At 43.2% G+C, this 53,174-nt stretch overlaps 4 protein-coding genes across 5 annotated transcripts in view; 1 reads left to right on the top strand and 3 right to left on the bottom strand.

Annotated features, from left to right (window-relative positions):
• The window catches only part of LOC311143820 (protein DOP1B-like), a gene marked incomplete at its 5' end in the record, with an annotated part of 29,571 nt that extends 25,406 nt beyond the window's left edge, over nucleotides 1-4,165 (bottom strand). Inside the window, one exon of the mRNA XM_084179697.1 lies at nucleotides 4,160-4,165. Within this exon, the coding sequence (XP_084035823.1) occupies nucleotides 4,160-4,165 (6 nt within the window). The remainder of the gene's footprint in view (nucleotides 1-4,159) is intronic.
• Nucleotides 4,166-18,225: 14,060 nt separating this feature from the next.
• Nucleotides 18,226-25,568, bottom strand: LOC311143489 (carbonyl reductase [NADPH] 1-like). The gene is made up of 4 exons (XM_084179315.1): nucleotides 25,151-25,568; nucleotides 23,463-23,751; nucleotides 23,128-23,235; nucleotides 18,226-22,240 (listed from the first exon to the last, which is right to left on the bottom strand). The coding sequence occupies exons 2-4, from the start codon at nucleotides 23,746-23,748 to the stop codon at nucleotides 21,765-21,767; spliced, it is 870 nt and encodes a 289-aa protein (XP_084035441.1). The 5' UTR covers nucleotides 23,749-23,751; nucleotides 25,151-25,568; the 3' UTR covers nucleotides 18,226-21,764.
• Nucleotides 25,569-29,156: 3,588 nt separating this feature from the next.
• LOC311143549 (ATP synthase subunit O, mitochondrial-like) lies at nucleotides 29,157-41,353 on the bottom strand. Its single transcript, XM_084179391.1, has 7 exons — nucleotides 41,290-41,353; nucleotides 40,741-40,785; nucleotides 40,456-40,566; nucleotides 39,965-40,094; nucleotides 39,375-39,487; nucleotides 29,592-29,678; nucleotides 29,157-29,377 (listed from the first exon to the last, which is right to left on the bottom strand). The coding sequence occupies exons 1-7, from the start codon at nucleotides 41,314-41,316 to the stop codon at nucleotides 29,267-29,269; spliced, it is 624 nt and encodes a 207-aa protein (XP_084035517.1). The 5' UTR covers nucleotides 41,317-41,353; the 3' UTR covers nucleotides 29,157-29,266.
• A 523-nt stretch (nucleotides 41,354-41,876) lies between these two features.
• Nucleotides 41,877-52,934, top strand: LOC311143548 (sodium/myo-inositol cotransporter-like). Of its 2 annotated transcripts, none has more exons than XM_084179390.1 (2): nucleotides 41,877-42,248; nucleotides 49,125-52,934. In XM_084179390.1, the coding sequence occupies exon 2, from the start codon at nucleotides 49,181-49,183 to the stop codon at nucleotides 51,332-51,334; it is 2,154 nt and encodes a 717-aa protein (XP_084035516.1). In that variant the 5' UTR covers nucleotides 41,877-42,248; nucleotides 49,125-49,180; the 3' UTR covers nucleotides 51,335-52,934. The 2 variants fall into 2 exon arrangements, with proteins under 2 accessions (XP_084035516.1, XP_084035515.1); XM_084179389.1 differs by having other exon boundaries at nucleotides 48,945-52,934.
• The last annotated feature ends 240 nt before the right edge of the window (nucleotides 52,935-53,174 follow it).

Genomic DNA, 53,174 nt, shown 5'->3' with positions numbered 1-53,174 from the left:
GCAACCCGACCTCTCCACCCAGGAACAGCGGAGCAATCGCCACCCCCCCGAGATCACCGAGACAACACCCCGGACCAGTACCCTGGACCCCCCAGCCACGGCCACAGCACCACCAACCTCAATGCCCACCACATCCAGCGCAGCACAGACCACCCCAGCCCAGCTTCAGCCCCACCCAGACGAGGCCTAACACCCCCCCTCACCCCCACCACAGGCCCACACCTGGAGGAGCCACAGCCCGGCAGACAGAGCTATGCACAAGCTGTGAGAGGAGCAACTGGTCCAGCTCCCACCAACGAAATGAGTGACATCAAACAAATGCTGAATCTACTATGCTCACATGTGATAGGCCGAGGGTCATGGTAAGATGAGCACAAGAACTCCACCATCCTCACACTACATCCACCCAAGTGGCATGACACAAATACTATCTTAAATGATAAACAAATCACATTTGCATAATAAGAGTTTACCTTAATTGAAAATCCTATTTTAATAGTTCTTGTGGATTGTGAGTGTTTATCTCATTTTGAATGTAAAGAAAAACAGTTATGAAGTCTTTTTACGTTGCATGTTGGAATTTACAAGGCTTGAAGTCCTCTGCTTTTGGGCTAAAGAGCAGAAACCCAGACTTCCTTAAAGAAATGGATGATGTTGATATTGTAGTACTACAGGAAACATGGTGCAGAGGTGATGTTTCCACTGGCTGTCCACTAGGTTATAGGGAGATAATCTAACAGAGACACAGAGAGAGAGAGAGAGGGAGAGAGAGAGAGGGGGACTAACAGATATGGGAGAGAGAGGGACTAACAGAGACATAGAGAGAGGGGTGAGAGAGAGAGAGAGAGAGGGGGACTAACAGAGAGAGAGAGAGGGACTAACAGAGAGAGAGAGAGAGATGAGAGAGAGGGGGGACTAACAGAGACAGAGAGAGACAGAGAGAGAGAGAGAGAGAGAGAGGGACTAACAGAGACATAGAGAGAGAGGGGGACTAACAGATACATGGAGATGAGAGAGGGACTAACAGAGACATAGAGAGAGAGAGAGAGAGAGAGAGACTAACAGATATGGGGAGAGAGAGGGACTAACAGAGACAGACAGAGGGACTAACAGAGACATAGAGAGAGAGAGAGAGAGAGAGACTAACAGAGACATGGAGAGAGAGAGAGAGAGAGAGAGAGAGAGAGAGAGAGAGAGAGAGAGGGACTAACAGAGACATAGAGAGACTAACAGAGAGAGAGAGAGAGAGAGAGAGAGAGAGAGAGAGAGAGAGAGAGAGAGAGAGAGAGAGAGAGAGAGAGAGAGAGACTAACAGATATGGGGAGAGAGAGGGCAGGATTAGAGCAACAGAGACATCTGGACTCACTGTGGGAGAGAGAGGCTTTAACATAGGCAAGTCTGCACAACACATGCCTGTCAACACACCACCAGACACAGACACACACACAAACAATATTATGTGTATAAACACAGGCTTTCCCTGGTTGTTTCGTTAAGACACTGCCACATGTGAGGAGTCTCATTCTGGTCACTCCAGGACAGGACAGTAGCAGGTCAGCTTCCCTCTGGAAATAATTCCTCCATTAACAGAACAACAGTGAGGAAGTACTATAAAACGTAATCCCTTAATCCATGGAAACAGGAGAGAACATGTGCTGCTGAGCAACACTAACCAAGTCAGAGTAAATGTCAATGGCAAAGTAATCTACCAATACCTGCTCTACCCTAATCACTCTGGGGTATACTGGTATAGCAAGACTAACGCCTTGATCACACCTACAGCGTCATTGCGCAAAATGGTATGGCAGCATCATCTGGATATGTGTGCAACAAAAGTCCAACATTCACCTTCTGCTACCATTTCTGTCAAGCTGTCTACGCATAGTTTGACGCATTCCCTCGATATATCCAACGTATGCACCACACAGAACGCACTGCAACTGCCTCCGCCATGCAAAGCTGCAAGGCAAACGCAGCGTTCCATTGGAAATGAATGTACTTCTGGTGTACCAAAATGCAATGACGATCGAGGCGTGATACTGATATACGGTCACCTGCCTACCCATAACCCCTGCTCACATCCCAAGCTCAGACCCCATGTCCCTCCCCTCTATGTGTGTAATAGCCTAGCTCGCTGTGTCTCTTTGTGTCTCTGTGTTAGAGTGTGTGGATGGTGAGATCACAGGTACGCTCAACCAGTTGATTAAATTAGGGCTATCTCAAGTCAACATCTCTAATGGACTAGCTAGGGGCTGCTTGCTTGTTTGTTAGACATCCCTATAATTCTTTATCTGTCTCCTCGATAACATTGATGTGTGTCAGCGTGTTGAAATCCTGGAAACAAGCTGAGCAGACACACACACGTATTGATTTCTGTCTCTATACCTTTATCTCAGACAAGCTTAGGAATTGGAGAAAGAAAGAAAGAAAGAAAGAAGAGAAGAAAGAAAGAAAGAAAGAAAGAAAGAAAGAAAGAAAGAAAGAAAGAAAGAAAGAAAGAAAGAAAGAAAGAAAGAAAAGAAGAAAGAAAGAAAGAAAGAAAGAAAGAAAGAAAGAAAGAAAGAAAGAAAAGAAAGAAAGAAAGAAAGAAGAAAGAAAGAAGAAAGAAAGAAAGAAAGAAAGAAAGAAAGAAAGAAAGAAAGAAAGAAAGAAGAAGAAAGAAAAGAAAGAAAGAAAGAAAGAAAGAAAGAAAGAAAGAAGAAAGAAACAAAGAAAGAAACAAAGAAAAGAAACAAAGAAAGAAACAAAGAAAGAGAAACAAAGAAACAAAAGAAACAAAGAAAGAAAAGGAGACATTGGGAGCAGAATTATCACAGAGAGGGAAATCCAAACTGATGAGGCAGCAAGAAGTGGCGTTGACAGACTTACATCATGTCCTCCTCGTCTCCTAGCCAATCATGCCTGACACACTCAGCCACTAAATCCTGCAAATCACTGCCAAACTCAATGCATTACACAGATTAATTGCAATTTACTGCTGTGGTACACACAAACACACACACGCACAACGCAGTAATTTCAGTATGACTGTAACATGTACAGTACCAGTCAAAGGTTTGGACACACCTACTCATTCAAGGGTTTTTCTTTATTTTTTATTATTTTCTACATTGTAGAATAATAGTGAAGACATCAAAACTATGAAATAACACATTTGGAATCATGTAGTAACCAAAAAAGTGTTAAACAAATCAAAATATATTTTATATTTGAGATTCTTCAAATAGCCACCCTTTGCCTTGATGACAGCATTGCACACTCTTGCATTCTCTAAACCAGCTTCAACTGGAATGCTTTTCCAACAGTCTTGAAGGGGTTCCACATATGCTGAGCACTTGTTGGCTGCTTTTCCTTCACTCTAATGTCCGACTCATCCCAAACCATCTCAATTGGGTTGAGGTCGGGGATTGTGGAGGGGGCCAGGTAATCTGATGCAGCACTCCATCACTCTCCTTCTTGGTAAAATAGCCCTTACACAGCCTGGAGGTGTGTTGGGTCATTGTCCTGTTGAAAAACAAATTATAGTCCCACTAAACGCAAACTAGATGGGATGGCGTATCGCTCTGCAGAATGCTGTGGTAGCCATGCTGGTTAAGTGTGCCTTGAATTCTAAATAAATCACTGACAGTGTCACCAGCAAAGCACCCCCACACACCATAACACCTCCTCCTCCATGCTTTACGGTGGGAACTACACATGCAGGAGATCATCCGTTCACCCACACCGCGTCTCACAAAGACACAGCGGTTGGAACCAAAAATCTCAAATTTGGACTCCAGACCAAAGCACACATTTCCACCGGTCTAATGTCCATTGCTCGTGTTTCTTGGCCCAAACAGGTCTCTTCTTCTTATTGGTGTTCTTTAGTAGTGGTTTCTTTGCAGCAATTCGACCATGAAGGCCTGATTCACACAGTCCCCTCTGAACAGTTGATGTTGAGATGTGTCTGTGACTTGAACTCTGTGAAGCATTTATTTGGGCTACAATTTCTGAGGCGGGTGACTCTAATGAACTTATCCTCTGCAGCAGAGGTAACTCTGGGTCTTCCATTCCTATGATGGTCCTCATGAGAGCCAGTTTCATCATAGCGCTTGATGATTTTGACGACTGCACCTGAAGAAACTTTCAAAAGTTCTTGAATTTTTCCGTATTCACTGACCTTCATGTCTTACAGCTTATTTGAGCAGTTCTTGCCATAATATGGACTTGGTCTTTTACCAAATAGGGCTATCTTCTGTATACCCCCCTACCTTGTCACAACACAACTAATTGGCTCAAACGCATTAACAAGGAAAGAAACTCCACAAATTAACTTTTAACAAGGCACACCTGTTAATTGAAATGCATTCCAGATGACTACCTCATGAAGCTGGGTTGAGAGAATGCCAAGAGTGTGCAAAGCTGTCATCAAGGCAAAGGGTTGGCTATTTGAAGAATCTCAAATATAAAATATATTTTGATTTGTTTGACACTTTTTTGGTTACTACATGATTCCATATGTGTTATTGGTAGGTGTGTCCAAACTTTTGACTGGTAGTATATGTGAACTGATTGACTAGCCTAGTCTGTTTAGCTCTGGCCAGATAACAGAACAGATAAGATGTGAATGAACCATTCTCTCACACAGCACTAGCCTTTAGACCTACCTTTAATACAAGCTACACTTTAATACAGATCCTGGATCAGAACCTCTCCTTTAAGAGGGTGGGTCAGTACTTTGCCTTTAAAAAAAGTCAGTCTCAGAACAGCTGCTGACGCATCCACAGATCTACAGTCAGATTCTCTCTTCTTTCCTTTGTCTCTCTCCCACCTTCTGCTAACATTTTAAATTCTGTCCTGACAGACACATAGGTAGGCAATGGGCATGTTCGAGCTGATCACTTTTTTGAAGGCTGTGAACATCGTTGGTCACCGCCTTTCAAAGTGTGTTGCATTATGGGGATTAAAAGTTGTCGGACTTGTGCCTACAGGTCGACTGCATGAACTTTACAAAAATCGCGATCAAAGGTCATGAAGTTTTGACTGCAGTCCACTGCAAGTTTCTGCAGTTGCTCTTCACCAACTTCATCCTGCAGCCATCGCCTGCATTGTGGGAGGCTCTCTTGTTAACCAATCATTAGGGTTTTTTTTTTTTTACCCACGCGAACATGACCAAAGAGGTGACTAAAACAGTAACCAACTTTGCCACGATTAATGTATACAGTGGTATATGTACAAATGAATGTGGTATTTGAGGCACTCTCTCTCTCACCAATTTTTGTACACACATATCTTTTCAGTTTGTGAGTGTGTGATATGGGGGTTGGAGACATGTTCATTTCGTCAATATAAAGAAATTTTTTTATAAACAATGGCAACACTGCCATGTTGCACTGAGCCTCGCTGTTGGAAAACCATATAAGTGTCCGTCTTTCGGCTGTCGCAGATGCACCTCCCCCGACTTTACTCCCCGACTTTCGTCTAGTCAGTTGCTTTTGCCTTACCACTTAAACAAGCCCAATGTGAACAGGTCAGGTCAGGTGCAGAAATACAGGCTGCTTTGCATCTAAAACAACCTCTAGCCTTTCAAGTGAGCTACTAACCCTATGCAAACACATCATAACTGTGTGGATACACAAATATCTTTACCATAACTGGTTTTAAACATATTAGCTTCCTAGAATATCTAAGTCACAAAATTAATGTTTGAATTTAAACAAGGAAAATTAGATACTTAGGCCTGGAGCTACATCGTGTAAATACATTGCAGTTTAGCCCAAAGTTGCACCTTAACACAGAATAAGACCTGGAGTGGCCCGTCAGACACTCATTCTCCATCTCATGAACATGCTGATAGGGAGCCGCGAGCGCTCCTGTAGGCCTGCAACGTTTGCTCCTAAAAGGGGATGGGGTGGGGGAGGGGGATCATGATTAACCTGGCTGTTTCGTTGTGAGGAGTCTCATTCTGGTCACTTCAGGACAGGACAGTAGCAGGTCAGCTTCCCTCTGGAAATAATTCATCCATTAACAGAACAACAGTGAGGAAGCGCTATAAAACTAAATCTCTGATCCATGGAAACAGGAGAGAACATGGTGCTGCTGAGCAACACTAACATGGCAGCCACTAACCAAGTCAAAGTAAGTGTCAATGACAAAGTACTCTGTCTGGGGTATACCTGTCACCTACCTACCCATAACCCCCTGCTCACATCCCAAGCTCAGACCCCATGTCCCTCCCATCTATAATGTGTAATAGCCTAGCTCTCTGTGTCTCTTCGTGTCTGTGTGTTAGAGGCTGTGTGTGGATGGTGAGATCACAGTACACTCAACCAGTTGATTAATTAGGGCTATCTCAGGTCAACATCTCTAATGGACAGGAGCTATTTTTCTGTCCATTATCGGTCTCCTCGACAACATTGATCGTCAGTGTGTTGAAATCCTGGAAACAAGCTGAGCAGACACACACATGGATTGATTTCTGTCTCTGTATCTGTTTGTCTCTATATCTTTATCTCAGACAAACTTAGGGATTTGGAGACAGAATGGAAGACAAAGACAGAGAGACAGATGGGAATCAGAGTTAGAGAGAGAAAATGAGAGAGATAAAAAAGAGAGAGAGAGATAACTATAGGGAGAAGAATGATATCACGGAGAGGGGAATACAAGCTGATGAGTAAGCAGAAGTGGCGTTGACAGACTTACATAATTTCCTCCTCATCTCCTAGCCGACCATGCCTAACACACTTAGCCACTAAATCCTGCAAATCACTGCCAAACTCAATACATTACACAGATTAATTGTGATTTACTGATGCGGTACACACAGTCACAGACTGTTCACTCGGCTACCGTCCGACAGAGTCAGTACATCTGCATCAGTACCAAGACCGAGAGCCCAAAAAACTGCTTAAATTACCAGGCCATCAGACTGTTGAACAGCTTCTATTACCAGGCCACCAGACTGTTGAACAGCTTCCATTACCAGACCATCAGACTGTTGAACAGCTTCCATTACCAGGCCACCAGACTGTTGAACAGCTTCCATTACCAGACCATCAGACTGTTGAACAGCTTCCATTACCAGACCATCAGACTGTTGAACAGCTTCTATTACCAGACCATCAGACTGTTGAACAGCTTCTATTACCAGACCATCAGACTGTTGAACAGCTTCCATTACCAGACCATCAGACTGTTGAACAGCTTCCATTACCAGACCATCAGACTGTTGAACAGCTTCTATTACCAGACCATCAGACTGTTGAACAGCTTCTATTACCAGACCATCAGACTGTTGAACAGCTTCTATTACCAGACCATCAGACTGTTGAACAGCTTCCATTACCAGACCATCAGACTGTTGAACAGTTTCTATTACCAGACCATCAGACTGTTGAACAGCTTCTATTACCAGACCATCAGACTGTTGAACAGCTTCCATTACCAGACCATCAGACTGTTGAACAGCTTCTATTACCAGACCATCAGACTGTTGAACAGCTTCTATTACCAGACCATCAGACTGTTGAACAGCTTCTATTACCAGACCATCAGACTGTTGAACAGCTTCTATTACCAGACCATCAGACTGTTGAACAGTTTCTATTACCAGACCATCAGACTGTTGAACAGCTTCTATTACCAGACCATCAGACTGTTGAACAGCCATCACTAGCTGTCTACCAGGTGATGCACACTCACACTAGCAATCACACACACCTCATACTCATAAACACACGCACACAGCCAACACTGCTGTCCCATGTCATAGACATTGAACCACTTGACACTTCCCGTTTTACACAGAGTATTTACAATATGAATTCCCAACATAGCTCATTCTAATATTTCTACTACTATACTTTATATTTAGTTACATTTTAAATGTTAGTAATTTAGCAGACGATCTTATCCAGAGCGACTTACAGGAGCAGTTAGGGTTAAGTGCCTTGCTCAAGGGCACGTTCACAGATTTTTTTCACCTCAGGGATTCAAACCAGCAACCTTTCAGTTACAGGCCCAATGCTCTAACCGCTAGGCTACCCTGTTTATACACACACCACATATTTATTTATATACTGGATTCTTGACATAGCTCACTCTAATATATCTACTGCTGTACACATCATTCTTAGTATATCTTGTGTAAATTACTCCGGTGTATATACATATAGATTGCATTTGGATTATTGTTACGTTCTTCATTTCTTGTTTTTTTGCTGTTGTACTTGTCATTTATTTATATACACTACCGTTCAAAAGTTTGGGGTCACTTAGACATTTCCTTGTTTTCGAAAGAAAAGCAATTTTTTTGTCCATTAAAAGAACATAAAATTAATCAGAAACACAGTGTAGACATTGTTAATGTTGTAAATGGCTGTTGTAGCTGGAAACTGCAGATGTTTTATGGAATATCTACTTAGGCGTACGGAGGCCCATTATCAGCAACCATTAGTCCTGTGTTCCAATGGCACGTTGTGTTTGCTAATCCAAGTTTATCATTTTAAAAGGCTAATTGATCATTAGAAAACCCTTTTGCAATTATGTTAGCACAGCTGAAAACTGTTGTGCTGATTAAAGAAGCAATAAAACTGGCCTTCTTGAGACTAGTTGAGTATCTGGAGCATCAGCAATTGTGGGTTCGATTACAGGCTAAAAATGGTCAGAAACAAATAACTTTCTTCTGAAACTCGTCAGTCTATTCTTGTTCTGAGAAATGAAGGCTATTCCATGCGAGAAATTGCCAAGAAACTGAAGATCTCGTACAACGCTGTGTACTACTCCCTTCACAGAACAGCGCAAACTGGCTCTAACCAGAATAGAAAGAGGAGTGGGAGGCCCCGGTGCACAACTGAGCAAGAGGACAAATACATTAGAGTGTCTAGTTTGAGAAACAGACGCCTCACAGGTCCTCAACTAGCAGCTTCATTAAATAGTACCCGCAAAACACCAGTCTCAATGTCAACAGTGAAGAGGCGACTCCGGGATGTTGACCTTCTAGGCATAGTTGCAAAGTAAAAGCCATATCTCAGACTGGCCGCTAAAAATAAAAGATTAAGATGGGCAAAAGAACACAGACACTGGACAGAGGAAGATTGGAAAAAAGTGTTATGGACAGACTAATCAAAGTTTAAGGTGTTCGGAAGAAGAACATTTGTGAGACGCAGACCAAATGAAAAGATGCTGGAGGAGTGCTTGATGCCATCTGTCAAGCATGGCGGAGGCAATATGATGGTTTGGGGGTGCTTTGGTGGTGGTAAAGTGGGAGATTTGTACAGGGTAAAAGGGATCTTGAAGAAGGAAGGCTATCACTCCATTTTGCAACGCCATGCCATACCCTGTGGACGGCGTTTGATTGGAGCCAATTTCCTCCTACAACAGGACAATGACACAAAGCACAGCTCCAAACTATGCAAAAACTATTTAGGGAAGAAGCAGTCCGATGGTATTCTGTCTATAATGGAGTGGCCAGCACAGTCACCAGATCTCAACCCTATTGAGCTGTTGTGGGAGCAGCTTGACCATATTGGGACCAGGTGCGGAAGAAGTGCCCATCAAGCCAATCCAATTTGTGGGAGGTGCTTCAGGAAGCATGGGGTGAAATCTTTTCAGATTACCTCAACAAATTGACAACTAGAATGCCAAAGGTCTGCAAGGCTGTAATTGCTACAAATGGAGGATTCTTTGACGAAAGCAAAGTTTGAAGGACACAATCATTATTTCTAACCTTGTCAATGACTACATGTCCTATGCATTTTGCTATATTTCCTATTCAAACTCTTTTCATGTATGTTTTCATGGAAAACAAGGACATTTCTATGTGACCCCAAACTCTTGAACGGTAGTGTATATTTATTAATTTTTTCATTTTCATTATTTGTGTACTTGTTTGAAATTTTACTGTATTGTTAGGAGCTAGTAACATAAGCATTTCGCTGCACCCGTTATAACATCTTCTAAACTGTGTACACGACCAATACATTTGATTTTGACACACACACAACACAGTCATTTCAGCATGACTGTAACCTATATGTGAACTGATTGTCTAGCTCTGGACAGAAAAGATGTGAATGGACCATTCTCTCACACAGCACTAGCCTTTAGAACTACCTTTAATACAAGCTACGCTTTAATACAGATCCTGGATCAGAACCTCTCCTTTAAAAGGTTCGGTCAGTACTTTTCCTTAAAGACAAAACGTACTGAAAAGACCAGTCTCAGAACAGCTGCTGACAAATCCACAGATCTACACAGTCAGATTCTCTCTTCTTTCCTTTCAGTCACTCTCCCACCTTCTGCTAATGTTGTAAGTTCTCTCCTGACAAACAAGTAGGTAGGCAATGTGAACAGGTCAGGTTAGGTGCAGAAATACAGACTGCTTTGCATATAGGAGAACCTCAATCTTGTCAAGTGACCTACTAACCCTATGCAAACATCTCTGTGTGGATACACAAATATCTTTCAAAAAATGTGTTATAAACATATTAGCTTCCTTGAATATTTATGAAATCACAAAATGCATGTTTGAATACAAAGAAGGACATGTCGATACTTAGGCCTGGAGCTACATCGTGTAAATACTCAAATACATAGCAGTTTAGCCCAAAGTTAAACTTCAACACAGAATAAAGCCTGGAGTGGCCCGTCAGACACTCATTCTCCATCTCATGAACATGCTGATAGGGAGCCGCGAGCGCTCCTGTAGGCCTGCAACGTTTGCTCCTGAAGGGGGGGGGGGGGGGGGGGGGGGGGGGACTGTGTGTTTAGAGGGTGGACTCACAAAGAGCAAAGAGATATCGGTTACCAGATTGTGACACTATGAAACTGACTGTAATATAGCAGTATTGCATATGACTATGCCTTGTGAGACTTTTAATATGAATAGGACAGGCCAGAACTGCTAGGATGGGACAGACACTGCTGTTAAAGATTCAGTCATGGCAGAGCTATGGCTATGAATGTGACTCTATAGACCGGACAGCATTATGTAAGATTGCATGGCTATTTTATGGATCCCCATTAGCTGCTGCCAAGGCTTCACAGTCCCCGCTGTTCCATAAGGTGTTTTTTTAATCTGTTTTTTAAATCTAATTTTACTACATGCATCAGTTACTTGATGAGGAATAGAGTTCCATGTAGTCATGGCTCTATGTAGTACTGTGCGCTTCCCATAGTCTGTTCTGGACTTGGGGACTGTGAAGAGACCTCTGGTGGCATGTCTTGTGGGGTATGCATGGGTGACCGAGCTGTGCACCAGTAGCTCAAACAAACAGCTTGGTGCACTCAACATGTCAACACCTCTCATAAACACAAGTAGTGATGAAGTCAATCTCTCCTCCACTTTGAGCCAGGAGAGATCGATATGCATATGATTAATATTAGCTCTCTGTGTACATCCAAGGGCCAGCCGTGCTGCACTGTTCTGAGCCAATTGCAATTTTCCTAAGTCTTTTTTGTGGCACCTAACCACATGACTGAACAGTAGTTCAGGTGTGACAAAACTAGGGCCTGTAGGACCTGCCTTGTTGATAGTGCTGTTAAGAAGGTAGAACAGCGCTTTATTATGGACATGCTTCTCCCCATCTTAGCTACTGTCGTATCAATATGTTTTGACCATGGCAGTTTACAATCCAGGGTTACTCCAAGCAGTTTAGTCACCTCAACTTGCTCAATTTCCACATTATTTATTACAAGATTTAGTTGACGTTTAGTGAATGATTTGTCCCAAATACAATGCTTTTAGTTTTATAAATATTTAGGACTAACTTATTCCTTGCCACCCACTCTAAAACTAACTGCAACTCTTTGTTAATTGTTGCAGTCATTTCAGTCACTGTAGTAGCTGACATGTATAGTGTTGAGTCATCCACATACATAGACACTCTGGCTTTACTCAAAGCCAGTGGCATGTCATTAGTAAGGATTGAAAAAAGTAATGGGCCTAGACAGCTGCCCTGGGGAATTCCTGATTCTACCTGGATTATGTTGGAGAGGCTTCCATTAAAGAACACCCTCTGTGTTCTGTTAGACAGGTAACTCTGTATCCACAATATAGCAGGTGGAGTAAAGCCATAACACATACGTTTTTCCAGCAGCAGACTATGATCGATAATGTCAAAAGCCGCACTGAAGTCTAACAAAACAGCCCCCACAATCTTTTTATCATCAATTTCTCTCAGCCAATCATCAGTCATTTGTGTAAGTGCTGTGCTTGTTGAATGTCCTTCTCTATAAGCATGCTGAAAGTTTGTTGTCAATTAGTTTACTGTAAAATAGCATTGTATCTGGTCAAACACCATTTTTTCCAATAGTTTACTAAGGGTTGGTAACAGGCTGATTGGTCGGCTATTTGAGCCAGTAAAGGGGGCTTTACTATTTTTAGGTAGCGGAATGACTTTTGCTTCCCTCCAAGCCTGGGGGCACACACATTCTAGTGGGCTTAAATTGAAAATATGGCAAATAGGAGTGGCAATATCGTCTGCTATTATCCTCAGTAATTTTCCATCCAAGTTGTCAGACCCCGGTGGCTTGTCATTGTTGATAGACAACAATCCATTTTTCACCTCTTCCTCACTCACTTTAAGGAATTCAAAATTACAATGCTTGTCTTTCATAATTTGGTCAGATATACTTGGATGTGTAGTGTCAGCAGTTGTTGCTGGCATGTCATGCCTACGATTGCTAATCTTACCAATCAAAAAATTATTAAAGCAGTTGGCAATATCAGTTGGTTTTGTGATGAATGAGCCATCTGATTCAATGAATGATGGAGCTGAGTTTGCCTTTTTTCCAGAAATTTCATTTAAGGTGCTCCAAAGCTTTTTATTATCATTCTTTATGTCATTTATCTTTGTTTCATAGTGTAGTTTCTTCTTCTTTTTATTCAGTTTAGTCACATGATTTCTCAATTTGCAATATGATTGCCAATCGGTTGTGCAGCTTGACTTATTTGCCATTCATTTTGCCTCATCCCTCTCAACCATACAATTTTTCAATCCACGGGGATTTAACAGTTTTTACAGTCATTTTCTTAATGGGTGCATGCTTTATTAGTAACTGGAATAAGCAATTTCATAAATGTGTCAAGTGCAGTGTCTGTTTGCTCCCCATTACACACCACGGACCAACATATATTCTTTACATCAACAACATAGGAATCACTTCAAAACGTATTGTATGACCTCATATACACAATATTAGGCCCAGCCTTTGGAACTTTGGTTTTCCTAGATATGGCTACTATATTGTGATCACTACATCCAATGGATTTGGATACTGCTTTCAAACAAATCTCTGCAGCATTAGTAAAGATATGATCAATACATGATGATGATTTAATTCCTGTACTGTTTATAACTACCCTGGTAGGTTGACTGATAACCTGAACCAGGTTGCAGGCACTGGTTAAATTTTGAAACGTTCTCTTGAGTGGGCAGCCTGATGAAAGCCAGTCAATATTTGAATCACCCAGAAAGTATACCTCTATTGATATACATACATTATCAAGCATTTCACACATGTTATCCAGATACTGACTGTTAACACCTATAGCAGCTTCCCACCAGAATGGGCTTTAGATGAGGCAGATGAACCTGTAGCCATATTATTTCACCAGTATTTAACATGAGATCCTCTCCAATCTTCACAGGAATGTGGTTCTGAATATAAACAGCAACACCTCCACCATTGGCATTTCTATATTTTCTGTAGATGTTATAACCTTGTATTGCTACCACTGTATCAAAAGGTATTATCTAAGTGAGTTTCAGAGATAGTCAGAATATGAATGTCATCTGTTACAAGCAAATTATTGATTTCATGAACCTTGTTCCTTAAGCTACATATGTTAACGTGGGCTGTTTTGAGCACATTTCTTCTGGGATGCTTACTTGTTTTTATTGCTTTACTGGGAAGCTTAGCAGCAGTAGATGTGGTCATGTTCTTTATGTTAGTGCAGGGTGAGCTGCACACAGTGGCCTTCCTCCTCGGGCACACCGGCTCAGTGCTAACAGTATAAATCTGGTTCTTAGGCACATGATCACTGCATACAATAGCTGTAGCAGAGGCATTCAGGGCAGTTAGAGGGACATAAATTAGGTTACTTATATTGTGTCTACTGAGAGTGAGAAAGCAAATCAGGGATTTCCATATGTGTGTGTGTGTGTACAGTGAGGGAAAAAAGTATTTGATCCCCTGCTGATTTTGTACGTTTGCCCACTGACAAAGACTGATAACCAGGTGGCGAATCGCATCTCTGCATGTCTGGCAGACATATCAGTATGGATGACGGATCACCACCTCAAGCTGAACCCTGGCAAGACGGAGCTGCTCTTCCTCCCGGGGAAGGACTGCCCGTTCCATGATCTCGCCATCACGGTTGACAACTCCGTTGTGTCCTCCTCCCAGAGTGCGAAGAGCCTTGGCGTGACCCTGGACAACACCCTGTCGTTCTCCGCTAACATCAAGGCGGTGACCCGCTCCTGCAGGTTCATGCTCTACAACATTCGGAGAGTACGACCCTGCCTTACACAGGAAGCGGCACAGGTCCTAATCCAGGCACTTGTCATCTCCCGTCTGGATTACTGCAACTCGCTGTTGGCTGGCCTCCCTGCCTGTGCCATTAAACCCCTACAACTCATCCAGAATGCCGCAGCCCGTCTGGTGTTCAACCTTCCCAAGTTCTCTCACGTCACCCCCCTCCTCCGCACACTCCACTGGCTTCCAGTTGAAGCTCGCATCCGTTACAAGACCATGGTGCTTGCCTATGGAGCAGTGAGGGGAACGGCACCTCTGTACCTTCGGGCTCTGATCAGTCCCTACACCCAAACGAGGGCATTGCGTTCATCCACCTCTGGCCTGCTGGCTCCCCTTCCTCTGCGGAAGCATAGTTCCCGCTCAGCCCAGTCAAAACTGTTCGCTGCTCTGGCACCCCAATGGTGGAACAAGCTCCCTCACGACGCCAGGACAGCGGAGTCACTCACCACCTTCCGGAGACATTTGAAACCCCACCTCTTTAAGGAATACCTGGGATAGGATAAAGTAATCCTTCTACCCCCCCCCCCCCCCCAAAAAAAAATTTGTAAAGTGGTTATCCCACTGGCTATAGGGTGAATGCACCAATTTGTGAGTCGCTCTGGATAAGAGCGTCTGCTAAATGACGTAAATGTGCCCTTGAGCAAGGCACTTAACCCTAATTGCTCCTGTAAGTCGCTCTGGATAAGAGCGTCTGCTAAATGACTAAAATGTAAAATGTAAATGTAAATGATCAGTCTATACTTTTAATGGCAGGTTTATTTGAACAGTGAGAGGCAGAATAACAACAGAAAAATCCAGAAAAACAAATGTCAAAAATGTTATAAATTGATTTGCATTTTAATGAGGGAAATAACTATTTGACCCCTCTGCAAAACATGTCTTAGTACTTGGTGGCAAAACCCTTGTTGGCAATCACAGAGGTCAGACGTTTCTTGTAGTTGGCCACCAGGTTTGCACACATCTCAGGAGGGATTTTGTTCCACTCCTCTTTGCAGATCTTCTCCAAGTCATTAAGGTTTTGAGGCTGACTTTTGGCAACTCAAACCTTCAGCTCCCTCCACAGATTTTCTATGGGATTAAGGTCTGGAGACTGGCTAGGCCACTCCAGGACCTCAATGTGCTTCTTCTTGAGCCACTCCTTTGTTGCCTTGGCCGTGTGTTTTGGGTCATTGTCATGCTGGAATACCCATCCACGACCCATTTTCAATGCCCTGGCTGAGGGAAAGAGGTTCTCGTCCCTTTGATGCGGTGAAGTTGTCCCCTTGGCAGAAAAACACCCCCAAAGCATAATGTTTCCACCTCCATGTTTGACGGTGGGGATGGTGTTCTTGGGGTCATAGGCAGCATTCCTCCTCCTCCAAACACGGCGAGTTGAGTTGATGCCAAAGAGCTTGATTTTGGTCTCATCTGACCACAACACTTTCACCCAGTTCTCCTCTGAATCATTCAGATGTTCATTGGCAAACTTCAGACGGCCCTGTATATGTGCTTTCTTGAGCAGGGGGACCTTGCGGGCGCTGCAGGATTTCAGTCCTTCACGGCGTAGTGTGTTACCAATTGTTTTCTTGGTGACTATGGTCCCAGCTGCTTTGAGATCATTGACAAGATCCTCCCGTGTAGTTCTGGGCTGATTCCTCACCGTTCTCATGATCATTGCAACTCCACGAGGTGAGATCTTGCATGGAGCCCCAGGCCGAGGGAGATTGACTGGTCTTTTGTGTTTCTTCCATTTGCGAATAATTGCACCAACTGTTGTCACCTTCTCACCAAGCTGCTTGGCGGTGGTCTTGTAGACCATTCCAGCCTTGTGTAGGTCTACAATCTTGTCCCTGACATCCTACGGTCTGTCTCTCAATCAGCATCTTTGACCGGATCTAAAGGACCCGGAACTCTCATGACATAATCTCAGAATCAGTCAGATGTTGTTGGCAATGCCGTAGGCTAGCTCCTGCTCTTTCAGCTAAATACTGTCGGTCTCTCGCTCAGCATCTTTGACAGGATCTAAAGGACCCGGAACTCACATGACATCATTTTAGAATCAGCATCATCCACTTGCTCTGCTGAAAATAACTCCTCAAATTCCACCACTTCCTCATCTTTCCAGTGGTGTTTATTTTGATTGTTTATTTTGTTCATTTTGAATCTCATTAGCTTTTTCAGAAGCAGCAGCTACTCTTCCTGGGGTCCACAAAAAACCCAAAACATGACAAGTAACAAAACACTGATACACAAGGACAGTCACAGAAATGTTATACACAACAAAACAGAAAAATTATACAAACAATATAACTAAAAAAGTATTAGTGTGTTTGTGTGTGTCCGCTTACAGTCCCCGCATTCCATGAGATGTTGTTTAATCAATTTTTTAAAGGTAATTTTGCTGTTTGCTTGAGAAATTGGAGATGGAAGGGAGTTCAATGCATGGCTCTGTATAATACTGTGCGTTGCAGTTAATTCGTTTTGGACTTGAGGACTGTGAAGAGACCCCTAGTGGCATGTCTTGTGGGGTATATATGGGTGTCTGAGTTTAACGTTATTTGATCATGCAGACAATCTGGAATTGTCATCGTCAACCCTCAACCAGGAAAGACTGGCATGCATGTTGTTGATGAAGCTGTGCAAAGCAACAATTTTGCAATAACTGAAATTGGATGGTTGTTGGTGTTGCAGAGAAACTGTAGGTCTTTGACAATTAAAAATATTGCCCACTCAGTCCATACAGTTGATTATGACAGCGGGTGGTCATCGCCACAAGACATGGCCCTAACTACAACCGTACATCATGTCCCTGTTGACCAACGAGTCAAAGGAATTAGTATAGTAGGCTACAACGCACCATATTTAGATCAAATTGATTCACAACAGGAAAACGTGAACTAGGGAGAAAACAGCAAATGAAAATGGAAAAACTGTGATTTCGACGTGCTATCACGTGGTGCGGTAAACAATAACATACAAGGTGCATCATATGGGTGCATCAATGACTCACCAACTGCAAAACAAGCTCCGGTTTGAGCTCTCAAATTTCCCTCAACCCCGGCAAAACGGCAACGGTTAACGGGTCTGGATGTAGCGTCCGTTCTGCTTGGAGAAACCGTCAACCTACCGTTCCGTCTAGAGTGCGTTTCCCATTCCCCCAATTTCTCTTGAGCAGATCCTACTAAACGCAAAGGGGTGGCATCCCCAAACTCAGCTGATTCAATGCACGCGAGCGGAGCTCGGAGAGCGCACTTCCTGCACTTCGGAGGGGGTGTGAATAGCTACGACCGCTTAGGACCAGTATTTATCTTCACAAGCTATAAAAGCCGCCCACAAAGTCACTTAAAAGTCTCATGAATAAGCGATTCAGCCGTGGTAGTTATACATGTTTCTTGCATTCAGCTTTCAAATCGGAAATTATTATTCTCTCGTCTCATTGCCACCCCCGGCTTTGGTACATTCCGAGATGTGCGATCTTTACAAACCTCTCGCGTCACCTTCAGGTATTGATCAAAGCTGGGAGGAAGAGGACTGACAAAATAACTGCAAACATGCTGTATGTTTAATCTGTTTACTTTTTATCTAGCAATCATTTTCATTACACTGAACAGTCATTTTTTAAACAATGAATTGAGATGTTAACTATTCAGTGCACATTAACCTATCCCCTGGCTCTGCAAACACTTCACAGTGCAGTAGATAGGCAACAAATGAAAGACAAATTACAATGGTTGTTTAATTGCTCTTTACTGATGTGGTTATTAAATGGTTATTATACAGCAATACCCATATGGTTTATTCACACACACACACACATATATATAACTGCCAAAATAATGGAAACACGAGTTAATGAGGGATAGGCCTACAAAGTATACTGAAAGCACTTCCACTCAGGTGTGTCTCCTGAGTTAATTAGGCAATGAACATTCTATCATGCTTAGGGTCATGTATAAAAATGCTGTGCAGGCCATTATTTTAGCCATAGGATGACAATGCCCCCCATCCAGTGGCGTAGGCAGAAATCAGTTGATGGCAGAAATCCGTTGATGGCACATAATAAACCATAGACCTATAATTAATAGACTATGGGACTAGAACATTATGCCCTGATATAGTCTAGCGGTTAAGAGCATTGGGCCAGTCACTGGTTCGAATCCCCAAGCCGACTAGGTGAAAAACCTGTCGATGTGCCCTTGAGCAAGGCACTTAACCATAATTGCTCCTGTAAGTCACTCTGGATAAGAGTGTCTGCTAAATGACTAAAATGTAAATATAACATTAATAATCACAATATGCAGCCATAGTCTATATAGACTAGAACAGTGGTCCAACCTTTTCTTAGTCGAGATCACTTTATGAGTCACTGGACTGATGGTCAGGTCTCAGCAGAGGGAGGGAGAGAGCGCGAGTCAAAGTGGAGAAGCGCGTTTCATGATTTCTGAAAGTGTTGAATAAAAACATTGTTGTAGTGCTGATCATTGTCTCTGAATGTACTGACACTCTTTAAGGCCCTTGATTAGATCAATGCAATCAGTGATTGATAGAGGGGGACTGGGGGCCCTTCATGGCGAAATCACTAATTTCAAATAACTTGGCAAACATCCTCTTCTACGCACGGTCTCTTTATTTATTTTTAACAGTGAGCTTTGTTTGGCCATTTTACTTGTTTTTGCTAGCCAAGTTGGCTAGTGAGTCTTAGCTAGCTAACAGTGAGTAGCCTATAGCCTAGCCAACACAGCAATAGCTACTGTTTACTGCACATGGTATCAGTACGAAGTGACACGTGCCAGAACCCAACCCTTATTTAGAAATTGACAAGTAAATAATCAAGCATAATTAAAATTCATTACATAGGCCTAAATTAAATTGATTTTACGTACAGCACTCGATTTTATGTAAGATGTCCTTGAGTGTCCTGAAAGGCATCTGCCAAATAAAATGTATTATTATTATTATTAATAATATACATCCCTTTCGATGTCCCACCCTCTCCGTACTGCTTGCTATGAATTCTATCTGATGGTGTATGCATGTTTAGGCCAGTGCTTGACTTGAACTGAAATAAGTGTCGGTACTCATTTTGGGTGCCGGTACTATTTACAGTCAGGTCCATAAATATTTGACATTGACCAAGTTATTATTTTAGCTGTCTACCACAGCATATTGGAGTTGGAATTAAATAATGAATATGAGCTTCAGCTTTAATTTGAAGGTATTTACATCCAAATCGGGTGAACGGTGTAGGAATTACATCACTTTTTATATGTGGTCCCCCCCTTTTTAAGGGACCAAAAGTAATCGGACAATTGGCTGCTTAGCTGTTCCATGGCCAGGTGTGTGTTATTCCCTCATTAGTTAATTTACAAGTAAGCAGATAAAAGCTCTAGAGTTGATGGCATTTGCATTTGGAATCTGTTGCTGTTAACCCTCAATATGAAGTCCAAAGAGCTGTCACTGGCAATGAAGCAAGCCATCATTAGGCTTAAAAATCTAAACAAACCCATCAGAGAGATAGCAAAAACATTAGGTGTGGCCAAATCAACTATTTGGTACATTCTTAAAAAGAAAGAACGCACTGGTGAGCTTAGGAACACCAAAAGGCCCGTAAGACCACGGAAAACAACTGTGGTGGATGACAGAATAATTATTTCCCTGGTGAAACCCTTTCACAACAGTTGGCCAGATCAAGAACACCCTCCAGGAGGTAGGCGTATCTGTGTCAAAGTCAACAATCAAGAGAAGACTTCACTAGAGTAAATACAGAGGGTTTACCACAAGATGTAAACCATTGGTAAGCCTCAAAAACAGGAAGACCAGATTAGAGTTTGCCAAAAAACATCTAAAAAAGCCTGTACAGTTCTGGAACAACATCCTATTGTCAGATGAGACAAAGATCAACTTGTAGCAGAATGATGGGAAGAGAAGAGTATGGAGAAGGGAAGGAACTGCTCATGATCCGAAGCATACCACCTCATCTGTGAAGCATGGTGGAGGTAGTGTAATGGCGTGGGCATGTATGGCTGCCAATGGAACTGGTTCCCTTGTATTTATTGATGATGTGACTGCTGACAAAAGCAGCAGGATGAATTCTGAAGTGTTTAGGGCTATACTATCTGCTCAGATTCAGCCAAATGCTTAAAACCTCATTGTACCGCGCTTCACAGTGCAGATGGACAATGACCCGAAGCATACTGCGAAAGCAACCCAATACTTTTTTAAGGCAAAGAAATTGAATGTTCTGTAATGGCCAAGTCAATCACCTAACCTGAATCCAATTGAGCATGCATTTCACTTGCTGAAGGCAAAACTGAAGGCAAAACGCCCTAAGAACAAGCAGGAACTGAAGACAGCTGCACTAAAGGCTTGGCAGAGCATCACCAGGGAAGAAACCCAGCATCTGGTGATGCCTATGGGTTCCAGTGCTAAAACTCACATTTTAATTTATGATTATGTTAGTTTGTCCAATTACTTTTGAGCCCCTAAAATTGGGGGTCTGTGTATAAAAATGGCAGTAATTCCTAAACGGTTCATACAACAATTTTGACAAAACCCTTAAATTAAAGATGAACGTCTACACTTAAAGCACATCTTGATTGTTTCCTTTCAAATCCATTGTGGTGGCGTACGGAGCCAAAGTGATGCAAATTGTGTCACTGTCCAAATACTTATGGACCTGAATGTATATTTAGGTGCTCCTGAATACTTCTGTGCTAATATTCTATAGAAGGTGAAGAAGAAAATGTGAGGTGCCGGTACTCAGTTCCGGTGAGCTCCTGCCCAAGTCAAGTACTGTGCTTAGGTAAAAAGACAAATAATGTCCCATTTGGAAAATATAATAATTTTTTTGCTCAACCTGATTGGGTGGGCCTGTGCCCACCCAGGCCCACCAGTGCCTACGCCACTGCCCCCATCCACAGGGCAGGAGTGGTCACTGAATGGTTTGATGAGCATGAAAACGATGTAAACCATATGCCGTCTCAGTCACCAGATCTCAACCCAATTGAACACTTATGGGAGATTCTGGATCGGCGCCTGAGCATTTTCCACCACCATCAACAAAACACAAAATAATGGAATTTCTCGTGGAAGAATGGTGTCACATCCCTCCAATAGAGTTCCAGACACTTGTAGAATCTATGCCAAGGTGCATTGAAGCTGTTCTGGCTCGCGGTGGGCCAACATCCTATTAAGACACTTTATGTTGCTGTTTCCTTTATTTTGGCAGTTATTGTATATATTATAGCAGCAGATGAAACGGTCCTAAGTTAGGATCCCACATCCATTGTTGCACCTGTTGGTGACCCCGCCCACACCTGTACCTGTCTATCCACCACAAACTCCCCCTGGGGCTCCTGTGTTGCTGGAGGCAACAGCGCCAGGTACACAGGTGTGTCAGCCCCCTCCGCAGGCGTCTTGGTCCCGTTGGGATAGGTCATGTCAGACTTCACCCAGCCCGGGCAGCAGGAATTTATCAGAATCCCTCTCTGGGGCGTCTCTCTTCTTAGCCTGCGGGCCTGGATCCGGGTAAGTGCCATCAGGCCTATTTTGGACACCCCATAGACAGAATTTGGCCAGCCCTTGTTGATGTGGTCTCCAGCTTTGGCCTCGGCAACAAAGCTCTTCATTAGAGCCACTAGCTCCTCCTCTGTGATGTCATCGCTGCAGAGCCTGGCCTGGAGGTCCGGAGAACACATATAGAGGGTGATATAGCCCACGATGCTGGCAACATTCACTATCCTCCCTATAACAGACAGACACAGACAGACAGTTAAGTTTAAGGAAAAAATCATATGGCGATTAATTAAGTGATAATGCCAGAGAAGCCGGTGTTTGGAGGATATATTGGCATGGGTGTTGTTAGGCCTCGAGACGAAGTCGAGATAATGTCTAGATGCTTTTTAGCCAGAATAACAGCAATGTAGCTGCATTTACATTTGTTTAAGCTGTTTTCTAGTGACATTTATTTGGATACATCCATAACAATGAGCTAATGAGGTGCAATTTCGCATAGCATAGAAAATGTGCTCACTCGTCAGGACACTGTTGTTCAGAGGAGCTAGCTAACAACGCAGCTAACACAATCACTTCAAACTGAAGCTGGAAAGACTGCAAACTAGCTGCACTTCGTTTCGTTTGACCTTTTTTTCAATGTATATTTCTTTGTATATATCCATAAAAATAATGTCAGCTGATTCATGATTTCGACTGGCTGAGAAACGTTGCCTACCTGTCTGTCTCCTCCCAACTCCCGACATGTTCATTACTATGGGACAGCTGGACATCGAATTTGAATATTGAAACAATGTTGCAAATGTCGGAAAGACAGACAGCAAGGTTTGTACAAATCTCCACTGTTGAAAACGAAATGTTAGTCTAAAAGAAATGTGAGATAATGTCTGGATGCTTTTTATAGTGGAGATCAAGTTTATAAATTGCTTGGCTGGGCTGATGAGACAGTAGATTGCGCAGTCAGATGGAACAGAGTAAATAGGCATTTTAAGGTCATAGATTTAGCCGGTGGGAACTTGTGGAATAGACACCGGCTGGAATGTGGTATTAACCAATCAGCATTCAGGATTAGACCCACCCGTTGTATAATAAATAATAATCACTGAAATAAGGGCTTACCATCTTTCTTCAGGAGAGGGAGAAATTCATTGCACATGTCTCTTGTGGCGAAGAAGTTGGTTTGGAGAATGCGTTCTGCTTGGCTGCCGAAGGATGCAGGGTCACCTCCTGGACATAGAGGGAGCTATTAGTTCACTTTAAATGCCACTGCATCCAAGGCCAGCTAACACACAATACTCTATTCACAGGGTTTCCCAAACTCAGTCCTGGAGCCACGTTTTGTTTTTTGCCCTAGCACTACACAGCTGATTCAAATAACCAACTCATCATCAAGCTTTGATTATTTGAATCAGCTGTGTATTGCTAGTGTGTCATAGACATTAATGTGTAGTTACGTTTTGGGACAATGCCTGCGTTGTTGATCAGCACATCCAGACCCCCGTACTCCTTCATGAAATGCTGCCGTGCCGCCTGGATGCTGACCGGGTCTGTGATGTCCAGCTGGAGGAGTCTGGGCTTGAGTCCCTCCCTCTGCAGATCCTCCACAACCACGGCCCCCCTCTGGACGTCCCGGGCACTCAGATACACATCCCCTTTAAAACCCTGGCACAACGCCTGCACTATGGCTAACCCCAGACCCCGCGTGGAGCCAGTGACCAGAACCACCTGTGGACCAGACATCACCTCAGAGAGAGAGAAAAATCAAAAGCTATAGATTCGGAAAGCTATAGAGCAGGGGTATTCAAATCTTACCCTACGAGGTCTGGAGTACTGCAGTTTTTCTGTTCTACCTGATAATGAATTGCACACAACTGGTTTCACAGGTCTAAATCAGTCCCTGATTAGAGGGGAAGAATTTAAAACAAATCTATGGAGTTGGCTTCAAGGTCCAGATTTGAATTTGAGGGCTAGTCTGAGCTACCTGTAAACATACAATTCACAACACATTAACATGTGTTTAACATGTCGCCAATATAAATTAAAGGTATGTTGCTCCAGCCCAGGGCTAGCATACCCAATTCAACTAATAAAGGTGGTAGTTTAATCATTTGTTTTAGTGCTGGCTTTAAAATATATTTGAAAAATCCATCATATCCACATAATCTAAACATACAGTGCATTCGAAAGGATTCAGACCCCTTGACTTTTTCCACATTTTGTTACGTTACAGCCTTATTCTAAAATTGATTTTTTTTATGCATCAATCTACACACAATACCCCATAATGACAGTAAAAGGCACATTACAGCCCACTTGGAGTTTGCCAAAAGGCACCTAAAGACTCTCAGACCATGAGAAACAAGATTCTCTGGTCTGATGAAACCAAGATTTAACTCTTTGGCCTGAATGCCAAGCGTCACGTCTGGAGGAAACCTGGCACTGTCCCTACGGTGAATCATGGTGGTGGCAGCATCAGCACAGAGAGATCCTTGATGAAAACCTGCTCCAGAGCGCTCAGGACCTCAGACTGGGACGAAGGTTCACCTTCCAACAGGTGAACGACCCTATCCACACAGCCAAGACAACGCAGGAGTCTCTGAATGTCCTTGAGTAGCCCAGCCAAAGCCCGGACTTGAACCCAATTGAACATCTCTGGAGACCTGAAAATAGCTGTGCAGCGACGCTCCCCATTCCAACCTGACAGAGCTTGAGAGGATCTGCAGAGAATGGGAGAAACTCCCCAAATACAGGTGTGCCAAGCTTGTAGCGTCCTACCCAAGAAGACTCAAGGCTGTAATCGCTGCCAAAGGTGCTTCAACAAAGCACTGAGTAAAGGGTCTGAATACTTACAGAAATGTAATATTTCAGTTTATTTTATACATTTCCAAAACTTTCTAAAAACCTGTTTTTGCTTTGTCATTATGGGATATTGTGTGTAGATTGATGAGGGGAAAAAAAACAATTTAATCAATTTTAGAATAAGGCTGTAACGTAACAAAATGTGGAAAAAGTCAAGGGTTCTGAATATTTCCGAATGCACTGTACATTAAAATGTAATTCCCTGAGCAATTTAAACAGTGCAGGCTACAAATAACTTACACCAGTGAATAAATAATTGTTTATATTGAGATGTATCACTTACCAGTACAGATGTAAAACTGTTACAAAGTAGTATGGAGCACACCACCGGCTTTGCAGCTAGCACAGTTTGGATTGATACACCTAGAGATGGCAGAGCATATTCTCTTTAACGAACGAAGAGGTCTAGAATCTGACAAGATTTCACCCTACCTTTTCAGCTAACAAGCTCGTACTGTTTCTCCCTAATCTTCTTCCTCATTCCTTCCTCCCCTCCCCCCTCTTACCCCCTCCTCCACCCCCAACCTCTCTTATAAACCAAAAGTGGGAATTTTATCTCAAAATAAAGATACATTAGTAATCCATTATGAACAGCAATTTCCAGTATCTTTCAACACAATAATGGTCAGAGAAGTAGAAGCCCTGCCCGTGAGCATATTTCTTCAAGATGCTGGTCATGACAGGAAGGAACAACTGAGATCAAGATTCAAGACATAACATGCAGCATATGTTTCTACTTCTATATGGCCATGTATGGTGATGTTTTGGCTCAATCTGGTTTATTGCATGTTGCAACAGGTAGACACCACCCAGCACAGAACATGTCTAACTGGCCTCTTGGAGACAGGCCCTTTATATGCTAATCAGACAGCACCCAAATGTTCTCTAAACACCAGCCCGAGAAGCTTGTAGGAAGTCAAAACAAAAGGCAGCGACTTTGCCAACTGCTACAAAATCACACAGTGTTCATTTAATATCATCAATACAATGCAAGCGTGAATAATCAGTGTACTCAGTGTTTGTAGTTGTACCTCCAGTCTGGCATCAATCACTATCAACAGATATGAGAATAATCCATAACATTCAGCTTTAAATCATGACCATCAACATGCACCTAAAGACTCTCAGACCATGAGAAACAAGATTCTCTGGTCTGATGAAACCAAGATTGAACCCTTTGGCCTGAATGCCAAGCGTCACGTCTAGAGGAAACCTGGCACCATCCCTACAGTGAAGCATGGTGGTGCCAGCATCATGCTGTGGGGATGTTTTTCAGCGGCAGGGACTGGGAGACTAGTCAGGACCAAGGCAAAGATGAACAGAGCAAAGTACAGAGAGATCCTTGATGAAAACCTGCTCCACAGCGCTCAGGACCTCAGACTGGGGCGAAGGTTCACCTTCCAAAAGGACAACGACCCTAAGCACACAGCCAAGACAATGCAGGAGTGGCTTCGGGACAAGTCTCTGCATGTCCTTGAGTGGCCCAGCAAGAGCCCGGACATGAACAACTCTGGAGAGACCTGAAAATAGCTGTGCAGCAACGCTCCCCATCCAACCTGACAGAGCTTGAGAGGATCTGCAGAGAAGAATGGGAGAAACTCCCCAAATACAGGTGTGCAAAGCTTGTAGCGTCATACCCAAGAAGACTCGATGCTGTAATCGTTTCAACAAAGTACTGAGTAAAGGGTCTGAATAGTTATGTAAATGTAATATTTCCATTTTGTATTTGTAATAAATTTGCTAAAATTTATAAAAACCAGTTTTTGCTTTGTCACTATGGGGTGTTGTGTTTAGATTGAGGAGAAAAAAAAACTATTTCATCCATTTTAGAATAAGGCTGTTACCAGTGGCTACCCGTCATTCAGCCCAGAAGTACACGGGAGGATCTTGTCAATGATCACCAAGAAAACAATTGGTAACACACTACGCCGTGAAGGACTGAAATCCTGCAGCGCCCGCAAGGTCCCCCTGCTCAAGAAAGCACATATACAGGCCGTCTGACGTTTGCCAATGAACATCTGAATGATTCAGAGGAGAACTGGGTGAAAGTGTTGTGGTCAGATGAGACCAAAATCGAGCTCTTTGGCATCAACTCAACTCAACTTGGAGGAGGAGGAATGCTGCCTATGACCCCAAGAACACCATCCCCACCGACAAACATGGAGGTGGAAACATTATGCTTTTGGGGTGTTTTTCTGCTAAGGGGATAGGACAACTTCACCGCATCAAAGGGACGATGGACGGGGCCATGTACCGTCAAATCTTGGGTGAGAACCTCCTTCCCTCAGCCAGGGCATTGAAAATGGGTCGTGGATGGGTATTCCAGCATGACAATGACCCAAAACACACGGCCAAGGCAACAAAGGAGTGGCTCAAGAAGAAGCACATTAAGGTCCTGGAGTGGCCTAGCCAGTCTCCAGACCTTAATCCCATACAAAATCTGTGGAGGGAGCTGAAGGTTCGAGTTGCCAAACGTCAGCCTTGAAACCTTAATGACTTGGAGAAGATCTGCAAAGAGGAGTGGGACAAAATCCCTCCTGAGATGTGTGCAAACCTGGTGGCCAACTATAAGAAACATCTGACCTCTGTGATTGCCAACAAGGGTTTTGCCACCAAGTACTAAGTCATGTTTTGCAGAGGAGTCAAATACTTATTTCCCTCATTAAAATGCAAATCAATTTATAACATTTATGACATGCGTTTTTCTGGATTTTTTTGTTGTTATTGTCTCTCACTGTTCAAATAAACCTACCATTAAAATTATAGACTGATCATTTCTTTGTCAGTGGGCAAACGTACAAAATCAGCAGGGGATCAAATACTTTTTTCCCTCACTGTAAACATTACACAACAAAGTTGGAAATCGCAAGTGGTTTGGAAGGAATCAGTGACAGTGCCTAACTGCAAGCATTGCAAAGCAATCACTAGCCTGCTATTCAGTGGAGTGGCTGTGGTCCCAAATCTGGGATGAAGGGTCTCTTTTCCAAGTTTAAAATGATAAACATTCAACATTGGCCATGCTGTCAATAAAGCATGATTTGTGCTGCGCTCAAAACAACTTAACTCGGAACTGCGAAAACTTGACTTCAGTGAGTTCAAGACAGCTGGGAAGTGGGGGAAAAAACTGAATTGTAAATCCGGAACTCGGGCCTCTTTCTAGAGCTATGACCTGAAGATCAATAACGTCATCATGATTCGACCTTGTTTTTTTCAGAGTTCCCAGTTGTCTTGAAAGCACCATAAATCCAGAGAATGCCTGACTTTGATGACAAAAGTTGCCCAGGAAGGACCGCCGCGCCACCTTCCTGTTCAAGTGAGCACAGCACAAGGTGAGTCCAAAAATGTATTCTATGCTGCTGCATAAATGATGTAATATGCCAGGGAGAAATGTATACTGTAGCTAAGAAAGTAATACTAAGTGTATGTTGTGTAGTAAGCTGTTAGTAGCCCATGTGTCTCACCCTAATAATTTGGTCTATTTACCCCTCTTAACTTAGCCTACTGTTCTGACTTGGTGGTGCACATGTAGCCTATAACCTGTTTTAGAGAAATGTCATCATCGAATATTACAAGAGCTTTCATTGTCTGCTTATATGCCCCCTTTATTCATCCTACGGTTCTGACTTGGTGTACAGGGAGAACACTAAGAACGGCCCATGTTCTGAATTCTGTCGCTGTACATTTCAAAAGTGCTAAACAAATAGTTATATTGATTACGTCCGTCCTAGCTCTCTCATTAATGCCACTTATACGCTTGTCGTCCCCTTATGCCGTAGTTTGTACATCTCAATTGTCATTAGAAACCACATTTGTTTAAGCAAGTCAGCCATGTTTTTTTTTAAGGCAGTAAATGAGCATGTTTTTTTTAAAGGCAGTAAATGAGGCTGAATTAACTGTTTCGCTGCCAGAGAAGGCTCCGCTGATAGCCAGGTGTAGCAGTGGTAAAATGTTGGGACTGCTATTGGGACAGCTTTATTTATGCCCTAACAGTTTGTGGGCACCGTTTGTCACCGTTCTAGTGCAATTTATGTATTGTTTAGTGTTGTGTTGTGTAGTGGCTTTGCTGGCATGCATCCCACTTTTTTGTTTTTGTTTGCCCCACCAAGATTTACATGCTAAAATCACCACTGGCTGTAATGTGACAAAATGTGGAAAAAGTCAAGGGGTTTGAATGCTTTCCGAAGGCGCTGTATCTAAGCTGATAAAACAAGGCATTTGATATTCCCTCCACCAGCAGCAACAACCTGTCTGCATGGACACAGAGAAATAAAGACATTTCAAATACAAAGTGTGTTACAGAATATTTTATTATGAACTAGACAGGATCTTAGCGGACATAGCGCTGTATAGGTTGCAGAAAGCAGAGCAACATCTCCATGCCCCTCTGGACGAGACGGACTTAACTATCTCTGATGATCTTGGTCAATTTGTGGATCTTTGTCTTGGTGGACATGTCCACATACTTATCCCCGATACTGACAATCATACCGCCCAGGATGGAGGCGTCAGACTGGAGGGAAGAACGAAATAATACAGGAAGTTAAAGCACCAGTCGACACCATAGCAATGTATGCACCCAATTAATCTCATTGCACTGGATATCAGCATGTTCCGGTTTAGTGCTAGCCTTACAGCCCTAAGCCATTGCATATACCAGAAGTTGACGGTAGATCAATTAAAAACCTTATTGTGCCACGGGGGGCACAAATTGAGTATGGCCTCACCTTGGTCTCAAGTATGAGAGTCTCTCCCTTTGTCAGGAAGCCGTTCAGAGCCACCTTCAGATCTGCCAGGTTAGCCTCATCCAGGGGCTGTGTCATACACACACACACAAACACAAACAAAGATCAAATCAAATGCTACAATAACTAATATGGCACTTGGATTGACAACCATATACCAAACTTTTTGGGGCCAGGGACCCCTTTTGTGATCGCAAACTCCTCAGGGACCCCCTCATAATCAGAACACAACTCATGTGAGATAAAAACAGCATTCAAGGAATTCTACTATGATTTTGGCAGTGCATGGCCGAACAAACCAAGTCTCTGGCCCTGGGAAGGAACATATTAAAGGCCCATTGCATTGCATCAGAGAGAACATTTTGCCGTTTTCAAGCAATATTTCTGCAATTCTACACATTTTGTCACGGAGCAGCGATTTTTTGTTGCTGCTTTAAAGCTAATATCCTGCAATTCTACACAATTTGTCATGGGGCAGAAAGAAAACTTTGCAGTTTAAATTACAGTGCATTTATGCAGGGCCGGTCCTTGCTGTTCTGCTACCCCAGGTGAGACAAAAAAATGCACCCTGCAAAACTAGAATAGTCCCAGTAAGCAAAATGACGTTAAAAAGACGTCTAAAATATGTATTTTACAGATGTGAAGTTATGTTCAATTTAGTTTCTGAATTAAAGCTGAAAATATATTTTCTGTATGTTAAAAATAAATATTTTCCAGGATGTTGAAAATACATATTTTCCATACGTTAAAAAATATGTATTTTCCGGATGTTGAAATCAGGCTAATTTTTGGTTCCGAATGAAAGTTGAAAATAAGTAATTTATATACGTCTATGTTTGGGCCAAATCAAGGCTGGTCCAGACCGGACCAAATCTGAACCAAACATAGATGGATGTGGAAATCCATGGATGTGGAAATCAAGGCCAGTCCGGAACTGCACCAAAAAGAATACGCCCAAAAAGCTTTGGCATCGGTCTGTGCTTAATGAGGTGTAGCCTACAGTTTTGCCTGAAATTAAATTTTACGAATGCCCATCTATGTGGTAAGCCTACTGTTTGTAAAACACCAAAAAACGACATTGGCTTGAGCTTAAATGGGGTGTAGCTACCATGTCGGCCACAATGGAATTTGATGAATGCCTATCCATGTGGTAGGCCCACCGTTTGCAAAACAGGCCGTTGCATTGGCTTTATTATTCCTATTCCTGTGACTCATCAATTTGGCTATTTATGCTCTGAATATCAGCTACCCAACTTTATCAGTTATCGTGAGCCTATTTGTAATGTGTTTACACTGCGGGAAATGCAGAAGTGTTTTACTTTTTCGCTATGATCAATTGCCACTTAGGTTAGGCAATCTGAGGTGCAGTCAGGATGCTCTCGATGGTGCAGCTGTAGAACTATTTGAGGATCTGAGGACCCATGCCAAATCTTTACAGTCTCCCGAGGGGGAATAGGCTGAGGGGGAATAGGCTTTGCCGTGCCCTATTCACGACGGTCTTGGTGTGTTTGGACCATGATAGTTTGTTGGTGATTTGGACACCAAGGAACTTGAAGCTCTCAACCTGTTCCACTACAGCCTCGATGAGAATGGGGGCGTGCTCAGTCCCCTTTTTTTTTCTTCCTGTAGTCCACGTTGAGGGAGAGGTTGTTATCCTGGCACCACACAGCCAGGTCTCTGACCTCCTCCCTATAGGCTGTCTAAATCGTTGTCAAGAGTGTGCAAAGCAGTCATTAAGGCAAAAGGTGGCTAGTTTGAAGAAACTTCAATATATTTTGATTTGTTTAACACTTTTTTGGTTACTAAATGATTAATTTACATTTACGTCATTTAGTAAAAATAAAGAAAAACCCTGGAGTCAGTAGGTGTCCAAACTCCTGACTGGTTTAAACAACACAATGTAACTCCAAGTCAATCACACTTCTGTGAAATCAAACTGTCCACTTAGGAAGCAACACTGATTGACAATACATTTCACATGCTGTTGTGCAAATGGAATAGACAACAGGTGGAAATTATAGGCAATTAGCAAGACACCCCCAATAAAGGACTGGTTTTGCAGGTGGTGACCACAGACCACTTCTCAGTTCCTATGCTTCCTGGCTGATGTTTTGGTCACTTTTGAATGCTGCCGGTGCTTTCACTCTAGTGGTAGCATGAGACGGAGTCTACAACCCACACAAGTGGATCAGGTAGTGCAGCTCATCCAGGATGGCACATCAATGCGAGCTGTGGCAAGAAGGTTTGCTGTGTCTGTCAGCGTAGTGTCCAGAGCATGGAGGCGCTACCAGGAGACAGGCCAGTACATCAGGAGACGTGGAGGAGGCCGTAGGAGGGCAACAACCCAGCAGCAGGACTGCTACCTCCGCCTTTGTGCAAGGAGGAGCAGGAGGAGCACTGCCAGAGCCCTGCAAAATGACCTCCAGCAGGCCACAAATGTGCATGTGTCTGCTCAAACGGTCAGAAACAGACTCCATGAGGGTGGTATGAGGGCCCGACGTCCACAGGTGGGGGTTGTGCTTACAGCCCAACACCGTGCAGGACGTTTGGCATTTGCCAGAGAACACCAAGATTGGCAAATTCGCCACTGGCGCCCTGTGCTCTTCACAGATGAAAGCAGGTTCACACTGAGCACATGTGACAGACGTGACAGAGTCTGGAGATGCCGTGGAGAACGTTCTGCTGCCTGCAACATCCTCCAGCATGACCGGTTTGTCGGTGGGTCAGTCATGGTGTGGGGTGGCATTTCCCTCCATGTGCTCGCCAGAGGTAGCCTGACTGCCATTAGGTACCGAGAAGAGATCCTCAGACCCCTTGTGAGACCATATGCTGGTGCGGTTGGCCCTGGGTTCCTCCTAATGCAAGACAATGCTAGACCTCATGTGGCTGGAGTGTGTCAGCAGTTCCTGCAAGAGGAAGGCATTGATGCTATGGACTGGCCCGCCCGTTCCCCAGAGCTGAATCCAATTGAGCACATCTGGGACATCATGTCTCGCTCCATCCACCAACGCCACGTTGCACCACAGACTGTCCAGGAGTTGGCGGATGCTTTAGTCCAGGTCTGGGAGGAGATCCCTCAGGAGACCATCCGCCACCTCACCAGGAGCATGCCCAGGCGTTGTAGGGAGGTCATACAGGCACGTGGAGGCCACACACACTACTGAGTTTCATTTTGACTTGTTTTAAGGACATTACATCAAAGTTGGATCAGCCTGTAGTGTGGTTTTCCACTCCAAATCCAGACCTCCATGGGTTGATAAATTTGATTTCCATTGCTAATTTTTGTGTGATTTTGTCGTCAGCACATTCAACTATGTAAAGAAATAAGTATTTAATAAGATTATTTCATTCATTCAGATCTAGGATGTGTTACTTTAGTGTTCCCTTTATTTTTTTGAGCAGTGTATATACAGTGGGGAGAACAAGTATTTGATACACTGCCGATTTTGCAGGTTTTCCTATTTACAAAGCATGTAGAGGTCTGTAATTTTTATCATAGGTACACTTCAACTGTGAGAGACGGAATCTTTTTTTAAAATCCAGAAAATCACATTGTATGATTTTTAAGTAATTAATTTGCATTTTATTGCATGACATAAGTATTTGATACATCAGAAAAGCAGAACTTTAATATTTGGTACAGAAACCTTTGTTTGCAATTACAGATCATACGTTTCCTGTAGGTCTTGACCAGGTTTGCAAGTATTTGATCACCTACCAACCAGTAAGAATTCCGGCTCTCACAGACCTGTTAGTTTTTCTTTAAGAAGCCCTCCTGTTCTCCACTCATTACCTGTATTAACTGCACCGGTTTGAACTCGTTACCTGTATAAAAAACACCTGTCCACACACTCAATCAAACAGACTCCAACCTCTCCACAATGGCCAAGACCAGAGAGCTGTGTAAGGACATCAGGGAGAAAATTGTAGACCTGCACAAGGCTGGGATGGGCTACAGCACAATAGGCAAGCAGCTTGGTGAGAAGGCAACAACTGTTGGCGCAATTATTAGAAAATGGAAGAAGTTCAAGATGACGGTCAATCACCCTCGGTCTTGGGCTCCATGCAAGATCTCACCTCGTGGGGCATCAATGATCATGAGGAAGGTGAGGGATCAGCCCAGAACTACGTGGCAGGACCTGGTCAATGACCTGAAGAGAGCTGGGACCACAGTCTCAAAGAAAACCATTAGTAACACACTACGCCGTCATGGATTAAAATCTTGCAGCGCACGCAAGGTCCCCCTGCTCAAGCCAGCGCATGTCCAGGCCCGTCTGAAGTTTGCCAATGACCATCTGGATGATCCAGAGGAGGAATGGGAGAAGGTCATGTGGTCTGATAAGACAAAAATAGAGCTTTTTGGTCTAAACTCCACTCTCCGTGTTTGGAGAAAGAAGAAAGATGAGTACAACCCCAAGAACACCATCCCAACCGTGACGCATGGAGGTGGAAACATCATTCTTTGGGGATGCTTTTCTGCAAAGGGGACAGGACGACTGCACCGTATTGAGGGGAGGATGGATGGGGCCATGTATCGCGAGATCTTGGCCAACAACCTCCTTCCCTCAGTAAGAGCATTGAAGATGGGTCGTGGCTGGGTCTTCCAGCATGACAACGACCCGAAACACACAGCCAGGGCAACTAAGGAGTGGCTCCGTAAGAAGCATCTCAAGGTCCTGGAGTGGCCTAGCCAGTCTCCAGACCTGAACCCAAAAGAAAATCTTTGGAGGGAGCTGAAAGTCCGTATTTCCCAGCGACAGCCCCGATACCTGAAGGATCTGGAGAAGGTCTGTATGGAGGAGTGGGCCAAAATCCCTGCTGCAGTGTGTGCAAACCTGGTCAAGACCTACAGGAAACGTATGATCTCTGTAATTGCAAACAAAGGTTTCTGTACCAAATATTAAGTTCTGCTTTTCTGATGTATCAAATACTTATGTCATGCAATAAAATGCAAATTAATTACTTAAAAATCATACGTGATTTTCTGGATTTTTGTTTTTAGATTCCGTCTCTCACAGTTGAAGTGTACCTATGATAAAAATTACAGACCTCTACATGCTTTGTAAGTAGGAAAACCTGCAAAATCGGCAGTGTATCAAATACTTGTTCTCCCCACTGTATATACACACATATATACATACTACTGTTTTCCATGAAAACATACATGAAATTAGTTTCAATAGGAAATATAGCAAAATGCATAGGTAATGCAGTCATTGACAAGGTTAGAAATAATGATTTTTAATTGAAATAATAATTGTATCCTTCAAACTTTGCTTTCGTCAAAGATTCCTCCATTTGCAGCAATTACAGCCTTGCAGACCTTTGGCATTCTAGTTCTCAATTTGTTGAGGTAATCTGAAGAGATTTCACCCCATGCTTCCTGAAGCACCTCCCACAAGTTGGATTGGCTTGATGGGCACTTCTTACGCACCTGGTCCCAATATGGTCAAGCTGCTCCCACAACAGCTCAATAGGGTTGAGATCTGGTGACTGTGCTGGCCACTCCATTATAGACAGAATACCATCGGACTGCTTCTTTCCTAAATAGTTTTTGCATAGTTTGGAGCTGTGCTTTGGGTCATTGTCCTGTTGTAGGAGGAAATTGGCTCCAATCAAACGCCGTCCACAGGGTATGGCATGGCGTTGCAAAATGGAGTGATAGCCTTCCTTCTTCAAGATCCCTTTTACCCTGTACAAATCTCCCACTTTACCACCACCAAAGCACCCCCAGACAATCACATTGCCGCCACCATGCTTGACAGATGGCATCAAGCACTCCTCCAGCATCTTTTCATTTGGTCTGGGTCTCACAAATGTTCTTCTTTGTGATCCGAACACCTCAAATTTAAATCCGAACACCAAAATATTTAATGAAGCTCCCAGTTGAGGGTCTGTTTCTCAAACTAGACACTAATGTATTTGTCCTCTTGCTCAGTTGTGCAACAGGGCCTCCCACTCCTCTTTCTATCAAATCAAATCAGAATCAAATTCTATTCTGGTTAGAGCCAGTTTGCGCTGTTCTGTGAAGGTAGTAGTACACAGCGTTGTACGAGATCAATTAGCCTTTTAGAATTATAAACATGGATTAGCAAACACAACGTGCCATTGGAACACAGGACTGATAGTTGCTGATAATGGGCCTTTGCACGCCTACGTAGATATTCCATCTAAAAAAAAATCTGCCATTTCCAGCTACAACAGCCATTTACAACATTAACAATGTCTACACTGTATTTCTGATCAATTTGATGTTGTTTTAATGGATAATTTTTTTTGCTTTTCTTTCGAAAACAAGGACATTTCTAAGTGAGGCCAAACTTTTGAACGGTAGTGTATACAGTTTAAGTCGGATGTTTACATACAATTAGGTTGGAGTCATTAAAACTCGTTTTTCAACCACTCCACAAATGTATTGTTAACAAACTATGGCAAGTCGGTTAGGACATCTACTTTGTGCATGACACAAGTCATTTTTCCAACAATTGTTTACAGACAGATTATTTCACTTATAATTCACTGTATCACAATTCCAGTGGGTCAGAAGTTTACATACACTAAGTTGATTGTGCCTTTAAACAGCTTGGAAAATTCCAGAAAATGATGTTGTAGTATCTGAACATTCTATAACTTTGGCTTACTATACTGTGCTGAAACATCTGGAAAGTATTACTATAGGGGTCCCCTAAAACAGTGGACATTGGGATATGTGGAGGCCAGGGATTGGTCTATTCAAAACACGCCATCTTATGTTACATGAAGCATAGGATATATACCATGTTTGAACAAAGGGACGGGGAGAGTGATCATATTTGAGATTGGGTTTGTTGCTCTCCAGATTCTGCAGAAGTCTGTAAATTGATGCTGAAATCTTTGATATAATAAACCATTATAATCAAGTACAGTGTCAGCGGATTTCTTATCAACACATCATCGCAGCATCGTTCGGCCACCACAATGTCATGGCTTTAGAAGCTTCTGATAGGCTAATTGACATCATTTGAGTCAATTGGAGGTGTACCTGTGGATGTATTTCAAGGCCTACCTTCAAACTCAGTGCTTCTTTGCTTGACATCATGGGAAATTCAAAAGAAATCAGCCAAAAAAATTGTAGACCTCCACAAGTCTGGTTCATCCTTGGGAGCAATTTCCAAACACCTGAAGGTACCACGTTCATCTGTACAAACAATAGTACGCAAGTATAAACACCATGGGACCACGCAGCCGTCTTACTGCTCAGGAAGGAGACGCGTTCTGTCTCCTAGAGATGAACGTACTTTGGTGCCAAAAGTGAAAATCAATCCCAGAGCAACATCAAAAGACCTTGTGAAGATGCTGGAGGAAACAGATACAAAAGTATCTATATCCACAGTAAAACGAGTCCTATATCGACATAACTGAAAGGCCACTCAACAAGGAAGAAGCCACTGCTCCAAAACTGCCATAGAAAAGGTAGACTACAGTTTGCAACTGCACATGGGGACAAAGATCATACTTTTTGGAGAAATGTCCTCTGGTCTGATGAAACAAAAATAGAACTGTTTGGCCATAATGACCATCGTTATGTTTGGAGGAAAAAGGGGGACGCTTGCAAGCCGAAGAACACTATCCCAACGGTGAAGCACAGGGGTGGCAGCATCATGCTGTGGGGGTGCTTTGCTACAGGAGGAACAGTTAAGGTATTGGAGTAGCCATCACAAAGCCCAGAACTCAATCCTATAGAACATTTGTGGGGAGAACTGAAAAAGCGTGTGCGAGCAAGGAGGCCTACAAACCTGACTCAGTTACACCAGCTCTGTCAGGAGGAATAGGCCAAAGTTCACCAAACTTATTGTGGGAAGCTTGTGGAAGGCTACCCGAAACGTTTGACCCAAGTTAAACAATTTAAAGGCAATGCTACCAAATACTAATTGAGTGTATGTAAACTTCTGACCCACTGGGAATGTGATAAAAAAAAAAATAAAAAAAAAATCATTCTCTCTACTATTATTCTGACATTTCACATTCTTAAAATAAAGTGGTGATCCTAACTGACCTAAGACAGGGAATTTTTACTAGGACTAAATGTCAGGAATTGTGAAAAACAGAGTTTAAATGTATTTGGCTAAGGTGTACGTAAACTTCCGACTTCAACTGTATATACTGTACCAGTCAAAAGTTTGGACACACCTACTCATTCAAGAGTTGTTCTTTATTTTTACTATTTTCTACATTGTAGAATAATAGTGAAGACATCAAAACTATGAAATAACACATATGGAAACATGTAGTAACCAAAACAGTGTTAAACAAATCAAAATATATTTTATATTTGAGATTCTTCAAATAGCCACCATTTGCATTCTCTCAACCAGCTTCACCTGGAATGCTTTTCCAACAGTTTTGAAGGAGTTCCCACATATACTGAGCACTTGTTGGCTGCTTTTCCTTCACTCTGCGGTCCGACTCATCCCAAACCATCCCAATTGGGTTGAGGTCGGGGGTTTGTGGAGGCCAGGTCATCTGATGCAGCACTCCATCACTCTCCTTCTTGGTCAAATAGCCTTTACACAGCCTGGAGGTTTGTTGGGTCATTGTCCTGTTGAAAAACAAATTATAGTCCCACTAAGCGCAAACCAGATGGGATGGCGTATCGCTGCAGAATGCTGTGGTAGCCATGCTGGTTAAGTGCGCCTTGAATTCTAAATAAATCACAGACAGTGTCACCAGCAAAGCACCCCCACACTATAACACCTCCTCCTCCATGCTTTATGGTGGGAACTACACATCATCCGTTCACCCACACAGTGTGACATGGCGGTTGGAACCAAACATCTCCAATTTGGACTCCAGACCAAAGGACACATTTCCACCGGTCTAATTTCCATTGCTCGTGTTTCTTGGCCCAAGCATGTCTCTTCTTATTATTGGTGTCCTTTAGTAGTGGTTTCTTTGCAGCAATTCGACCATGAAGGCCTGATTCACACAGTCCCCTCTGAACAGTTGATGTTGAGATGTGTCTGTTACTTGAACTCTGTGAAGCATTTATTTGGCCTGCAATTTCTGAGGCTGGTAACTAATTTACTTATCATCTGCAGCAGAGGTAACTCTGGGTCTTCCTTTCCTGTGGCGGACCTCATGAGAGCCAGTTTTATCATGGCGCTCGATGGTTTTTGCGACAGCACTTGAAGTGGTCCTCTGTAGCTCAGCTGGTAGAGCACGGCGCTTGTAACGCCAAGGTAGTGGGTTCGATCCCCGGGACCACCCATACACAAAAATGTATGCACGCATGACTGTAAGTCGCTTTGGATAAAAGCGTCTGTTAAATGGCATATTATTATTATTATTATAATAAACTTTCAAAGTTCTTGAAATGTTCCATATTGACTGACCTTCATGTCTTAAAGTAATGATAGACTGTCGTTTCTCTTTGCTTACATGAGCTGCTCTTGCCATAATATGGACTTGGTCTTTTACCAAATAGGGCTCTCTTTTGTATAACTTTTGACTGGTACTGTAGTCCCGTGTAGCTCAGTTGTTAGAGCATGACGTTTGCAACGCCAGGGTTGTGGGTTCGTTTCCCACGGGGGGCCAGCATGAAAAAAATGTATGCACTCACTAACTGTAAGTCGCTCTGGATAAGAGCGTCTGCTAAATTACTAAGATGTAAAATGTAAATGTACTGTATATAGTTTGTGATCTTGGCCGTGGAACCCCTGCAGTACGACCCCACTTTGAGAACCCCTGCCATATACAACCACAGTGTGTGTATGTGTGTCACCGTACATGTGCTGTGGTGACAGTGCAGATGACCTCGCCACGGTGAGCGCTCATCATTTTTGCAAAGGCGCCAATGACATCTGCGGTCAGGGTCAGGCGACCATTATCTGCCAACACAGCTGAGAAGGGAGGGGGGACAATAAAACCATGAAAGCCTAGCCAGTAGCCACATGTAAATAACATTTTCACTAATTGCATTTGCATTATCATTTGCATGAACTAACATTAGTAAGGGTGAGGATGTTCTCATAACAATAGCCAAAATACTCTTAAAGGACTCTTTTCTAATCTCTCATTTGAATCACTAGCTAATTAACATCACTTGTGAGCAGCAAACAATACTCTGATGACATTTACTTTATATTCATGATTACAACTAGCCAACCAAAAGGTATGGCGTGACATCCATATTGATTTTAACATTTCAGACAATCAACAGGGACAGAAGACACGGAAAGGTAGACAAACAGTAGTTTGGTAGATGAGTCTTGACAGCAGAATAACAATGTTATCCCCATTTCATTTTCTTACACAACAGCAGTCTCCAGAACAAGAGTGGTATGTGCAGGATAACTTAGTAATGCTGGGCAACTCACTGATGAGGTTAACTGTGATTGGGGAGAGATTCGCCTTGGTCATGGCGGCACCGAAGAACTTCAGCTTGAGGCTGCGCTTGACGTGGGGGTTCATCACGATACTGGACAGCTTGGGGTCCTTGATCAGAGCCTGACAGAAGGAAAATATGGAGAGAAAGAGAAAAGGAGCTGGTCAAAAACTATATTGTGGCCATAGACAGTGCCTAACAAACAAATGTATGGTTTCCCTTGGTCCCTCAAACTCAACTGGAACTCGAAGCCAGCTCCACTGCGTTTTTTCATGTTTTCCTCTAATCAAGGACTGATTTAGACCTGGGAAACCAGGTGGGTGCAATTAACTATCAGGTAGAACAGAAAACAAACAGGCTCCGGACCTCGTAGGGTAAGAGTTGAATAGCCCTGCCCTAGTTAATAGAGTGTATATACATTACACACTTGTGGCCAGACTGAGGACCAAGACAGGAAAGAGAGAGGTGCAGGGGATAATTTACCGACAACGTGCCCATCTCCTTTTCTACTTGTTCCAGTTTCTTCTGCTTGCTGGCAGCAGAGAACAGGGCTGTGGCATAGCGGCCTCCGACCCCATACACATCGATGGGGGGCTAGAATAGAAAACGGACACAAACATAAGCAATGTACTTGAATCACAGAGCCAATGACCATTGACATTACTCAAGCTGTGGCGTGCGTGAACATCATTATCAAAGCACATGAGTCGTCATTGACTGAATATTACACTGATCAGAGGACATGGGCAGTCCTTCATTCATTCTTACCCTGATCAAAGCTTGTCGAAGAACCGAAGTGCTGAACTGACGCACCTGCAGAAGGAAAAAGATAGTCATTGGTTGATTACAATCTTCATAACAGTGATGTCTGGTGTGCCTAAGGAAGTTAGCTTTGGTTAACTTACTAACTACTGTACAAAATTGGTTTGAACAAACAAATATCATGACCACATTTTCTACAATAAAGCTATAATGTCATTCGAATGGCGCTAATAATACCTATCTTATGGACTTTGGACAATATTTAACAGTAATGCCATCGGTTCGTAGGAAAATGACCAACAAACGTAACTAGCTATCCAGCCAGCCACCTAACAATGTTGATGAAGTTAGCGGGCTGTCGTTAGCTAGCCAGCGGGCTTGTCAAGTTCATGCCAGCATGCAAGGCCTCGCGTGTTCTGCAGTGAAAAAACATTCTGCGCAACATCAAAACAATGCACATTGATCCGTTTTGTGCTTGTTAATAATCTAATTCATTCTCAAATTAAAAACAGAGCCGTAGTTCGCATAACATTCTTGTTTTTTAGAAAGTCATACCTGCAGCCCGAGTCCTAATGCTGCCATGTTCTCCTGCGACTGTGTAGGTCAAAACTTCTGCGCATGACAGCCTGTCACAAGAAGTACGTAAATTCAGGAGCGAGAAGCATTACGGGAAACGTAGTTCACATGTCGATAAGCGGAAATTTACTTCCTAGACCTAAAAAAACGAGCAAGTGGAAATTCACTGTCCTCGTCAGCAGACAAGGAAGCGACTTAGTGGCGTGGACAAACATGTGTGGGGCAAGCATTTCGCTACACCCACATTCACTTCTGTTAAATATGTGCAAATAGGACTAGGCTTAATGAGGATACACATTTCTGGAAAGTTGAACACTTTGAAGGAAGATTACAAGGGTTTTAAAAGTGCATATATCCAATAATGTGAGTTTCCAGATTGTTCTGTTATTATGCAACTGTTAAAGCTGATTACCCAGCAGGATCTCCTGCCCAGTCAGTTAATTGGGCAAAGTGTGGTTTCTTTCTGGCAATTTCCACCCAAGTAGGCTAACAGGTTGAACGTCATGAGGCAAGCCAATCCCCTGTTTAAAAACAAAAACAAAGGTTCACTTACAGTAGTATGCATAAGTCGGTTGTTCCTCAAAACAATACGGTATTTTAACATTAGAACAATAACCAATGGGCGTGTTGCGACCGAACGCATCTGAAACGTCACACGTGTATTACACGTGTAGGGCGTGGAATAGTTGGAAGAAGCGGAGTCGATGCTTATAAAGGGCAGCTACCTTGTTGTATATCTTCAGTCACCTGTGCGCTATTACACCAAACTTCTCGAAAACAGAGGACACAGGAGGACGAAAGACGAATTATCGCTACATCAGAAGGACTGACGCAGGAAGAGACACATATCTACTATCGCCAGAGAAGCAGGCTCACAGTCAAATCCTCAACTTGTGGATTGATGTAGTCAGTAGCTACAATATAGCGTAATGGGAATGGTGAGTGTGCATTTTTGTGATGACAGCCCGTTTTCTATTGTAACCTAGAGAATGTGGTAATGGATGCTAAAAAAGCAGAGAATGGACAAGAGATGGTGATGGAGAAAATAAAAAGCAGGTCGAGCACTTAATTCACTATTTTATTGAACCCAGAATGCATGGAATGTAAATGAATGTAGGCTACTAGGTCAGGGTCAAAGACTTCTTTTTGACGAATTCAACCACACATTTTGCTTAATACCACGACGAAGCTCCTTGGCAATGTGGAAAATGCGTGCGCTTTCTTTCTAGAATATTCCTCTGCCGCTGTATCATTGGTTGTGGTGCGTGCCACATTTCTTGATGATGCTTTGACTACAATGCCCTGATCCCCATATCTCCAGTATCGTTTCATGTTGATACAGTATCTCAAACGGTCAGCTCCTGAGTCCCATTTTAGCATCAGGGGGCATCCTGTCTAGAAAATCTCACCTTGTGGCTGACAGCTGTATGGGTAGCCTATCTATGCGCACCACCATGTAATGATAGTAATACAAGTCTTAGAATACATTGTTATTACTACATCACATGCGTTCTACATGTATGTTTTAAGTCTTTATAAAGAACATTATAAGACATAAGACATTATAAAGGCTCATAAAATTGTCAAAGACTCCAGTCACCCAAGTCGTAGACTGTTCTCTCTGCTACCGCACTACAAGCGGTACCCGGAGCGCCAAGTCTACTCGCTGTTTATTATCTATGCATAGTCACTACAAATAATCTCGACTAACCTGTATCCCCGCACATTGACTCGGTACCGGTACCCCCTGTATATAGCCTCGTTATTGTTATGTACTTTTCTTGTTACTTTATTAATTTTTTTAACTTAAGTTTATTTAGTAAATATTTGTTTTCGGCGCATGTGACAAATAATATTTGATTTGATAACAAGTAATAAAGCATTAAACCTTTCAAGTGTTAACTAAAATGTGTAACATTACAGTGAAGTCATTGGCACCCCCTTCTCTACCCTCAATTGATTTGTAGTAAAACATTACTTTAGCCAGGTCATATGTGAACGTTTCTGTTCCATTGAACAACAGTTTTTGTTGTATTAGAAGGGTCTCTTGGCGACACAGAGATGAAGAGACAAAAACAAAGGGTTATTTTAGTGCAAGGGGCAGGCATAAGGCGAAGAGTTGGGTTTATGTCAGCACGTGATGAGGGCTGAAATCACTAAATATGTAAACTACAGGCGGGAAGAATGACTGCTGTGTTCCGGTGGACAAGCAGAGTGATTGTCTTGGAGCATGTTTGTTTTTTGGATCAGGACAGTTCTCTTACAGTTCTCTTAGTGTAGGATATTGGGGCCGGTCATGTTTGGTTGATCCAGAGAAATAGCCATCTAAAATATCATATTGTCTAGTCAGTAAATAATTTGCTAAGCTTAACTCGGGGATAATGACTTCAGCTGCAATGGTCGGGGGATGATGATGTAATCATAATGCATCTAAGTCATGATTTAAAATGTTTTTATTTTTTATTATTACATTTCAAATTACAATACAATAACAAAAAAACATAGGACATCACTACACGTATATTTTCTCTAAAGAAACAAAATAACTAAAGTAAAAAAAAAAATATATCACTACACATGAGTTGAGTTTCAAAAGTTAAAGTACCTAAAATGAATAGAATAAGGTCAGGGGTTACAATTGTATAAACCTATGATAGAGTTGTAAGAATACAGTGTTTTTTTTTTTGTTATTGACTAATTTGAGAGATTTTATTAAATATTGGATTTCAAGTGAAAATATATTGCATTTGGAGACATATTTCAAATATTTGTTTTTGTGTATATAACATTTACCAGAGAGAATTAAGAAATTAACGAGTAATTCAGTAGTTTTGTTTTTATTTGAATAATAACATATTACATCTTTAATTGTAACTATATAGGTCTTATTAATGAAATACAAAAATAAATTACTTAACTTGCTCCAAAACAACTTCACAGAGTCACTCATAAAAAATGTGTATAATAGTTTACCCTTCTTTATCACAGAAAAGGCATATGTCCTCTAAATCAAATCAAATCAAATTGTATTTGTCACATGCGCTGAATACAACAGGTGTAGACCTTACCGTGAAATGCTTACTTACAAGCTCTTAACCAACAATGCAGTTCGAGAAATAGAGTTAAGAAAATATTTACAAAATAAACTAAAGAGAAAAAAATAGTTACACAATGAAATAACAATAACGAGGCTATATACAGGGGGTACCGGTACCGAGTCAATGTGCGGGGGTACAGGTTAGTCAAGGTAATTTCTACATGTACAGTGAGGGGGGAAAAGTATTTGATCCCCTGCTGATTTTGTATGTTTGCCCACTGACAAAGACATGATCAGTCTATAAATTTTATGGTAGGTTTATTTGAACAGCGAGAGACAGAATAACAACAAAAAAATCCAGAAAAACCCATGTCAAAAATGTTATAAATTGATTTTGCATTTTAATGAGGGAAATAAGTATTTGACCCCTCTGCAGAACATGACTTAGTACTTGGTGGCAATCACAGAGGTCAGACGTTTCTTGTAGTTGGCCACCAGGTTTGCATACATCTCAGGAGCGATTTTGTTCCACTCCTCTTTGCAGATCTTCTCCAAGTCATTAAGGTTTCGAGGCTGACGTTGGCCATTCGAAGCTTCAGCTCCCTCCACAGATTTTCAATGGGATTAAGGTCTGGAGACTGGCTAGGCCACTCCAGGACCTTAATGTGCTTCTTCTTGAGCCACTCCTTTGTTGCCTTGGCCGTGTGTTTTGGGTCATTGTCATGCTGGAATACCCATCCAAGACCCATTTTCAATGCCCTGGCTGAGGGAAGGAGATTCTCACCCAAGATTTGACGGTACATGGCCCCGTCCATCGTCCCTTTGATGCGGTGAAGTTGTCCTGTCCCCTTAGCAGAAAAACACCCCCAAAGCATAATGTTTCCACCTCCATTTTGCCGGTGGCGATGGTGTTCTTGGGGTCATAGGCAGCATTCCTCCTCCTCCAAACACGGCGAGTTGAGTTGATGCCAAAGAGCTCAATTTTGGTCTCATCTGACCACAACACTTTCACCCAGTTCTCCTCTGAATCATTCAATGTTCATTGGCAAACTTCAGACGGCCCTGTATATGTGCTTTCTTGAGCAGGGGGACCTTGCGGGCGCTGCAGGATTTCAGTCCTTCACGGCGTAGTGTGTTACCAATTGTTTTCTTGTGACTATGGTCCCAGCTGCCTTGAGATCATTGACAAGATCCTCCCGTGTAGTTCTGGGCTGATTCCTCACCGTTCTCATGATCATTGCAACTCCACGAGGTGAGATCTTGCATGGAGCCCCAGGCCGAAGGAGATTGACAGTTATTTTGTGTTTCTTCCATTTGCGAATAATTGCACCAACTGTTGTCACCTTCTCACCAAGCTGCTTGGCGATGGTCTTGTAGCCCATTCCAGCCTTGTGTAGGTCTACAATCTTGTCCCTGACATCCTTGGAGAGCTCTTTGGTCTTGGCCATGGTGGAGAGTTTGGAATCTGATTGATTGATTGCTTCTGTGGACAGGTGTCTTTTATACAGGTAACAAGCTGAGATTAGGAGCACTCCCTTTAAGAGTGTGCTCCTAATCTCAGCTCGTTACCTGTATAAAAGACACCTGGGAGCCAGAAATCTTTCTGATTGAGAGGGGGTCAAATACTTATTTCCCTTATTAAAATGCAAATCAATTTATAACATTTTGGACATTAGTTTTTCTGGATTTTTTTGTTGTTATTCTGTCTCTCACTGTTCAAATAAACCTACCATTAAAATTATATACTGATCCTTTCTTTGTCAGTGGGCAAACATACAAAATCAGCAGGGGATCAAATACTTTTTTCCCTCACTGTAGGTAGGGGTAAAGTGACTATGCATAGATAATAAACAGCAAGTAGCAGCAGTGTAAAAACAAAGGGGGGGGGGGGGGGGGTGTCAATGTAAATAGTCCGGGTGGCCGTTTGAATAATTGTTCAGCAGTCTTATGGCTTGGGGGTAGAAGCTGTTAAGGAGCCTTTTGGACCTAGACTTGGCGCTCCGGTACCGCTTGCCATGCGGTAGCAAAGAGAACAGTCTATGACTTGGGTGACTGGAGTGTTTTACCATTTTTTGGGGGCTTCCTCTGACCAGTGATGTACTGGGCCGTATGCACTACCCTCTGCAGAGCCTTACAGTCGAATGCCGAGCAGTTGCCATACCAGGCGGTGAAGAAACCGGTCAGGATGCTCTCGATGGTGCAGCTGTAGAACATTTTGAGGGTCTGGGGACCATTGCCACATTTTTTCAGTCTCCTGAGGGGGAAGAGGTGTTGTCGTGCCCTCTTCACAACTTTCTTGGTGTGCTTGGACCATGATAGTTTGTTGGTGATGTGGACACCAAGGAACTTAACTCTCGACACGCTCCACTGCAACCCCATCGATGTTAATGGGGGCCTGTTCGGCCCTCCTTTTCCTGTTGTCCACGATCAGCTCCTTTGTCTTGCTCACATTGAGGGAGAGGTTGTTGTCCTGGCACCACACTGCCAGGTCTCTGACCTCCCTATAGGCTGTCTCATCGTTGTCGGTGATCAGGCCTACCACCGTTGTGTCTTCAGCAAACTTAATGATGGTGTTGGAGTCGTGCTTGGCCACGCAGTCGTGGGTGAACAGGGAGTACAGGAGGGGACTAAGCACGCACCCCTGAGGGGCCCCAGTGTAGAGGATCAGTGTGGCAGATGTGTTGTTACCTACCCTTACCACCTGGGGGCGGCCCATCAGGAAGTCCAGGAGCCAGTTGCAGAGGGTGGTGTTTAGTCCCAGGGTCCTTAGCTTAGTGATGAGCTATGTGGGCACTATAGTGTTGAACGCTGAGCTGTAGTCAATGAATAACATTCTCACGTAGGTGTTCCTTTTGTCCAGGTGTGAAAGGGCAGTGTGGAGCGCAATAGAGATTGCATCATCTGTGGATCTGTTGGGGCGGTATGCAAATTGGAGTGGGTCTATGGTTTCTGGGATAATGGTGTTGATGTGAGCCATGACCAGCCTTTCAAACAGGCAAAGCGTCAATACAGGACAAAGATCGAATTGTACTACACCGGCTCCGACACTCGTTGGATGTGGCAGGGCTTGCAAACTATTAGACTACAAAGGGAAGCACAGCCGCGAGCTTCCCAGTAACACGAGCCTACCAGATGAGCTAAATTACTTCTATGCTTGCTTCGAGGCAAGTAACACTGAAACATGAATGAGAGCATCAGCTGTTCCAGACGACTGTGTGATCACGCTCTCCGTAGCCGATGTGAGTAAGACCTTTAAACAGGTCAATATTCACAAGGCCGCAGGGCCAGACGGATTACCAGGACGTGTACTCCGAGCATGCGCTGACCAACTGACATTTTCAACCTCTCCCTGTCTGAGTCTGTAATACCAACATGTTTCAAGCAGACCACCATAGTCCCTGTTCCCAAGAACACGAAGGTAACCTGCCTAAATGACTACCGAGGCAAAAACTAGAATCTGAATCACAGGAGTGAGTCTCCTGGAGTAGAATTAAATCTGCATTAGTGTTTACAAAATAAATAAAAAACTGGCATTTAGAGATACAATATTTAGTGCATTGAATTCAGAACGTTGCATAACCTGACAATACAAATAAAAACAAATACAGTGTAGTGATATGAATAGCTGGTTAACTAGTTGAACTAGTAAGCTAGGTAGCTAGTAAGGAAACCTGAGCTTAGAGAAAGAACTGGACTACCCTAAACCGAGGTAGATGTGATCAATATGACAAACCCGTATTCACATTTACGAACCTGGTGATATAAAACGGGGTGAATGTAAAAATGACAATCGACTTACTACTCAAGAGTAATTTAGCTTACTCTTAGCGTTTTCATTTGACTTAGAAAGAATAGGACCACATCGATTTCAAGTCAATGTAGGCCGTTATTTTAAATAAGAATTTGTTCTTAACTGACTTGCCTAGTTAAATAAATACAAATATAATATACCTGAGCACAGTGTTTTCAAGACATTCAGTACTCTCATGTCAGATTGAGACATTCATTTGACGTCCTGGCAATCGATCTTCTTTCCATCGATAAATGCAAAACGGCCGCTGAAAGATGCTCTCTTCCCTTCTCTAGCCCTTTTTACCATCGGCCAAGGTTTTTCCCTGGCAGCAGCATCTTCTGGAGTGAGAGCCTCTTTTATGCATAGTTTATTCTCCACAAGAAACCTGGACTCCTTGGCTTCTTTCCAAATGACATCTCTGTAGATTCTAGTTGTGAACCGCATGATGGTTGTCCGCGGAGATCCGTTATCCCTTCCCTTTCCCAGGCGGTGCACCACATCGACGACGTCTGGGAGCTTGTCTCGAATCCTGGGTGCTACTATTATTATTCTACAATGTAGAAAATTGTTAAAAAAATTAAGAAACCCTGGAATGAGTAGGTGTGTCCAAACATTTGACTGGTACTGTATGTTACCATGCTTTAAGTTTGAGTGTGTTAAATAAAGTCACCTGATCAATCTCTCTTTTTGTGTTTTCTCAGAAATTTAGCCCAAGGGGTCTTGTGTGTGTGTGTGTGTGTCACCTTTCTCGCTTCCCGTCCAACACGGGCTCTAATCAAGTGTTTTGTCTTTGCTGTCTTGCAGGAATGTAAATTCTAGGCTATACTAGACTGGAGGCCTGCAGCATCCTCCCTTAAAACTAGAGCGTCCCCCCGAACGCACACACCCCTAGTGGATACTACAACTTCCATCCAGACAGCAAACCAAAGGATATAGTTTTTATTGCCCTTCTGTTACTTTAAACCTTGATTTTGACTTTTGCAGGGTTTGAGAGGAGTTTTTCATCAGTTTTGAACCAGTAGTTCTGTTTAGCACTCGCAATGAAGATGGGTACGGGTGTCATGGAGGCAGCGGACATTGCTGTGGTGGCGCTGTACTTCATCCTGGTGCTGGGCATCGGGTTCTTCGCCATGTGGAAGGCCAACCGCAGCACGGTGAGTGGATACTTCCTGGCGGGACGCTCCATGACATGGGTGGTGATCGGAGCATCGCTGTTTGTCAGCAACATTGGCAGTGAACACTTCATAGGCCTGGCGGGGTCGGGAGCAGCCAGCGGCTTTGCTGTGGGAGCATGGGAGTTTAACGCTCTTCTCCTGCTACAGCTGCTGGGCTGGGTGTTCATACCTGTGTATATCCACTCTGGGGTGTACACCATGCCGGAGTACCTGTCCAAACGCTACGGGGGCAATAGGCTAAAGGTGTACTTTGCTGCCCTTTCTGTGTTGCTCTACATCTTCACCAAAATCTCCGTGGACTTGTACGCCGGGGCGCTTTTCATCCAGGAGTCGCTGGGCTGGAACCTCTATCTGTCCATCATCCTGCTCATCAGTATGACCGCACTGCTAACGGTCACCGGCGGCCTGGTCGCAGTCATGTACACGGACACCCTCCAGGCCGTGCTGATGATCAGTGGAGCTCTCAGCCTGACCATCATCAGCCTGATCAAGGTCGGCGGTATTGAAGGGGTTCGGACCAAGTACATGCTAGCTGTCCCAAATGTAACAGCTATCCTGGCCAGCGGGAACTTCACCTACTCAGCCTCCTGCCGCATCGAGCCCAAGCCAGATTCCTTGCGGATCCTCCGGGGCCCGCTGGATGAGGACATCCCCTGGCCTGGCTTCCTCCTGGGCCAGACCCCGGCCTCCATCTGGTACTGGTGTGCCGACCAGGTCATTGTCCAGAGAGTGCTGGCTGCTAAAAACATTGCCCATGCCAAGGGCGCCACGCTGATGGCCGGCTTCCTGAAGGTCCTGCCCATGTTCATTATCGTCATCCCTGGGATGATCTCCCGGATCCTGTTTGTGGATGAGATTGCCTGCATCAGGCCGGAGCACTGCCTGGCCGTTTGCGGCTCTAGGGCGGGTTGCTCCAATATCGCGTACCCGCGGCTGGTCATGGCAGTGATGCCCATGGGACTGCGTGGGCTGATGATGGCTGTGATGATTGCGGCCCTCATGAGTGATCTGGACTCCATCTTTAACAGTGCTAGCACCATCTTCACCCTGGACATCTACCAGAGCGCAAGGCGTGGTGCATCCCAGAAAGAGCTGCTGTTGGTGGGCCGGCTGTTCGTGGTGTTCATGGTGGTCATCAGCATCGCCTGGGTCCCTGTCATCATCGAGATGCAGGGCGGCCAGATGTATCTCTACATACAGGAAGTAGCCGGATACCTGACCCCGCCCATCGCCGCCCTCTTCCTGCTGGGCGTGTTCTGGAAGCGCTGCAACGAAACAGGTGCATTCTGGGGCGGTATGACTGGGTTCGTGCTGGGTACCACCCGGCTGATCCTGGCGTTTATTTACCGTGAGCCTCCCTGTGACCAGCCAGATGACAGGCCTTTCTTCATCACACATGTCCATTACATGTACGTGGCTGCTGGGCTGTTCTGGGTATCTGGACTGGTGGCTGTGGTCGTCAGTCTCTGCACCCCTCCTCCGGATAAGGAGCAGATCCGCACCACCACATTATGGGGCCTGCGTACCATTGGAAAACTTTCCCCCAAAGACCGTGAGGAGATGTACAAGCTGACGGATAAGAGCCCCGTGCAGTTGAATGGAGGCCTCTATAAGGATCTGCCCCCAGACGTCTGCAAAGCAAGGTGTCTAGATGGGGAGGACGTCAAGTTGCTAACTCCGCCTTCTGACCTTGACACCGCAACCCCCAGTGCAGAGACAACCCTGGCAACGACCCCAGCAACGCCCACCAACCAGTTTGATAACGGTCACGCAGGGCTGGTGCATGCAGGGGAAGGTTGTTGTGGGGATGGGGAGGGTGGGAGGGGCATGTGTCTGTTGGAGTGGTTCTGTGGGTTTAAAGAAGCAGCATACAATGCCCATCCCAAAAGGACAGAAGAGGACGAGAGAGCCGTCATGGAGATGCTGTACGAGCCACCCAGAACCAAACTGCTGCTCAACTGTGGGCTGTTTCTCGTCTGCTCATTGGGAGTATTCCTGTTTGTCTACTTCTCTCTATAGACTGGACCAAATGAGGGGTTGTTGGGGATTGTTTCAAAAGCACAGTTCAAATGTTCTGATATTTGTTGTGAATCTGAAGTCTGTAATATTTACAGTGCAGCTTCCTAACAATGATTCACTGAGCTTTTTGAAATAATTATTTGAAATGATTGAAGCTTCTCCCCCTTGTGCATTAACATAATCAAACTCCAAAGCACTTTGTGGTATCCTAATAGTGTTGTTCAGACTTTTCATATACTTATATACGATTACTAGATGCTAATCAGCATATGTGAATAAGATGATGTATGAATTCCTTGTTTATTAGAGATTATTAGTCTGCTTCTGTGTCATTCCAAAGCCCTTTTGTGATTCTCTATAGAGCAGGTTTAAGAAACCAGCTCGAGGCCTTTTTGTTATAATATATTCCATTTAGCAGACACTTTTATCCAAAGCGACTTACAGTCATGCATACATTTTATGTATTGGTGGTCCCGGGAATCGAACCCACTATCTTGGTATTGCAAGCACCATGCTGTACCAACTGAGCTATAGAGGACCACTTCAAAGTTATGCAGGGACCTTGCAGGGACCACCGCAAAGTGACACTAAAGCATCACTCTATACCACCGTTAGATGGAGAATAAAACTCTCCTGTTTTTTATTCCTATTAGCTTTATACATTGTTTGCATAATGTTGTATGGATATGGTGGTTGCAAATGCTTTGAGTCTTTACTAAATTATTTTTGTTTTAATGTTTGATCAGTTACTTTTTATTTCCAATTCTTAAGAATCCATAGGTGAGTTGCTGTAGTGTAGGAAATGTCAAAATAATTGTATTGTTAAATATAAAGATTAAAGTATGTATGATAGTTTTACATTTTGTCGACATAAAAAAAAAAAAATATTTTTATTTTGCACTGTTATTGTAAAGAATTGAACGTATCAGTCAATGCTCATGGTTCCACTTTCATTATGTATTTTGTATGATTAGGCTAGCCACTGTTTGGAATTTCTTAGTGTTTCTCTGAATAATGTATTTTTTCTTCCAAGGTTAATGTCTTGACATTGTTCAGTAAGCTATTTTGGTAACTTGGTGATAAACCACAAAAAAACAACAGGGCTCGATTTTAGTGTGTCTTCCATTTGTATCTTTTGTTTACACTTTTTATTTATATATTCATGAATTTGTTGCTGTATTTTAAATGGTTTGTAATTTATCTGATTTGAGCGCATACTGTATTTCCAAGAAACCTATTCTTACCAAATGTGTCTTAGTGTGCAATGCTAAAGCAAATCAATAGCGTATCTATGGAGATTTATTTGCAAAGTAGACATACGATTTTCAGACGTGTTTTTTTTTTTTTTGCAAATGTAGGCTTAGCTAACCATCCCTGTTCCGAGTCTGATAAATGGAGGATTATTGTATATATCTCTGAGAATCAGCTAAAGACTGTATTGAGAAGAAAAAGAAGAGCTTTGTTTCTTTTTCTTAGAGAAATATATAATGTTATTTTTATGGATTTTATTTTTAGAAAGAAATCAACAAATACATTTCCTGTGGAAAATACTAAATGTGTTGAAAGTCTTTTTTGTATTGTCCTCACACATTAATTAAAAGGGTATAAAAATAACATGGTTGTCTTCTGGAAAGTTCATAACATACTGTTTAACATGAATCCCTGGGGCTTAGTGCCTCTGTTATGTAACCCTGCGGCCTATTAATAATATGTTCAGAGGCTGGAGGGGCTTGCATGATTCAAGGCTTCTTTACAGAAGGATGCAGCCAAGGAGAAGGCCGGATCAGTTTCTCATAAATATCTCTATCACATCAGCTCTTGCTTTCTCCCCACCTCCTCC

This window comes from Coregonus lavaretus (genome assembly GCF_964263955.1).
Source record: "Coregonus lavaretus genome assembly, chromosome: 16".
Classification (NCBI taxonomy): domain Eukaryota; kingdom Metazoa; phylum Chordata; class Actinopteri; order Salmoniformes; family Salmonidae; genus Coregonus; species Coregonus lavaretus.
The sequence above is the reverse complement of the archived record's forward strand: the minus strand, read 5'-3'. Positions and strand labels throughout refer to the sequence as shown.

Excerpts from the sequence above, each read along its gene's own strand:
- LOC311143489 (XM_084179315.1), bottom strand. The coding sequence starts at position 23,748 with ATGTCTGGTCCACAGGTGGTTCTGGTCACTGGCTCCACGCGGGGTCTG. Across the intron at positions 23,236-23,462 it reads CGCAGGCATTGTCCCAAAAC|GAGGTGACCCTGCATCCTTC; the intron begins GTAACTACACAT and ends CTCTATGTCCAG. Across the intron at positions 22,241-23,127 it reads CCCTCTCCTGAAGAAAGATG|GGAGGATAGTGAATGTTGCC; the intron begins GTAAGCCCTTAT and ends TGTCTGTTATAG.
- LOC311143549 (XM_084179391.1), bottom strand. The coding sequence starts at position 41,316 with ATGGCAGCATTAGGACTCGGGCTGCAG. Across the intron at positions 40,786-41,289 it reads CATTAGGACTCGGGCTGCAG|GTGCGTCAGTTCAGCACTTC; the intron begins GTATGACTTTCT and ends TTCCTTCTGCAG. Across the intron at positions 40,095-40,455 it reads AGGAGATGGGCACGTTGTCG|GCTCTGATCAAGGACCCCAA; the intron begins GTAAATTATCCC and ends TCCTTCTGTCAG.
- LOC311143548 (XM_084179390.1), top strand. The coding sequence starts at position 49,181 with ATGAAGATGGGTACGGGTGTCATGGAGGCAGCGGACATTGCTGTGGTG.